Genomic DNA, 72089 nt, shown 5'->3' on the forward strand with positions numbered 1-72089 from the left:
CATAGCACTTATTTTTTCGGGGTCCGACCGGAGAGAATTGTCACCTACGACGTAACCGAGAAATTTAAGGGAAGTTTTGAAAAATTCGCATTTGTCTACGTTAATGGTAAGATTTGCGTCTTTTAGTTTTTCTTTAACTTTCGAAAGAAGGGAGATATGTTCTTCGAAGGTAGGGGAACATACAATTATGTCGTAAAGGTAACAGAAGATAAATGTTTCGAATTCAGGTCCGAAAATTGCGTCGACTAAACGTTGTTGTGTTTGTGCAGAGTTACACAAACCGAAAGGCATCACAGTAAATTGGAATAATCCTCGACCCACTACGGCGAAAGCAGTTTTTTCACGGGATGATTTTTCCAAGGGAATTTGCCAGAAAGCTTTCTTAAGGTCAATAGAAGAGATAAATTTTGCTCCTCTTAAAAGAGAAAGAATCCTATCGATATTTGGAAGGGGGTAGGTGTCATGTTTAGTGACATCGTTTAAGGTACGACCATCGAAACAAAAACGATATTCGTCATTTTTTTTCTAACCAAGAGAACAGGAGAACACCAGGAACTACAACTGGGTTCTATCACACCTAGCTGAAGCATTGAATCTAGTTCTTGATTTAAAATATTCGACATATATGGAGACATAGGGAATGGACGTCGCTTGAATGGTTTTGAGTCGCCGGTGTCTATCGTCATTTCAATTTTGTCTGTGCGACCTATACCGTCAGCGCTACTAACTTCGTTAAAGTTATTAATAATTTTGTCCGCTAAGGTACGGTCGGTTGGACTGAGAGATTCTAACGAACAAAGTTGCGGGATAATCGCTCCTGGATTGGCCATAGAGAAAGTATGGTTTGGTTTGTGAGACCTAGTATTCCATTTGTTTGTATTGAAATCGATAGAGACAAAATTGTTCAGCAAAGTTACTTCCAAGGATAAAGGAACACGGTAAAGAGGGAACTATGAGGCATTGAATTACTCTGAAGACGTTATCGGCAAGAATAGGTAAATCGATGAGACCGGTTACTTTTTTATGGGAACCGTCTGCTAAGGAGACTTTCGTGTTAATGGATTTATTGATTTGGATATTATTCCTTCGAAGAAAATCAAGACCTTGTTGTCCAGCACACGTAATTGTACAACCCGTATCTAATAGTACAGTAAAATTTTGATTATAGATATTGACAGATATGTAAGGTCTTTTATCGGTATTTCGCGAGGTCACGATGGGACAGACCATATTATGAGATGGGAGACGGTAGAAGTTTTTAACTTGGGTGAGGTAGTTTTTCCACTCACTTTCGGTCGGGCGGTAGGAGTTTCCATTTGAAGAATAACTAGGGGATTGAGAAATATCGGGCTTTTTGGGATGACTGGGAATAGAATAGCCGATCGTATTTATTCCGTAGATTTTTTTGAAGAATGGCAATTAAGACACTGGGGGAAGGTAACTTCAGGAGCGCCACATCGGTAGCAAAATATTTTCCTGGGACGATGACATTCACGATGACTGTGATTTTTCCCTTGACAATTCCAACACGCATTGGAAGAATTTGACTTAGAGGTTTCGGGAGTTTTACAGTTTCTGTTTGAAGAACGGTTCTTGGAGAAGTTATTGTTGGAAGAATTGTTCCTAGACTGAGAATGTCTCGGATGGTTTCTCTGAGCATCCTTTTGGTTTTCCACGCTAGAGATAGAAGGGGGGTCACGTTTGAAAACTGCGGCAGCATTTATTTCGACGGTAGCAATAAGGGACGATAATTGGTCTACGGTATCCACCGTACTAGTGGCTATCATGGAAGAAAATTCAGGTAGAAGATTCGAACGGATGTGTGATACTATGGTTTTTTCGGAAGGCTGTCTCGGTAGTCTCTTTATTATATTTAGTACGTCTGCTTGATAAAGAACGAAAGGTTCATTTTTCCTTTGTTTCCGGCTTTTTATCTTATCCCATAGCTCGTCTTCGTAGCCATGAGGGAGGAATGTGGACTTAAGTAACTCGACCAGTTCTGGCCAAGAGGTAAGTTTAGGTTTAACGCTGCTATACCATTTACCTGCATTACCTGAGAAAAATTCCACAGCAGATCGAAAAAGGGTCGTATCGGGAATTTCACGCGATTCGGCCAGATTTTGGATTTTTTCTAGGACACTAAATAGTTGCTTTGGATCGCCGGAAAATTTAATATTCCAGTCACCAACGTTTACTGGCGTATTAACATGGACGATAGGGTTAATGACTGGCATAGGGGCTTGTGAGGTTGACGGGAAATTTGCAGTATTCGGGTTACTAGCGGTAATTTTATCATCTAAATTGGATTCTAAAAGAAGGCAGGTAGATATAGCTTCATCTTTAAAATCTAGTTCGGCTGGTTTCTGTGGATCTGGGATTAGACGTTGGATTCTTAGGGAAAGATGTAATAGATAGGCCCGTGATCTTTTATAGGCTGAATCACTAGGATTTCCTTCGAATTCGGAAATAAGATTTTCGACTTTGGAAAAGTAAATTTTGAAATCTTTTGAAAAATAAGATTTTCGATTTGTTTCGATTCGTCTTCGAAGATAAGGGGGTTTGCCATTAAATCGATAATCGGAGTGGCTTTTTTTAAAGCTTTCTTAAGGATCGACTTTTTTTCGGAAAGTTGTCTATTTGATTTTATACCTCTGATTTTCAGTTCGTAATCGATCTGATTTAACTTCAGGAAAGAGATATCAGAAGACTCCATTTTTTTTAAGACTCACTGTTAAAAAAGAGAAAAATTAGTCGAGAAGAGAGAAGATAAAATTCTTATATTTGGTCCCACGTTGCGGCGCAATTTCTTACACCGTGGGGCGCCATTTCTTAATGTGTACCCTCTTTAACAACAGAGTGGATAACACATATGGAACGGCACTAGGCTCCGGGCTTCAGTCGGTTAGAGGTGTTTTAGTCGGGGTTGAAAGTCTCAAATATAAGAAATAGAGGTACGAAAGAGAAAGAGAAGAGAAGATAAGGTAAGGATTTTCGCGGTTGCAAAATAGACTTAAGAGAATAGCGGGTATTTATGTCGCGCGGTAATCACTAGATATCAAAAACACATATACACACGTCTTCTTCTTCTTCAAGTCCGTCTCCTATCGGAGGTTGGAAATAAATTTCTTCAAGTATGCAGTTTGGTTGGTTATCCATGTTCCTTATAGCCGTTGGTGAGCACGCTATCTGCGTCTTTGTCAACAGTAAACATCTTTCCCTATCTTCTGCGGTCAATTCGAAGTAGTGCAGTGTGTTATAATCTACGACCAGTAGATTCCTTGGGGCGACAAATGTGCGCAACACCGACCACTCAACGTTAAGTGGTATGGCCGTGACTTTCAGCATGCTGTACTTAATTTTCCCTGTCACTATGAAATAGCCGATGACTGTTATATATCTGTCGTCATGACTGACTTCTGTTTCTATAATGGGCTGTCGTCGTATTTCGACCCCTTGTGGCAGTATCTGCCCTGCTTTCTCTATCAATTTGGTTATCTCACCCGGTTTCACTATATCAATGAAGTGTCCGTGGTTATAGTGAAGGTTTAATATTCCCTCGTAAAATTGAGTATATTCGTTTATGAATTCCATAACTTGCAACGCTATCGTTTGTATTCGCAACGTGCTATATTCAGTTTCTAGTCTCTGTGCTTTGTCTTCTACTTCGTTAAGTCCTTTAGATATTTCTTGTAGGCCTGTGATTAGTGCTTTGTTAAACCTGTTCATTTGCTCGTTTATCCTGTTCTCTGTGTGATTGATTGATGTTATTGTTTCTAACATTATCTTCGCTTGATGCTGTGATCCCTTTATTAGCTCCTTTTGGTTATTGTCTAATGCTTCAATGTTACTGTAGGCTTCGTCATTGACTCCAAATACTGAGGTTAATATTGTTCCTAATATTCCTCTTCTTTCCCTTGCTTTTATTTCTACTGTCAACCCATCGCTTACTGATTCCGCCTTTCTTTGTCCTTCCTCTAACTTCCCTATTATATCCTTACAATTCACGATTTTTATATCCTGACACAGTTCTCGTACTCCTTGTATCATATTTCCTATTAGTTGGTGCTCTGTTCGAATTCTTCCCTTTTCTAGTGACACCTTTATTCGAAATGTTCCCCGGTCTATAACGACCTCTCCAAGATCTTCTGTGAAAAATCCTGGTTCCGGATTATATATTTTATACGGTTCTGACTTTATGGGTTTTAACATCGTTAAACACATTATAGCTACTAGTATTTTCTTCCCTCTTAGTGCTGCTGCCTTCTTCGGCTTTTCCTGTTTCTCTTCTTCCAGTCGTATTAGTTTATGTATGGGTCCTTTTGTCAGTTTCCCGTTCGCCTTTCTCACTGTTACGACTCTGGTTAGTCCCTCCGCTCCAGGGTGTGTTTCTGTTACCCTCGCTAATGGCCATCTGCCTGGAGGTGTATCTTCTTCTTTTATTATAACTATTTCTTCTTCTTTTATGTTAGAGTGCGCCTTATGCCATCTATTTCTCTGTTGTAATTGGTGCAGGTATTCCTGTTTCCAAATTTTCCAGAAGTCTCTTTTTATTTTCTCCAATAATCTCCACCTCGTCGGCATCTTCAAATAAGTCGTAAGCTCTTCTTCCCGATTTGGTGATATAATTTCTCTCCCTATAAGTAAGGGAGCTGGTGTCAGGGCTATTTTCCCTTCAGGGTCTTCTGATGACCCACATAATGGTCTCGAGTTCATACATGCTTCTATTTGTGTCAGCACCGTACTCAATTCTTCATATGTTAGAACTGTTTCCCCGATGATTCTTTTCAAGTGATATTTCATTATCCGCACTGCGCTCTCCCATAGTCCTCCGAAATGTGGTGCATATGCAGGTATGACATGCCATTGGGTACCTAGTGCCAGTAATCCTTGTTTTATCTCGTCATCTATTTTTTGATTTTCTTTTTTCAACAAATTTGCTGTTCCTACGAATGTGGTTCCGTTATCGCTGTATACGTTGTTGCACTGTCCTCTGCGTGCCGTAAATCTCTTGAACGCCGCGATGAATGCATCCGTAGACATATCGCTTACTACTTCGAGGTGTACTGCCTTCGTTGACAGACACACAAATACTGAGATGTAGCCCTTATAGCTCCTCTGTCCTCTGCCTCTCGTGGTACTTATTTTTATTGGCCCGGCATAATCTATCCCTGTGTTAGTAAAGGGATGACTCGGGTTCACTCTGTCTTTCGGTAGATCTCCCATTAATTGTTGTGCTGCTTGGCTTTTATACCTCCTGCACCTTAAGCATTTTGCTAGATGATCTTTCACGGTTCTTCTGCCGTTGATTATCCAGTATTTCCTTTTTATATACTGTAGTGTTTGTTGTAATCCGCTATGTAGATTTTTTGCGTGACTATCTGCTATAAGTAACTTTGTTAATGCACTATCCTTTGGCAAAATTATCGGATGTTTTTCTCCGTACTTTAGATTCGTGTGTCTCAGTCTTCCGGTGACTCTTAGAATTCCTTGTCTATCCAGGAATGGTACCAATGACGCTAATTTATTTTTCTTGTCTAACTGCTGTTTCTTCTCCAGATTCTTTATTTCTTGTTTGAAGTAGGCGTGCTGTGTGTGCTTTATCACCTTTAATAGCGTTTCCTCTAATTCTTGGACTGTCAGCTGACTTTGTCCACTGTCCTTGTTTTTTCTGCATTTGTCTGCAAAGCTCCTACAGTATGCAAGTACTCTTCTGATTCTTTCTAAATTTGAGAATCTCTCGCATATGTCCTCCTTTATCGTTGTCGTGTGCACCGTTATTTTCGTTTTGACTTCCTCCTCATTTGTCTCTGGTATTTCTTCTGATTCCTGCGTTAACGTTTTGTTACTAGTCAGCCAAGTTGGTCCCTTCCACCATAGCTCTGTTTCTAATAATTCTGATGCGGTACTTCCACGTGAGAGGATGTCCGCTGGGTTTTCCTTCGTATCTACCTTATGCCAATTTTTCGGTCCTATAACGCCTCTTATTTCCTCTACTCTGTTGGCGACGAACATTTTCCACCTTTTTGATGATCCCCTTATCCAAGCCAGGGTTATCATTGAGTCTGACCATGCATATACCTCCATGTTTTCCCTATTCAATGCTTGTAGGGTTTTCTTCATTAAATTTGCTAATAGCACCGCGGCACACAACTCGAGCCTCGGTAATGTCGTTTTTCCTTTCAATGGTGCGACTTTCGATTTTGCTATCATTAGATTCGTTTTGATTTCTGGGCCTAACACCCTTGAGTAGATTACCGCTCCATATCCTTTCATAGATGCATCTGCAAATCCATGTAGTTCTACTCTGTTTGTCTTGCTTAAGTTGTTCCACCTGGGCAATGTTATTTTCTCCAGATTTACTAATTGCGCCTGGTATGTATTCCACCTGCTTTGTTGGTTGCTAGTTAATTCTTTATCCCAACTGGTTTTTTGCTCCCATAATTCCAGTATGAACATTTTCGCCTGAATTACTACAGGTGCTATCCACCCTAGTGGGTCGTATAGTTTTGCTACTTCTGACAGTACGTGTCTTTTCGTTATTTTCTTTGCTGTCGTTATCCCTATTTTGAATGTGATTATATCTTCTTTAGGGGACCAGTGTATTCCTAACGTTTTCCGTACTTCTTCTTGTTTGAATGCCTTGGAGTCTACGTTCCTCATTTCCTCCGGTACGTTCTCCATTATTTTTTCTTCGTTGCTCACCCATTTTCTGAGAATGAAACCTCCTTTTCTGAACAGTTGTATTAATTCCTTTTGGGCTATTTCTGCTTCCTGCACTGTCTCCGCTCCTCCTAGTATATCGTCTACATACATGTTTTCTTTTACAATTTTCGATGCCAACGGGAACCTCGCTCCTTTGTCTTCTTGTAATTGCTGTATTGTTCTCAACGCTAAAAATGGTGCTGCGGCCGTGCCGTATGTCACCGTCGTTAAGTTATATTCTTGTATTGGGTCCTTTGTGTCCTTTCTCCACAAAATGTTTTGATATTTTTGGTCTTCTTCTGCCATTCTGATTTGTCTAAACATTTTTTCCAAATCCGCTGAGTATGCAATCTTATTGGATCTCCATCGTAATAGTATATTTGTCAAATCTTGTTGTAATTTCGGCCCTGTGTGCATAATATCATTCAGGCTTACTGCCGATGAGCTTTAACTTGATGCATCAAACACGGCTCTTATTTTCGTTGTAGTACTGTCCTCTTTTCTCACTGGATGATGAGGTAGGTAGTACCCATCTCCCTGGTTTTCTGCTATTACCATATGACCTTGGTTTTCATAATCTTCCATGAATTGTCTGTAATTCGCTTCTAACTGTTTGTCTTTTGCAAACTTCCTTTCTAGTTGCATCAATCTGGCGAATGCCTGCTGCTTAGATTCTCCTATCTTTGTTACGTCTTCCTTAAACGGAATTCTCACTTCGTATCTCCCGTCTTCATCTCTTTTTACTGTCTGTCGATACATTTCTTCACATTCTTGTTCTTCTACTGATAAACTTGTTTCCTGATTTACTTCTTCTAATTCCCAGAATTTCTTTATTTGTATGTCCATCTCTTGTCTGGATATCATACAGCATACTTCTGCTTTTGTAGTCTCCTTCTCTCGTGCTATCCCCGAAACTATCCATCCTAGTTTGGTGTTTTGACTCAGGAGTCCATTACTTATTCTGTGCATCCCTTCTGTCAATATGTAACTGTATTCTTTTACTCCTAGTAGTAAGTCTATTTTCCCTATCTTGTAATATCTTGGATCTGCCAGTATTGCATTTTTCTCGTTATAGTCCGGTAGAATTATATCCTGTTCCGGTAAATTCCTTGTTATCTTCGGTAATACTAGTGCTTCTATTTCCATCTCGAAGTCACTTTCGTAATGAGTTTCGATTAAAAGTTTCATACTCCAATTGGCTGTTTTTTCTCCTGACGAGCCTATCCCGGATATGGTCGCCTGTATGGGCTTCCTTGTTGTTCCTAGCGTCGTCGCAGCTTGTTCCGTTATAAATGCGCATTGTGACCCTTGGTCGATTAATGCTCTCATTATGTGTGAATCTCCTTTCGCATCTCTTATGCGTACAACAGCTGTCGCTAGTAATGCTTCACCTTCCTTATGGCTTGCACTGTTTACTGAATTCTGCCCTCTTTGGTGGTCGTTGATATTCCTATGCCCATTGGTATCTTGTGTATTTTCTCGCCTTCCGTTATTTTGTTCTCTGGCGTTGTATGGATTATTATTTCCTCCTCTGTACCTATTAGCTTGATACCCGTTTCTTCTATTATTCGAATCTCTTCCATTTCTTTCTTGTGTTTGTTCTCCTTTCGTTTCATTGGAGTTTCTTTTGTTGCCTGTGGTTCCTTTCTCATAATGCAACATATGGTGATGGTCTCCGCCACAGTGTCTGCACCTATATTGTACATAACATTGTTTTTCTTTTTTATGTGCTAGGCAGTTTGCACACAATCCTTTTCCTTTTATCATCCTGTTTCGGTCTCTTACATTGAGTTCCTGAAATTCTCTGCAGTTCGGTACTCCGTGATCTCCGTTGCATATCACGCAACGTGTTCTTGGTTTCCTCCCAGATCCTCCTTGTTTCTCTTGTCTTTTTTCTGACTCCAGCAGTTCCAGTGTCTGGAATCTTCGCTGTAAGAATGTTTGTGTCGATTTGTACGTCGGTATCTCTCTACTGTCTCCAACGTGGTTTTCGTACAGCCTCCTGGTTTCATTGTCCCATTTCGTTATGATAATTCGGGCTACCAATGGGCTCCACGCTTCCGTGTCTGTTCCTAACCCTCCTATGGCTTCCAGACTTTCGAGGAAGGTGTCATGTAGTGATTTCAATGCTCTAGCAGAAGATTCCTTTACTTCCTGTGCTAGTAGCATCCTGTCTATCAATTTAAACAATATCATCCTTGGATTCTCATATCTATCTTTTAGCATGTTCCAGGCCACTTCGTAGTTGGCCTCGGATATGTTTAAGTGTTGTATCATTCTGTTGGCTTCCCCTCTTAGTTGAGTTTTTAGGTACTGCATTTTTTCTGCGTTTGATAACTGGTCGTTTTCATGTATTACTTTTGTAAACAGGTCGTGGAAAGTTCTCCACGTTTCATACCTGCCTTCATACATAGGGATTTTTACCTGCGGTAATGTCACACCGTCCCTCCTCTGTGTGCTTTCTGGCCGTTGCATTCCTGGCCTTATTTTCTTCAAGGTTTCCCTGACTCTCCTCTTTAGTTGATTTATTCTCTCTACTTCTCCATTATCTATAGCGTCTAGTTCCTCATTTACTGCTGCTTCAATTATTAGTGTATTCACCTTTTCCATGTATTCTCTTAACTCTGACTGTAGCTCTTCATCCTCCTGCAAATCTTGTTCATTTTCTGGCCGTAATAATTCCTCGATTCTTTGCTTCCTTATCTGTATCTCCTTTACTTTCGGTGCTTTTCCTCTTTTCAGCACCCTTCCATATTCTTCCAACAGGGTTTTCCCCTCAATATATGTCTTAAATACCTGATCATGGTATTTTGTTTCAAAATATTTTTCTTTCGTTATACCTCCTTCTAGCAGCTTTTCGTGGTTATTCAGAAATTTTGCCCAATATTCTTCTAATTTTTCCTGCCTATCCCGGATGTATTGTTGAGTCCTCCGAGATTGAGAATCCTTTTTAGTATTTGAAACTAGTTTCGCTAATTCTGCTCCTATCTCCGCTTGCTTAACGTATACACTTTCCATGGTTATTTTTATAAAATTTTAAATTCAGCGGTAAATATATTAAACAATATGAACTGTATTTTATTTATTAAGCAATGTACTTAAATATGCCTATAATGTCTGGCTAATTGGCTAGTCCAAGGCCATCAAATTCACACAAAAAAAAAATATCTGCTTATTAACAATTATATTTATTTACTATACCTGTACTATCACGCTCTCTCGTAAGCCAGAATGTATATAAATAAAAATGTAATTGTATGCCCTTGTCAAGTTTGCAATTTTTCAACGATACCGTAGGTCGCTTGCCTGACTAAGTGATTTCTGTTTGTAAATAAACTGAATAGTATTACGATTTCACTAACGCTAAAATTGAAATTCTTTGGTTGGATAATTTAATGAACCTTTGTATTTATAAAAGATCTGTAAATGATATATGTAATATTAATACTGGAATCTTATTCAAATTTGGCAATTAGATATCTATGTGATTACTTTTTACAGAAATAGGTAAAATATTTTCATTTTCTAAAATAGTGAAAATTTAACTGAAATTATTATATAGAGTGGACTTTTATCGTTCTATAAGTTACGTAGTATTTTAATTTTTTCGAAATAAAGTATTTAATTGAAATTAAAGCAAGCTATATGTTTATGAACGTTTCTTTTTTTCAAATTATTTTTCAAATATATTTTTGTCTCTGTATTATTTATATGGTATACATTCTAAAGTACATTATTTTACTATTGATAGAGTGGAGAGTGTTTTTCTAGATTGTTGAATTATAATAAAAATACAAACTTGTTAAATTGTACGATTGTAACAGTTGGAAGATTTTGTAATTATTCAAAAACTTACGGTTTTTTTTTGTTTTCTTAGACGTCTAGGGTCCCTCGCTTCTGGTAGGCTCTGCAATCGGCTCTCGGCTATGGTACTGCTCTCAGCTCTGCAATCGGCTCTCGGCTTTGGTACTGCTCTTAGCTCTGCAATCGGCTCTCGGCTTTGGTACTGCTCTTAGCTCTGCAATCGGCTCTCGGCTATGGTACTGCTCTTAGCTCTGCAATCGGCTCTCGGCTTTGGTACTGCTCTTAGCTCTGCAATCGGCTCTCGGCTTTGGTACTGCTCTTAGCTCTGCAATCGGCTCTCGGCTATGGTACTGCTCTTAGCTCTGCAATCGGCTCTCGGCTTTGGTACTGCTCTTAGCTCTGCAATCGGCTCTCGGCTATGGTACTGCTCTTAGCTCTGCAATCGGCTCTCGTTCTCCCGGGTCTAGTGGTCTCTCTCTGAGTGTGTTGCTGGTGTGGACTGTATAGGCTTTCTCAACCTTCCTTGAAGTATTCTTTTTCTCGATAGGACCATGAACAATATCCCTTCGTTGGCTCAGTGTAGATGGTCTTTAAGTTGTGATGGAAACACCAAATAATAGTAGCAGAGTTTATTGATGAGACTTACACTATGGATGTTGACCCGGGGTACTTTGAGTAGAGTCCGTCTCCTACCGGAGGTTGGAAATCATCACAGCTATTCTTATTTTACTGGCGGCTGCCCTAAATAGGTCGATGGAACTGCAGCCGAACCATTCCCTCAGATTTCTTAACCAAGATATTCTGCGCCTACCGATACTTCTCTTACCCCTGATTTTACCCTGAATGATCAGTCTCAGTAGCGAGTATTTGTCACCTCTCATAACATGGCCAAAGTATTCAAGCTTTCTTCTTTTAACAGTAAGTACAACTTCACATCCTTTTCCGATCCGACGTAAAATTTCGGCATTCGTCACGTGGTCCACCCAAGATACACGTAGCATTCTATGGTAACACCACATGTCAAAAGCTTCAATGTTTTTAATGCTGCCCATCTTGATGGTCCATGACTCAACTCCGTATAATAAAGTGGAGAAGATATAACACCGCAGCATACGCACTCTCAGATCAAGATTTATGTCACGACTACAGAGAAATATTTTCATCTTGTTAAATGCTGATCTAGATATTTCTATTCTTGCTCTTATTTCTTTTGTTTGATCACCTGTATGATCCAGGCAAGCTCCAAGGTATTTATACGAGGATACCCTTTCTATAACCGTGTTATTGACAACCAAATCATTCCTGGCGTGTGGATCTTTTGTTATTACCATCCATTTAGTTTTTCTGAGGTTTAATGTAAGTCCGTAGCTGTTGCAGTAGTGGTTAGTGCGTTCCATCAGTCGTTGCAGATCTGTAAGATTGTCTGCTAATATCACTGTGTGAACAAAATCCCTTCGTTGGCTCAGTGTAGATGATCTTTAAGTTGTGATGGAAACACCAAATAATAGTAGCAGAGTTTATTGATGAGACTTACACTATGGATGTTGACCCGGGGTACTTTGAGTAAAGACTTAAATGATGAGCGTTGAAGACAATCACTCGCGTTAATGAATTAATAATAATTGAATTTCTAGACAAGAGATCTTAGTTTTATATAAGTTTAAATTGGGTCAATGTAAACACGGGCCCCGCGTGATTTTGTGTATCTAATTAAGGTAAATTGTTTATCTTATGTCAGCAACTTTTGGCTGATGTCCAAATTATATTATTGATAATTGACCAAATGTGTATGTAATTTAATTAATTACGTGTGTGTGTTTAATAACAAATAAATGCATTCGATCTACTGGGTGATAAAATGATACTGTCCAATTTCGGATATGAATACTGAATATTTGATATTGGACACTGTGTCGTCAGCGTATCTCAAATTATTGATTGTATTTCCGTTGATCACTACACCACAACTAACGTCCGACAGAGCTTCTTTAAATATGACTTCGCTATAAAAATTAAACAAAAGAGGAGACAGAATACACCCCTGTCTTACTCCTCTACATATTTTGATCTCCTCAGTCATTTCATCATCTACCTTGACTCGTGCTGTTTGATTCCAATACAAATTAGTTATTATTCTAATATCTTTTTCATCAATGTTCTTTTCGACTAGAAGTTGTCTCAGTCGGTCGTGTCGGACTCTATCGAAGGCCTTCTCAAAGTCTATAAAGCAGGCGTATACATCCTGATTGATATCCAAACACCGTTGAAATAGTACGCCCACACCAAAGAGCGCTTCCCTCGTACCAAGGCCGTTCCTGAAGCCCATTTGTGTTTCACTTATATCTTCTTCAAGTTTGCGGAAAATTCTATTATGAATGATTTTTAGAAAAACTTTAAGCATATGACTCATCAAGGCAATCGTTCTGTAATCCGAGCACTCTTTTACATTTGATTTTTTAGGTATTAAAATGAATCTGGACCTTAACCAGTCTTGTGGTATTATTCCAGTATCATATATGTTGTTAAATAACTCGAGTATCATGTTCATCACTTCTCCATCAATAAGTTTTAATACTTCAACCGGTATTTCATCAGGCCCTGGTGTCTTACCATCCTTGGTGTTTTTTAAAGCATATTCCAGTTCTTGTTTAAGTATCCTTAAACCCTTCATTTCTTCTCGTTTCACTGTTATTAATTCTCTTTCGTCGTCAAAAAGTTCTTTTACGTATTCTTTCCATCTTGTGAGTTTTTGTTTGAAATCTATTATAATCTTGCCTTCTGAATCATTCACCATTCCACTATGAGTCTTCTTCTTTGTACCAGTCATTTCTCTGATCTTCTTATGCATGCCGAAACTATCGTACTTTCTCTCACATTCCTCAATATCCTTGCATTGTTCTGACAGCCACTTTTCTTTTTCCTCTTTGATCATTCTCTTTATGGTTCGATTTATTGCATCATATTGTTGTTTGTTTTTGTTCTTATAGGCACGTCTCTCATCCATTAAATTAAGAATTTCTTCTGTCATCCATGCCTTTCTTTTAGTTCTCTCAGTTCGTTTAGGAGTCAACGTCTCTTTAACAGCTGTTGTTAGTGCTGCCTTTATCTGTTTCCAATTATTTTCAACTTCTTCGGAGTTCACGCTATTAATTTCTTTCAAGTTTTTATTAATTTTTTCTTTTATGTCTTCTCTTGTTCTTGTATCTTTTAGTCTATTGAAATCTATCCGAGTCGTTTTTTTCTTTTTTAGTTTCTTTAATTTTATGTTTAACACAGATACAACCGGATTGTGGTCAGAGTAAATGTCCGCACCTGGGTAGGTCTTTGTTGATAGTATAGAATTTCTAAATCTGTGGTTAACCAGAATGTAATCTATTTGATTTCTAATCATCCTCCCGTTACCATCAGCAGGGGATTTCCATGTGTAAAGTCTACGCTTCGGGAGTTTAAACATTGTGTTTGTAATTACAAATTTTTCATTTTGACAAAATTGAACCATTCTGTCACCACGTTCATTACGGTCTCCTAACCCATAGTCTCCAACACAATCTTCCACTCTACCCTGACCCACCTTGGCGTTGAAATCACCCATTATTATTATGGGTTCCTTTTTCTGTATACTTTTGAGGACCGCTTGTAATTGTGTATAAAAGTCCTCAATTACATTGTCATCCTTATCTGCTGTAGGGGCATATACCTGAATAATATTAATGTTCTTCGGTTGTGCTTTTAATTGTATCAGCATTACTCTATCTGAATAAGGAACAAAATTTATCATCGAATCATTTATGCGACTGTCCAGAACAATACCGACTCCATAAAGATGAGCTGGATTGTTGTTTCCTACATAGTACATCGTGCCATTTGTTGTTGTACATTTACCTTCTCCTGGCCACCTAACATCGCTTATGCCGAGAATATCTATTTTCAGTCGTTTCATTTCGGATACAACATTATCGATTTTACCTGGAGAATATAGACTTCTCGCATTCCATGTAGCAATTTTTATGCAGGGATTTCGCAGGCTGACGACCAAAGGGACCCTGCAGTATGTTGTCATGCCACTCCTGCCGGATCTTGGTTTCCGTGTTCCATGATCAGTAATCTTTAATCTTTCATTACTTGTAGTCATGATGATTTTACTAGGGATTTTAATGAGGTGGTTTCCCGTTGCCTTCCTCATCGCAGTGTAGAAGCCATTAAAACTGTTTCAGTCATGCCTCCTAGTATCCAATGATGAGCCGGTCCAGGATCTATTCCTGTACGCCACAACTTGGTACTGAAAACGCTGCTTCCGTCTCCAGGAATTTGATTTTATATTAACCCTAACATCAAGGGTTGCCACTTCCGCCGTCCGCCCCGTACCGAAGCTCTGCTTCTCCGCCGTGTCTGCCGTTGTGGGCTTCATCCGTAACCCTGGACAAGGGACCCTAAACAGGTGCTAGTTTCCCGGGTCAGGAAACCCCCGGAATCTGCGGTGGGCAGGGATTGATTCATTTTCCCTGATAGGACTGTCTTCAAGAATTTAAAGAGTTCCTACCCGCTACCCGTCTTAAAACCTACACACGTCTTAAAACCTTGTACCTACACACGTACATATATATAAAAAAATAAAAATCAACATAATACCTGAAAGAGAAACAGAAATATACATGCAACAAAATAAATAATCAGATATATATGGGGAAATAAAAATAAGTAAATATTTGAGTTAAAAATTATATTGTGATGTTCAGAGTATATATTTATAAAACAAGTAACAAAAAACAATGATTAAAGGTTCTGTCGTAATTTTCCGCAACGTAATAATATTCAGAATGATATTCTCAAGACAGGTCAGAAACAAAAAAAAATATATAGTTGTGTTTATGGAGATGATTAATTTAAATGAAAATAAGTGAAACGAGTGATTATTTAGTCTTGAGAATACGTAAAAAAAGTTGATAGTGATCACTATAAGTATATAAAACATTTATAGAGAAAAAAATAGTCTGTAACAAATGGATTGGTGTTATATCGTATGTTTATATATATAATTATTCCCGTATAAATGATAATTTTAATTGTCTGTTTGGTCAAAACCACAATAAACAAATTATAAATTCACCAAACTGCACTAAGCTTTAAAGTCAATAACCCACTTTTATTAGGGTTTTTAGGTAAATCCACAATGAATGAATAGTGACACAATGAATATAAATCATAAATCTGCCGGCGTATTGTAAGACAAGTACTTACACTTTCGGCTCGTGTCAAATCAGGTAGGTGTAGCGTTTATAGCTAAACAATCAGGCACGTGTCGTTACGACCGGTTTAGATAGATGAATAGGTACGGCAATTTTCGCAAGTGCCGGATGGCAGGTAAACAAACGTCAAAGAACGAAATCGGTGGACAGAAAGCCAGCAAACAAAATTGATAGGCTCTGCAAAGATAGAAGAGAATCTCTTTTAAGTATGCTCTAATAGTTAAGATCAGGACGGAAACAAGCAGTTTTATAAAGGGTAGGTACTTACCGGCTGAATTCCGCCTTTTCGTCTCGCACACGTCTTGACAGCACACAAGGACACAGGAAAATGAATTTGTAAGTGCCTCTGAGGGCTAGATTTAGCTCTTAGGGGTGAACACGGAAGAAGGGGTAATAGTCAAATATGGTCCGTAATGGCATCTGGAAGACGGGTCATTTAAGAATCTCTCAACTTTCTCTTGCTAAGCAAACATCCTTATACTGCAAGCGGCTTCGAAAGAGTTCGTAGAAATTTTAGTTTTGAGGAAACAAAAGGAAAGAAATTCATTGTTAGGACAATGGAAATATGCGAGTACAAAACTAGAAAGTTGCCCCCTATGGATTTTATGAAAGCATCTCTGCAGAAGAGATTTACCACCTAAAGATTCCGAGATTAGGGCATATGTACAAAGCTGATCCTTCACCATGGGCGTAGCTAGAAAAATTTTGAGATGGTTTATAAAGGGGGGATTTCACACATGCTACAATGTCTTAAACATTGTTTAAAGTAAACATTTCCAAATTCGCGAGTATATCGAAACGACTTGACTGAGTGCCAATTACTTGGCCAGATGAAGGGTTGCTGCTCTCTTCCAGTATATGGTCTGTTCTGTTCTGTCCAGTTATTTGGTCTCTTCTCCAATTTGCTTATTCTGTCTTCTGTCTTTCTTTCCTCTGGGGATGGTATGGCATTGTCTTGTATAACTTCTCTATTCTGCCTATTTTGTGAACGAAGACTCCTTCGCGCAGCAACATTAGCTGATGTTAGTACATTAGCTGTTTGATAAGCTGTTGGTATATTAGGAACATTAGGTAGTAGGCTACTACCTCGAACAACATTTAAATTTGGCAAAGGTGACGAACTTCTACGTCTGTGTACTTCTTGATTGTCAGAATTCATCTTTAATAGGTACCTATTTATTAAAAACTTAAAAACCTTTACCAAAAAAAGAACACAGAAGATAGACCTGGGAAAGTCCTGATGGAAAAACAAGGAACGAAATCGACTATTAACAAATAAAAAAGAATTATTTAAAGACGTAAATGTGTTAAAGCAGTGATCACAGGTTAGTAAGAGCTAAAATAACGATATCGATCGAAAAGGAAATACTCAAAATGATAAATAAGAAACACCCAAAGAAATGGGTAAAACCAACTAATATTCAGGAGTTCGAAAAATATATTAATGATACATTGAAAGAAACAACAACAACAGACATTAATATATTGAACAAGCAAATAATCACCACAATACAACAGGCTCAAACTAAATATTGTCCAACAAACCAAAAAGATGAAAAACTAAGTCAACCTACTAAAACCCTTAAAGAACTAAGACGACAGATGAAAGGAGATAACAGTTCCAACAAAGAAGCGCTAGATCAAATAAATAAGACTATCACAAAGGCAATAAGAAAAGACATAAGAAACTACAATGTAGAAAAAACAAAACAAGCAATAGAGCAAAATAAGAACATGAAAGTTTTGAAGAAAAGCGTACAAAAAGGAAAAATAGAAATCAACAAACTAAGAAACAGAACTGGAAAAGAAACTACAAACAGAGATGAAATATTAACAATAGTCGAAGAGTTCTACACAGTTATAAAAATCAAGAAAAAAAGATGACAATACGCAACCTCGAATTACAGTAAAAACTGGGGTATTAAATCTAGGATCGGATTTAATGCCCGATATAACAAAATCAGAAATCAAAGAGGTTCTGAAGAAAATGAAAAATAATCGAACCCCAGGTGAAGATGGAATAGTATTAGAAGCACTAACAATTGGAGGAAATATACTACTTGAAAAAATTAAACTACTTTTCAATATCTGCCTTCACAGCGCCAATATTCCAACAGACTGGAACAACGCTACTATGATTCTATTACACAAAGCAGGAGACAAAGCCAATTTAGAGAATTACAGACCTATTAGCCTCCTCAGCCATTTATATAAGTTATTTACGCGAATAATAGTTAAGAGAATAGAAAGAAAGTTAGAGACTTATCAACCAAGAGAACAGGCAGGATTCCAAAAAAATTTCCGAACAAATGACCATCTACAAAGTATAAAAACCCTGATAGAGAAAGTAGTGGAATACAATAAACCCCTAGTTCTAGTTTTTATCGATTTTCATAAAGCCTTTGACACAGTGAAACTCAGCAAAATTTTACAGGCGCTTAAAGAATGCAGGCTAGATTATAGGTATACAAAATTATTACACAAAATATACTTACAGGCAACAACCACTGTCAAATTACATACTAACAGTAATCGCATAAAAATAGAACGGGGGGTTAGACAAGGAGACCCAATGTCACCTAAACTTTTTAATACGGTCTTAGAACATGCTTTCAAGAGTTTGGATTGGATGACAAAGGGAATAAAAATAGATGGAGAATACCTAAAGAACTTACGTTTCGCCGATGATATAGTCATAGTAGCTGAGGATCTAGGTATGGCAAGAGAGATGGTACAAGAACTCGTTGTGGCTACAGAAAATGTAGGTTTAAATATAAACAAACATCTCAAAAACAAAAATAATGACAAATTTGGTACCCAACCAGAACATCAGTATTGGTGGGAAGGAAATGGAACTTGTAGATAGATATAAATACCTGGGACATTAAATTACGATTGGCAGGGATAACCCGACTCATGAGCTGAAGAGAAGAATCGGTCTTGGGTGGGCAGCATTTGGAAAACTGAGAGAAACTTTTAAAAGTGAGTTGCCCACATGCCTAAAGAGAAAGGTACTTGATCAGTGCGTCCTCCCAGTCTTGACGTACGGATCAGAAATACTTACCTTAACTAAAGCCTCGGCTACCAAACTAAGAGTCACGCAGAGAAGAATGGAGCGATCAATGTTAGGAATAACTCTGCGAGACAAAATCAGAAACGAAGAAATCAGGAGAAGAACAAAGGTGACTGACGTCATCGAGAGGATAGCCAGGTTAAAGTGGAGATGGGCAGGACACATAGCCAGAATGACAGATGGGCGATGGATGAAGAGGTTATTGGAATGGAGGCCAAGAGAAGACAAGAGAAGCGTCGGTCGACCGCCTACAAGATGGACTGACGACTTAAAAAAGGTAAATAAAATCTGGATGAGAGCGGTGCAGGATAGATGGGGTTGGAAACGAGGGGAGGAGGCCATGTTCAGCAGTGGAATTTTGAGGCTGGATGATGATGATGATGATTTATTAAAAACTAAAATTTTGTGTTGATGAGGTATTTACCTCATCTCTAACCTATGTGTAGTAGAGATATTATGTTTATAGACACTATTAATGTTGACCTAAATGAGTTACCAAAATTTGCTTAATTGCTTCATTTTTGAGGCATATGAACCTTTTGAATTGATTAATTGTTTCCTTGATTCTTTTAACGTTTGTAATTCTTTATCAGCAATACTAATTATTTTTGGATCGATTTCTGTTATTTCATTAACTGTTTTATGAAAATTCTTATTATGAGATGAAAGCTGTGTTATACTATCATCCAAACAATTTCTATGTGTTTGATGTTGTAATGAGTTCTTCATAACTTAGATTATCCAATTTTACCGTAATGGTCGAATTTTTCATTTGCTCTTTGACGATTATTAATATTGTCAACTGATTTACCAAAAGTTTCTTTAGTTACTTTATTTGTGAGGCATATGAACCTTTTGAATTGATTAATTTTGTGCGGTGCACCAAATTCAAGAAAAAATGTTAGTAATTCCGAAGCCACTTCAATACATTGCTTCGATTTTAATAGGCGTAGACAGCTGACCTTAGTTAGGGGATCTTGATAAATTAATAACCATTTGTGGTCTCCATCCTGACATGATTGGTAATCAATTAAATCTATTTGAGCCCGAGAGCTAAATTCTCTTCTTGGAAATCATCACTGGTGGAGGAATTGACACTACACATAGCAATATTCCCATTTTCCTGGACTTCGAAGTCAAGAGCATCCCAGTAGTCTTCGTTAAAGCTCCCAATACTGGGATTATTAATGAATGTTGTATAATTTAGAGTAATTTGTAACTCTTCATTTCTGTCATCCAGTTCTGCACCTAAATTTTTATCATCTAGGCATTTCCAATATACAAATAATTTCTCGAAAGTAGGGTCTCGTTGCCAAGAGATGCCAGACAATTTGAAAGAACAAAGTGTTTCAGGAGCCAAACGACTTTCGAATTGCTGTTGAATTATTTATATTCTTGAGTTTCTTGATTATTTTTATCTTTGTTAGGAATTTCGAAAGTCCCTGTTGAAGGTTCTATTATGTTGGTTGTGGTCTTTAAGAGTTTGTTCAAAAGAGTCCACCACATTTAAACCCATTTTTTTATTGTGTCATCTTTTAAACATTTGTCGGAACAGACCTTGACTACACTTGAAAAGTAGGTTCATTTAATTTTGACCATTTCATAATAATTAAGCCTGAAATCATGTACATTTCGCCAAGTGATTATGTAAAAGTAAATAAAAAAAAATATTTCAATAATTCAAGTTTAACAAAAATAAAAAAGTACATTTTACATTACATACTAATAATTGGCGGGTGTATGTGAAAAGGGATATAAGTCAAAAAAGTATAATTTTGGGAAAACGGGTTTTTGTGATTTTTGTGACGTAAATGCAATACTATATATTATTTTTCAATAAAATGTGTATTATCTTCTGTGTATGACTTAATTATGTCGCAAGAACACATTTTTTGTAGTAAATATGGAGTATATCGAAGATTTTTTGAAAAAAATAGAATATATTCACAAATTTTTTTTATGAAAACCTAGGCACCAACGAAACATATCTAATCTAAAAACGTTTAAACAATAATAAATTACTAGTAATAACTATTATTACGAGTAATGTATTATTGTTAATTTAATTACCCTGTTAGTTCTCCTCGTGGTCAAATGCATCTGGAAAAATACCCCTTACACTATCTGTAGTAGGCAAATTTTTGTAGAAGTCATGAAAGGTTTGATTTGTATATGGCAACAACTCAATTATTAGGTTCTTTTTTCTTTTTACTAATCGGATTGGCATTTTTGGAAGACATTGGTATGTTAACATGCCGCGGCCACTCTTTTCCTTTTCTTAAATAATTTAAAGATTGATCTTCTCTTAGGGATGTTTTGTATAATATTTGGCCAGGAACATTGGCATATCGTAACCATTTAATGTCCTTCCAAATAACTTTCTGCCCACGTTCATTTATTTTTCTTTGCTGAAAAACTGATTTAAGAAGAGCAGAATATTCAAGACAGTCGGAAATGTCCATTTCAGTTACGTCAAAGGGTTTTTCTAATAGAGAGATCCAATCTCTTGGATGTTCAATGGGACAAGGATATCGTTTTTTCTGTTTTCGATAATCGAGTGGTCGCTGTTGGTTATAGCAACATCATCCAGAGCTTTCTTGCACTCAAGAACCAGCTTGGAGCTGATCTTGGGTGCTTCCAGAGTCCTTAGCGCTGCCTGGCTGTCAGAGCAGATAGAGATGGTCCTGCCTGAGCAAGCCCTATCTATAATCTCTTGAGTACAAGCCAGGATCGCAAAGATCTCGGCCTGAAAGACTGATGCATGAGAGCCGAGAGCCTGGCTAGACTCAAATCCGACTCCACCTCCATACACTCCAGCACCTGCCCGCTCGTCTGTTCTGGACCCATCTGTGAACCAGGTGAGCCCACTCCGGCAGATTAGTGTAGGTTCTCGTTCTACCCATTCATCCCGGTCGGGAAATTGGACCAAGAAGGATGAGAACTTAAATTGAGGGGGCATGCTGTCCTGTACCATAGAAAGCACAGGACAACATTCGATAGCCTGTCTCCAAATGTCACAATGGCTCATCCGCCCATTCGTTCCCAACCAATATCCAGAGCAGTTGAGACGATAGGCTGCCATCATGGCTTCGTGCTCTACAATGAGATGTAAAGGAGGTAAATCCAGCAGAACCTCAAGAGCTGCTCTGGGAGTGGTCCTCATGGCCCCTATGATGCCCACGCATGCCAACCGCTGTAGATGAGCCAACTGGACCTTCACTGAAGACAGTCTAGCCCGGGGCCACCACACGATTGCCGCATACGTCAGTATAGGTTTTATCATGGATTAGTATATCCAATATAGAATTTTCGGCTGCAGACCCCATTTGGCTCCGAAAGCTCTTCTGCACGCCCAATAAGCTGCAGCGGCCTTCTTCAACTTAACGTCCAGATGTTCCTTTCATGTCAGTTTAGAATCCTGGATCACTCCTAGGTACTTCACTGACCTGGAAATCGATAACATTTTGCCATAGAAGCTAAGATTTCTAGTAAATCCGATGACCCTTCTCCGGTTAGCACTAGGTCTTTTATTTTTTTTAAAAAGCAACACATACGTATCACTTCAGCTAGATAATCTTCGCAGATTCTCGCTCCCATGTGGTATTTGGTGGCTTCTTCGGTACACTCTTCTACCGTATACCTTCTTGTTATTATTGCAGCTCGCTCGGCTTCGTACTCAAAATTATCCGCATTGTCATTAAAAACCCATTTCACGTTTCGGCCTGCTTCAGCTACATCAAGAATTTTTGTATCACCTACACACGCATCCATGATTCTAAAATTAATAATTTTAGCAAAAATACTGATTGAAAAATATTTATTACCTTTCTGACGATGAACACAATTTACTAAATGACTGAAAATTATTTACTTTCTGATTTCACGACGAACAAAATTTTACTAAAGATCCCTACAACTATCGGCAATTTATGTAGTCTACGTTTGAATTACTGCGCATGTCTCAGAGGTGACCTTGATTTACACCATAAAAGTAGATACATTTGATGTTTAAGGACATTAACCTTCAATAGTAATAGAGTGTTGTTACAAAGCTTTCATAATGGGTCAACACCCGCAAAAACCGTTGTACAAGTTTACAGCAGAAGAATTAGAAAACTTAACTCTACAATATTTTAGAAAATATGTACATCCGTGGGAATTACTTCAATCTTGGGATAAATTACCCACTAAAGCAGTTCAAGATTTTGAAGTTCAGACACGTCTACCATGTTTTGCAAACTTTAATCGTCCTGAGTGGAGAACAGAGCTTGAAGGTGCAGCACCGGCGCAATCCAGTTGTCATTTATGCAAGTCTGCGCTTGAAATTTTAAAATATGTCTAACAGTGTAATAAATAGGTAAAGCATTATTTTCTTGATAAGTTTTCATTACAATAATAACTTTGATTGTGACCTTCAAATGACCTCGAATGACATTGACGGTGACATTGACCTTGAATGACCTTATCTTGACCTTGACTTTTGCCTTGACCGTGACCTTAACCTTGACCTTGAACAACCTTACCGAAACCGGTCTAACCGGTTTCCCCACCCTACTTTGCTCCAGCTTTGGTATAGAATATCTACTATCATTGTTTCGAACTTTATGCGATCTCTTTTCAGATGACAGTCATCATTTTGATTTTCTTTAAATGGGAAAGTACATCATGTGACACCCCATTTTAAAAGCTTTTGAAATACTGATTACAAAAATGTATAATACTTGGGAAAAATTTCCGTCAAATGATTTTTAAATACATTCATTTATTTCGGATCCTGAGAAAACTATTGAGTATTTTTGAAAAATTTAAACGCAGAATGAAAGATTACATTATTACCGAGGGCTTAAAGTCCATTAGAATAAACAATAAAGTGTCTTTTGAATAATATATTTGCAATTAAAACTCATATTCAATTTTCTCTTCTTGTTCACCCCTGTAACGTATTAAAATAAACATTATAGAAGTTTTCAGGGACTTTCGGCCCTCGGTAATAATGCAATCTTTCATTATGCGTTTAAATTAAAAAAAAACCTATTAGTTTTCTCAGGATTCGAAAACACAGGAATGCACTTAATTAGCATTGAAGCCGAAAGTTTGTGCCTATCCTCTTAATAATAATAATAATAATAATAATAATAGCGTTTATTGTCCAACAGAATCCATTTACAGGAGAAAATATTACACAAATAAAAAATTAAATAAAATATTATTAATTCATAGGTATTGATAATATAACAAAAATTTTACAAAACTAAATTTGAACCTAAAGAAATAAATTATTAATCACCTAGGTAGATCTTGGCCATAGAAATCAGTTGCTTTAAACTGCAGTTAAATATATCGCAGTAAATACTTACGGCATTATAATAGCTGCACATGACGAATAGAGGAGAATTTAACATAAGGTTAGTTCTAGCTTGTGTATTTCTGAACGTAATCGAATTTCTTAGTGGATAAGACGGAACGTTAAAATTTATTTGTCGAAGGATATCAGGGCTGTCAATGAGATTATGTAGTAGCTTGTACAGGAATACCAGGGAGGCATTAATTCGTCTAGATTCTAATGAAATTACGTCCAAACCGCTACATAACTCATTATTGCTGATACCCCTCGTAGGATATATACCATTAATTTTATAAGACAAAAATTTTAAAAATTTACGCTGAACCCGTTCTATAATTTGGATGTGTACATCATAAAACGGTGACCAAATGATAGAGGCATATTCCAGTTTACAGCGTACAAAAGTGTAAAACAGTAATTTAATGGCCTTAGTATTAGTGAGATTTCGACTATTTCTAATTATAAATCCATAAGATTTAAGTGCTTCTCTAACCTTTATATTAACATGTTCAACAAAAGTGAGTTTGTGATCAAATATAACTCCAAGGTCTTTAATTTTAGTCAAACGTTCCAGTTCATTGCCATCAATAATGTAAGGATGGTATATAGTAGACTGTTTCCTGGAATAACTAACCACCTTGCACTTATTGGCATTAAGATTCAGATGATTTTCCTTACACCATTCATGTACAAGATTCAGTTGACTCTGCAGAAAATGACAATCGTTAAGGTCACTTATCAATGAATAAATCTTTAAGTCATCAGCATAACATAAACATGGTGCAGAAATATATTCACACAGATCGTTAATAAATAACAAGAACAATAATGGACCTAGATTAGAACCTTGTGGAACCCCTGAAGAAGCAAGGTACTTTGCCGATTTGTAACCATTGTAAGAAACAAACTGCGTTCTATTTGACAAGTAAGACCTCATAAAAGTAACAGCATCCTCAGAAAGACCAAAGTGGTATAATTTAGAAAGCAATACTCCGTGGTGAATTCTATCGAACGCCTTCGAAAAATCGGTATAGACGACGTCAACTTGACTTCTATTATCTAGGGCCTCTGAAATATATTGTGTGACCACTAATAAGTTTGTTACAGTGGACCGACTGGAGACAAAACCATGTTGGTATTGAGACAGCTGATTACGAGTTCTTGAATAAATACGATTATACAAAATTATTTCCAAAACCTTCGACAGATTGCAAATTATGGAAATTGGTCTATAGTTTTCTACCTGATCCCTTTCACCAGTTTTGAATACTGGGCACACTTTTGACTTCTTCCAGAGACTTGGATATTCTTTATTCAGAAGACATAAATTAAAAATTTTTAATAGTGGCACAGTTAAGGCACCTATGCAATCCTTAACCAGAAAAGATGGTATATTGTCAGGTCCACACGTCATTTTGTCTTTCAATTTCTTACTAGCAGAAATTATCTCAGATTCTACAATAGGATAAAAATTTAAGTAATCTGTGTTAACTGATGAAGAGTTAGCTTTAAAATTAATATCAGATGACAGAAAAACACTATTGAAAAATTCTGCAAAAACATTCACAATATTTTGTGGTTCGGAGGTAGTAATGCCATTATATTTCATTACACCAGGAATTCTTGAACTATTATTTTTCGCATTAACATACGACCAAAACTTCTTGGGATTGATGGATAGAGATATTTGGATGTTATCGACATACACATTGTATGCCAAACTGATTTTTGATTTGACAAGGTGTCTTAACCGTTGAAACTCAAGCAAATCACAATGATTTTTGAATCTTTTAAATTTTTTTCGAAACTTTGCTTTTAATTTGATGTTCTGAATGATGTCAGCATCAAACCAGGGTGGATATTTATGACTAAAATTTTTATAAACTGGAATATACGTATTAAACAAAGAAAACATTTTATCATAAAAATTACTTAAAATTACGTTAACGTCACTAGTAGTATCCAGAAAATTCCAATCCGTTTCGTACAGTTCTCGATATAAAGCAGGAAAATTTGCTTTTTTAAAGTTATAAGTTATTTGCTCAGAACCATACCTAAATATAGGCTCTTTCACAAATATATCCGTAAATGTAATTTGAAGAGCTGGGTGATGAGAGTCTTCATAGAGCAAAGGTGAGTCATCATGCTTCACTTCACAACTGAAATGCGATAAGACTAAATCTAGCAGTCTACCCAAATGATTAACAACATTGTTAAATTGTCTAAGTCCAGTAGAGCCCGTAAAACTTAAAACTACAGAAGTTTGGAAATCAGACATATCATTATCAATGAACTTTGGAACATTAAAATCGCCTAGTAATATGGAGTTATTATATAAATAATCAAGTTGCCCTAAGCAATCGAAAAAATATTCAAAGTCAACTAAACTTAACCTATCCGGTAAATAAACAACAACTGTATAAAAATGTTTGTAACCAATCTGGCACTTGACAATGATTAGATCAATTAATGGAAATTGAGCATCGAAAGCCGTAATATCCAATATTTCGGATTTTATGAAGTCTTTTACCGCAAGCACTACACCACCACCCTTCACCTTATCCACCACATGGAATTTTCGGTCCTTTCTATATACTACATAATTATTCGGAAAGAGTTCCATGCTCGAAACATATCACCGTGCAACCACGTTTCACTTAATGCTATGATGTCGAATTCACAATCACTAATGTTAGCATTAAATAATGCAACTTTGCTATTTAGACCACGTACATTTTGATAGTAACATGTAAGTTCAACGTGTTGGGATTTACTTGATTTGGAACTGCTGGACACGTTTAGTTTAAAGAGCCATCAGTTTTACTGACTAGAGTAGGTCTGCCCCTTACATACTTAATCGTCAAATTCTGTTCTCCATGATCTGTTCGCCGTTTCAGTTCTGGATAATTAGTAACTATATATTACATATTTCTTACTATTAGCATCGTTTCCTGAGTGCCAGGTTCATTTTTGTTCTTCAAAAATCAAAATTGGGATATCCAAACCTCTTTGAATTGTATACATCATCAGTTCCTATAATAAATTAAAAATAAATTAATATCAGTATTTATTCTGTTACGTGCTTTACGTGTGCATTGCAAACGCATGGTAGTTTTCATTCGTAAAATGTTTAAATATGTACTTATGACATTAGTGAAGTGATTCTCAACCTGTGGCGTAGTGGGGGGTGGGGGCGTGAGCATATCGAAAAAAAAACACCAACAATATTGACTAATTTACTAAAATTAAATCAAAACAAAATTCTGACAAAAAAAAATTAAATACAGATGAACACTGTTAAAGAGCTACAGTGATAAGGAGCAATGAATACTAAATTAATTATCAACAAGTTTAATATAAATTAGTCACTTCCTTGGACCTGTTTTGCAGAGCAAAGTGTATCGAAACAGGGTGTAATATTAGAAATAGAAGCTCTATATTTGGTCTTCAAAGCAGCCATCGCGGAAAATCCTGTTTCGCAAAGATATGATGTTGAAAACGGTAATAGTATACGGAACGCTTTGGCTTTCAGTGCAGAAAACTCATCATTTACCCCTGCCCAAAATTCAAAGATGGATTTATTATTAAACTGTTTCGTGTTTTCGAAATTTGCCGTGTTGTATATGAAGGGTTCTTCTTCAGCTGTAGAGAGCCCTTCTGATGTAATTTGAAACGAATTCTTGACCCACTCGTAACTACGTATTAATTGGTCGTCGGCAAAAAAATATCTTTTAAAATTATAAAATTATTTTTAAATTATTATAAAAACAACTTTCACGTGTTGTTCTTCAACCTTGCAAGTTTTAAAATATTCATCCACATTTGCAAACATTTCTAGGTTTTTTTGCTTTAAATTTCTGCTCCACAATTTCAATTTTCTACAGAAAGCTCGTAACTTTATCATTCGTATGCAATATATGTGTATTGGCTTGTTGAAGCTGTAGGTTCAAAATATTTAGTTTCTCGAATATGTCAACCAAGTAGCTCAATTTCATCAAAAATAAACCATCGCGAAACATCTCGGCTTGCAGTCTCTTTTCTTCTTTTAGAAAAATGGCGATTTCATGTCTTAATTCAAAAACACGTAAAAATTTCCCACGTGATAACCATCTGGCCTCACAATAAAATAATAATGCTGAATGTACTGCACCCATGTCTTTACAAAATGCAAAAAAGATTCTAGTTTTCAAAGGTGTAATATATTTTAGCCCTAATTTGAGGGTGAATATTACAAACTATAAATTACTAAAATAAAACACATCTTTCTACAAAGAAGGCTCATGTAATCCTCATTTGGCGAATGTACTTTTTACAATAATAAGAAATGTGTTACTCTGATAACAGTTGTTAGGTTTTACAGAGTGGTCTACTAAAACTATCTTTACAATATCCAACATCTCCCTCTTAAAAAAATTATTTTTTACTAGTAAAACAAATATAAGTATTTACAAAATAATAAAAAGAAATTACTCATACGTTAAACGATCTATGGGTTTGACCACTCTTTTAGGCCGTTCAGTACTTTCTTTACTTAAATTCTCTTTATTTACAATATTTACATCAGTATCTACCATAGGAGAAACTTCATTTGAACCACTCAGTAGTGAAGATTCCACTATATGAAATTTTTTAATTTGGTTCAAATGACGTTTCCAGTTAACATCATTTAGTTCAGGAATTTTAACAATATATGTTACTTTTCCGATTTTCCTTAAAACTACGGCTTTTATCCACTCAACCGTATTTTTTTTACGGTCATGGCAGAAGTTATTGAACTCATGGGAAATACTTCTATCCACGTACTATGAGCATCTAATATTATTAAAAAGTTTTTATTCAAAAATGGACCCATAAAATCCAAGTGAAGTCTTTCCCAAGGTCGTTCCGGCCAAGGCCACGATTGAATTTCGGTTTTTTCAGGTACATTCTTAAATTTTAAACAGTTTTCACAAGTTTTACATATTTCTTCAATTTGTTTTCCTAATCCAGGCCACCAAATATAAGATCGCGCTAAGATTTTCATCTTAACTACGCCCATGTGTGATGAATGTAAACTTTGTAAATTTTTTTGTTGTAATTTAGACGGAATTATAATTCGATTATTCCAAATTAAACAATCTGACTCGATAGATAATTCATTTCTAATTTTATAAAATGACTTAAATTTATTTAAATGACTTAAATTTGCAAATTTTTTGTTTATAGACCAACCCACATCAATAAATTTGCGAACCTCAGATAAAACCTTATCATTTTTGGTTGTCTCCCTAACTTCTTCCAATTTAATAGGAAAATTACAATTTTCTGAAAAATACTCAACATAATTAAATTCAACATTTTCAACTGAATTATTTTCAATACATTGCGGAAAACGTGACAACATATCCGCTGGATTATTTTCACTTTTTACTACTTGTACATCATATTGATAACTAGATAGAATTATGGCCCACCTTCGCAATCTATTAGCTGAATATTCCGGTATTTTTTTATTTGGATGAAAAATATATGACAATGGTTTATTATCCGTGACTAACGTGAATTTTCTTCCATATAAATAGTTATGAAATTTACATAACCCAAATACAACCGCTAATGCTTCTTTTTCTAATGTACAAAATTGTTTCTGCCTGTCTAATAGTGTACGTGAGGCGTATGCAATTACTTTTTCCGTACCATCCTGCATTACATGAGAGATTAACGCTCCAACCTCCTGCTCACTAGCATCAGTTATTAATTTTAGGGGTAGTTCGGGATTATAATGTACTAAAACCGGTGCTGACACTAAAATTTGTTTAACTTTTAGAAATGCATTTTGGCAGTCAAAAGGTTTCATTTTTATGTAATTAACTACTGTTACAACCGTAGTTAGCACAATATTCAGGCCAGGAGACATTTCTTTGGAAGCCAGAGCTTCTCTGTGGATCATACAGTGTGTGCATATACACATTGGAGATTTTTGTTTTACAAGCGCTTGTAGACTTTGAAACTTTCCTTACATTGCACGAGTACCATCAGTGCATATTCCGATGCAATTCTTACACTCTATTTTTGCTTCATTCATGTAATCATTTAAGATAGAAAATAATGCAAGCGACGTTGCTCTCAATTCTATTGGTTTACAGAAAAGTAGTTCTTCTACTACTGATGTGCCATCACAAAATAGAACGTAGGCAATAAAATAATGCAAGCGACGTTGCTCTCAATTCTATTGGTTTACAGAAAAGTAGTTCTTCTACTACTGATGTGCCATCACAAAATCGAACGTAGGCAATAAAATGAGCATCTTTATTGTTATATGTTGCCCCATCAAGCTGAATCGAAAACAGCTTGTCACGCAACTTTCCGAGTAGCTGATCTTGTACATATTCAGCTATATCATAAATTCGACGGGCAACAGTATCACTTGAAACAGTATCATACTCCAATTTTTTGGAGTTATCTCCAAACATAGTTTCTACAATTTGAATTGCAGCTGGCAAAATAAGCTCTTCGCCAATAGTGTGAGGCTTTTTAGATCTGGCTATTTGATAAGAGACTTTATAAGAGGCAAGTAAAGCTTTTTCATTCAGTGAGTTTTTGTTAAAAATGATTTTTGCTTTTCATGTGATTTTAATTTTAACTGGAAGAATTCTCGGGGTTTGTAAATGTACTTACTATGAAGCGTTTCCAAATGTCTTTTTAGTTTATTAGGTTTCATGCTGTCGGCTGCTAACATTTTTGAGTAAATGATACATAGAGGCCTTTCTTCTTCAGTAAACGTAAACCCAAAATTAAGTATTCTTAAGGATACTTTATTGATTTTATTTTTGGAACCACTCTCGCCTGTGCGCTTGTTGAGGCTTCACTGGTATCTAATGCTCGCTTACGTCCAGTTAAAAATTTATCAATGATTTTGTATAAATTTATATTTACCTACTACTTGGGATATTTTACTACCGTGAACTGCAACACGCAAACTAGAACATACACATTCACAATAAATTTAACAGTTACAGAAGGAATGACTGAACTGACTCGACTGACTGGTGACGTGGTGACTGGTCCGAACCGAGGAGATGCAGGTTGCAGGCAGACGATCGGTTCCGAAGCGGTGTTTCCACATATTAATAAAACTTAATTTTCTCAGGTAATTTGGTAATTAAAGTAAGATCTTACTGTTTTTTGTCAAAATACTCAAGGTACATTATTATTGCATAGATTGTTATTGTACGGGAGGGGGGGGGCGATGAAATTAATTATGGAAAATTGGGTCGCAAATGGTAAAATGTTGAGCTTCATTAATGGTTAGTTCTCGTAATATGTAACGTAAGGTACATGTAGGTATTTTTCATTTATATTAGGTAATTTTTACGTATAAAATTAAAAGTGTAAAATTAAAATACAATAAAAGTTACCTAAACCTGTAATGCGGCTTTTCTCTCGCCGATACCAACCTAGCAAGGATTCCATTTTCTTCTTTAAGTCACCAACAGGACACTTGATTTAATTAATGTAATTGAATATTCTTGATTATTCCTATTCAAAGATTATACCTCGCAATCAAGCAACTTTTACGTCCACACTGAACGAACAACGCATACTGAGGCGCCTTTGAGCACGTGCATTTCACCGACACCGAACGGCTCGGCTCCGAGGCCTGTTCGTTCGCGGCAGCGTGCGCCCGCACAACCCCGAGGCATGTCCACACAGACCGAGCATTCGGCTCGGGAGGCGGCCTCGTCATAAAGAGGCCGCGCACTGAATCGGCTCGGAACGGTACGATCGTCAAAGTGTACGCGCGCATTGACTCGGTCACTTCGACGTCCTCGGCATCGGCAGTTTCGTGTCAGCAACAGTGTGATTAGACTTTAGTCATTTTAAAAATGAGTTCCAGTTCATCAGATTTTGAAAAATATGTTATGATTGCATTAGCGTGCAATGAATTACAAAAACAAAAACCAAGATATTGGATTCATAATATTAATTTAAACCGAGAAACTCATGGAGAGTTTTATCATTTGTTTCCCAACCTACTCGGAAATGACGAAAATATTTTCGAATGTCTAGTGCCAAATTTTATGGCACATTTTCAATTAATCAGTCAAACTTTGAAGTATTTATAGATAAATATATGTATCTAGTACTAAGGGAACATCCATAAACTGGAAAAATGGGGAGGGGGACTTTGTTTATTATGTACGTCGTATATTTTTATTATTTGTTGTATTGTTTGGTATATTTAAATTGAATTTAATTTAAACAGAAGGTTCACGAATATAATTATACCCTATTTTAGAATAAAAAATAATTTATATTTATTACTTTTATCGCATACTTTTCATTGCGTTTCATATTTCCTTTTTATCAGTCACTAAACAAACGGTCCTATACAGAAAAACGTCTGGCAGCAATAAATATTAAACTTAAAATTTAATAAAAAATTTTGGTCTTGGTAAAAGGTATATTATTTTAAAAAGCCCTATAGGGCTACAAACATCGAACAGAACGTTTTCGCTCTAAAAAGAGCATCATCAGTGTTGCCTAAAATAAGTATAACCATATTAATTATCAAAATGTTGAATTTAAAGTGATGACCAAGGTAGAATCAAAGTTTGGTTATACTTACAAGAACATGGTGAGCCAACCAAAAAATACGAAGGTCAAAGCCTTTCAAAAATGGACTAAAAGTCACATCAAAATGCTAACATAGCAAATTCCAAAGGATGGATATAATCCCTAAGGATATGGCCCTAGGATAACATATGACTCCCACACGTTGTAAGTGGGTCAAAGGTAACAAATTAGGTCATTATGTTACAAGAGCTGACAGGCAACTAAGATATGAGATATCAAAAGCGAATCTGTCTGATGTCAAGACAACAATTGTCAATGGAACTTGAAGTATCATGAAAAATTGGTTACACAGCTACTAAATTTATAGTTGTTTATAGTACAAGCAATGATAACAGCTAACATCAGTGTGTTGGAATTATAAAAATAAAGAGTTAGTGAGAATAGATTATCTAGATGTAAAGGGGAATTTGAGTACCCACAATCATCAATGAAGTGTACGTAAATTGATGAAGAAAGGTAGGCAAAACAACATACAGATAATGTAATGTATGGTTTTTGTTTTGAAATTAGATAATTTATTTAGATCTTTACATTATCTGTATGTTGTTTTGCCTACCTTTCTTCATCAATTTACGTACACTTCATTGATGATTGTGGGTACTCAAATTCCCCCCTTCTATTTTACATCTAGATAATCTATTCTCACTAACTCTTTATTTTTATAATTCCAACACACTGATGTTAGCTGTTATCATTGCTTGTACTATAAACAACTATAAATTTAGTAGCTGTGTAACCAATTTTTCATGATACTTCAAGTTCCATTGACAATTGTTGTCTTGACATCAGACAGATTCGCTTTTGATATCTCATATCTTAGTTGCCTGTCAGCTCTTGTAACATAATGACCTAATTTGTTACCTTTGACCCACTTACAACGTGTGGGAGTCATATGTTATCCTAGGGCCATATCCTTAGGGATTATATCCATCCTTTGGAATTTGCTATGTTAGCATTTTGATGTGACTTTTAGTCCATTTTTGAAAGGCTTTGACCTTCGTATTTTTTGGTTGGCTCACCATGTTCTTGTAAGTATAACCAAACTTTGATTCTACCTTGGTCATTACTTTAAATTCAACATTTTGATAATTAATATGGTTATACTTATTTTAGGCAACACTGATGATGCTCTTTTTAGAGCGAAAACGTTCTGTTCGATGTTTGTAGCCCTATAGGGCTTTTTAAAATAATATACCTTTTACCAAGACCAAAATTTTTTATTAAATTTTACTTGTAATTAATGGTATACAGCCAGCTACAGGAAATTCTTCCTAGTGGATTTTTAAATATTAAACTATTGTTCATTTATTTACTGAATATTCTGTTTGAAACAATTCTTAAAAGAATGAATCGAAATAAAATATTTTATTCTATTTACTTAGTACATTGTATTTATACTTATGGAAGAAATGGCATTGAAATCAAAACAAGCGTTTTCTTTTCTATTGGTGTCATGATAATAAATATTTTGAGAATCATATAATATTACATATTCCCGCACACTTTCTATAAGAAGTTCGTCAGCCATAGTGCGTTTATTAAAAATTAGATGTGTATCTTGCAATGCATAAAATACTACTAAACCATACACAACGGCATCGGAACTTTCAGCGATTTTTGCCTCTGCTATCATTCTCCGCCGAAGCCGAGACGATCTGGCCGTTCCGAGTCGAACGTTCTTAAACTATGCGCGGTTGCTCATTTATTTCCACGTATAGCAAATTCTGCCGATTCCTCTTAGCCGAGCCGACCGGTCCGAGCGGATTCAGTGCGCGGCCTCCTTGAGCGTGCGGCCGGTGGAGACGCGGCTAATCAGTGTCATCATTGACACTAAAAACTCAGATAAGCATAAAGAATAAAACAAACTTAATGCAAGTGTAGAAGTCTTGGAATCCTTCCACGTTGAGACGGATGCTAGTACTTCAATTTGCCAGATCTGAGCAGAATTACGCTTTCATGCCGCTCAGCCCATCTTGTTTCGCATAAATTTGTTAAATTTTGTCCGAGTTTAAGTTTTAAAACTTCATTTCTCTTGGCTGACATGTTAAAAAATGGCATTATTGACTTCATTTTTCCCACTGTGTTTGTGAAGGACGATACCTTAATGGACTTTGAAAGGGAATTGTTTAAAATGTGATTCAGGCGGTAAGGACATCTAACTGCATTTGTTACGACCATTTTTTTTATTTCTGTTACTGCACCGAGGAAAGGTATCGTGCCTCAGCAGGTGTACTCAAAATTTCAACGGGTTATTTGAGGCACTCTTTATCACAATAAGAATCTCTTCTATCAGATACAGCCTTCCATTTTTTTTAGCTTCCTTTTGATCACGGCGAAATCTCTATCACACGGCATGCATGAGTGACCTGTAATTGGATGTCAAACGCTGTAAAATTTACCGACTTCAACAAGTGTCATGATAAACCTTGCAATAGGATGGTTTATATTTTGACCAGCGCAGCTGTCAGCAAAAATTCTCAATTTTTTATGAGGGCCACATAAAATGTATGTCTCAATATAAATACTCAAAAGACTTACTACCTCGTTCGGGCCTTTGCCACCCTCTCTTTCGTGGTAAACATAGCAGACCATCGTTCTATCGTTCAAATTATGAATTCCGAAAACTCTGTCAATTTTCTGTAATAGTAGAGATCTTGCACAGATATAATCGGCAAAGATATAAATATGGTCTTAGGTAATTATAAACCTTTTTGTTCCTTCGCTTATGAACTATCAACTCAGCAACAGCCACTCTTTTTGCGTTATCATTTAAAGATTTATTTTTGATTTTTAGTCCTAAGTCTTCACCAGTTACACATGTGCCCTGCTGAGTTTGGCCGAATTTGAGACCAAAATATTTTAAAGTATCTCCAAAAAGATTCGTAACTAATTTTATGATCAGCCTGTTTAGCTTTGTAAATGTCGTACATTTCGAAACAATCGATACAGAGTCCGACGTTATACTTTCCACATTGTGTTCGAACAGTTTTTTGCAGCCCAATCCACAGCACCGTTGTTACAAGGCTCCATTAAATGATTTCTTCCATCAAGACTTATATCTCTGCAAACTTTGCTATCTAGTTTAGTTTTGAACCCACGTGGACGACCAGTACCTTTGGAAGCAACACCATAAAACTACTGCTTATCTTCTGCTACCCGCTGGTTAACGCTTTGCAAATGGCCTATTTTTGTTTTCAAAATTGGCACCTTGTCTTCAGAATATGCTGCTGTGTTTAGATAAAGCAAAATGGAAGTGATTAACACCTAAACTTCTATTAATACATTCCGATCACCTTACGTAACCTGGAGTTTCGGAGCTATATACACAATGATTAACGATCGAAATTGCAAAAGAAGTTTTTTGAGATCGAGGAACATTTTTTTTGAGATTCAGCAGACAGGCCTGTCTTTTTCTAATACTTAGACCACCATAACTTAAAATCAAGAATTTCACTAGTTTTAACTTCTTTTACAGTAAACTAGCTTTTGGCACCTGAATTAACAATAATTTCTGTGTACTTATGAATTTCAAATATTCTGCTATTTTTTTTATATCTTTTTATTACACCAAAATTCCTCTTACATGGCAAGGAGTGCCCTCTGATGGGAAAATAATGTTCAATTTTATCGACGCGCCTCATATCTGTAAGGGCCAAACATAATCTTATAACAGCTTGGTTCTTATTTTGCCCAGGGCGGTTGTACAAAAAAGTTAACTCTTTTATGTTGGGTGGTGTGTTATTTTTTGTAGAATTAATCAAAAAGGTGCATACTTCATTAGGGCCCTTATAGGCCTGTCCTTCGTGATTAAAATAGAAAAAAGAATTTTCTTTTTTAAGATTATATGTACAGTCGAACCCGCTTATTGGAATAGCCGCCGTGCCAAGAAAAAGTATTCCTATAACAGGGATATTCTAATAACCGATCATATAAGCCTAGTAAAAACGTTTCGGGTCCTCAAATTTCTAGTCCTGAAACCAGGATATTCCTTTAACCGGTATTCTAATAAGCGGGTTCGACTGTATATAAAAAATACATTAACCGTTAGTTGAGTCCTATAGATGACTTCTTTTACAGGTATATGTGGTAGATGAACATTTTGCATATAATCATATGCCAGCCCTGCCATGTCATCCCTATCGTGACACTCTTTAACATTATTTTTTAAATTCGTATAAAATTTGTTGTCGATAAAACAGAGCGCAAGATCAAATGCAGTACGACACACATTTTAATATTTATTTCTTAAAGAGGCTAAGTAAGTGTACTTAGGTCCTTTCTGCACTAAACTTTTAGTGAGTGAAAAAAATTAGAAGACAAAAACCTAGGAGTAAAGATCACTCAAGACGGAAAATTAGATGCAGCTATTAAGGAACTAAATATACAGGGAAGGAAAGGTATATCCTTACTGAACAGCGTACTGTGGGATAAAAATATTTTTAAGGAAAATAAAAGAAGAATATATAACACTATAATAAAAAACATCACAACATATGGATGCGAAGTTTGGCCCCTAAAAGACAGAACAGAGAAAATGCTTAGAGCAACAGAAATGGATTTCTGGCGCCGTTCGGCGGGAATATCTAGACGCGACAGAATAACAAACGAGAGAGTCCGAGAAATCGTGGGAGTTACACATACTATTGTTGACATCAGTACGAAATACCTCAGCTGGTACGGACACTTAAGGAGAATGCCGGAGAATAGAATACCAAGACAAATCCTCGAATGGCAACCAACAGGAAGACGCAGACCAGGAAGGCCTAGAAGAAGTTGATAGACAAATCAGGGACAGAGAACCCGAGGACGATCTATTGAATGACAGAACGGGATGGACATCGGAAATCGGAAGACGTCGAAGAAAGTTGTAAACCGATATTATATATATAAAAAAAATTAGTTCTTTTCTGCACCAAATGCTACGATTTGAGCCAATAATTAATTTAGCATAGTAAAAAGAAAATGGCCGAAACTGCACTTAGGCCCTTTCAGAAATAATCGATTCAATTGTGTGAACACCATAAGCTGTAGATGCAGCGGTCACAACTGTGTCCATCCATTGTATGACAATTATTCCATTTTTACGATCTAATTGAAAAGCATATTCTCGGTTTTCCTTTTTTATTAGTTTACTGCTTTTCATGTTACAGGTTTTTGGAATCCTATTTTCACGGATAGTTCCCGTTCCGTGATATCCTCTGTTCCTAAGTTATATCCACCGTCGACGGAAAATTATTATCTGCAAGGTGTAAGTATCGTGGAATTGCAATAAAACGATACGTTCTCATAGAATTGTAGACACATTCATTGCGCAGATCCCCTTGCGAGTCCAAATAGTTTATCTTTGAAGGTACATTATTATTTAAAACTTAAATCTCTTCAGGGGTAACATTCAAAGCTGAACAATTTTTTGAAGCAGCATATTTATTACTTTCTTCACAAAAAAGTTGCAAAACGTTTTTATCTATAATCAAGCGAAATATATCATAGAAATATTTGTATTTTGTATAAGGAGAAGGAAAATCTAATAAGGGTGGTACTATACCTGTTATCCATTCGGTCTTTAGATAAGCTTTCTTAGTAGAGTTTTTGAAAGAATTCTTTATGGTTTTGCGCTACTGAGTGTTGAAATGATTTAATGCTAAGGCGTGGATTAGGAAGAAACGTCAAATTTTGACCTATATACGAGTGCAATAATATGCAAGTTAGATGCCCTCCCAAGTGATTGGACCTCTATAAGTGCATTATATTTTTTTATATTCTGACGTTGTTAAAGATTGTTTCACTGCGTCTGTTGGTTTCTCTATCTCTATTTCTAAACAATCGATTATATAATAGACATTACTATATCGAGCTCGAAAAGCTACTGATAAATTTGAGTTCACAGATGAAACCTAAGATTGTGCTATACATTTTCTTAAATATTTACGTATGATTGGTACATATTTTGAAAATATTTTTGAAGCATGACTCAAGTATGACAAAATCATCTGCTAGAGCTATAAAAGAAAGTCCAGTGCTCCATTTTTAGTGTTAACTACTATAGAATTACCCACTAATACTGTAGAATTAATTACTATTACTACATCGAATTTAGCCTTGCAATATTCTTCTAGTATTTTGAAATGTATAGTACGCATATTTTGGTAATCCCATATGCAAACTATATAAGTCTGTTTTATAACTTTTTAATTATTGCACTAATTTATTGACAGATTTTAACCTTCTACTACTGACGTGTACTTTCTGGAGCATAGCTACTGACGTGGTGCCATGTAGACCCCATGTAATTTCTATTTGGTATTGCCAACATTTTTTAAAAATAAGACAAATTATGTTAAATATAATTTATTTGACATATTTTACATTAGTGTATGTATTTTTTTTTATATTTTTCCAAATTGTTAGTTATTTAACATATTACAAATTACATGTCAAAATATCCTAAATAATGAAACGGTTTACTAAAAATATCGTAATTTTTTTTATTGTTTAAAATGTTTATAAAATATTTATGGAAAATGAAAGATCAAATATACAAGATATGAAAAAATAAAATAATCCAAAAAAATAAACCCCCTATATGAACAACTACAACACACAAACTTTAGCAATTTTGGAATTCAGATAAAAAGTTACTTTGCACATTCTTTACAAATATTAGCTCTACAGTTATCACACATTGATATCTTACAAACATTACATGAATTCTTAGTCTTTTTATCATTTTTTCGTGGACAGAGCCCACATCTTTTTCGTTTTTGGTTCATGTCGAGATCGGGATGCACGTTTTCATCAATCATCGGTTTGTTCAGTACTCTACTTATGTTCATTCTCAATTCTCTTGGAAGTCTTTGGTTGATAAGTCGTCTATTCAAATGTCGTTCAACAAGCTGTTTGGCGAGCAACTTCAAAAAGTCTGCCCGTAGTATGTTGTTTGGTTCTGGATAGCTGTGGTGTAATATATAGGAATTAACTCCTGCGATATCGATGATGGAATAAAAAACCGCCATAGGCCAACGCCTAGTACGTCTATTTGAACTATAAATTGCACATTTCTTATCCAGGGCATCTACTCCCCCTTTGGTTTCATTATAAAATACAATCATTTCAGGTTTACCAGTTTTAACATCAGTGTATTTTTGTCGATGCATCGTAGAAACCAAAACTACAGCCCTGCTTTTCTTTGGAACATAAGACACCATTGTAATATGTTTAGTAAAACCGTAGATACAACTCCCTACTTCTCTCTTCCGGTTGGGCAAAAATTCAGTAGGAATTTCTTTCTTGTTCTTCTTCAGCGTACCTACATACGTTAATCCTCGTTGTCGCAACTCATTGGCAAGTTCAATAGAGGAGAACCAATTGTCTGCAGTTATATTTCTTTTGGTATTTATAATAGGTTGAATAAGTTTCACCACGGATTGGGTTGGTATAGCCAAACGTATTTCTTCATCTGTTAATAATTTGCCATCGCTGCTTTGCCGGTATAAATATATCCATTGAAAAAATAATGAGTACGGGCATCATTAAGAACCAATACCTTCAGACCATACTTGTTGGGTTTATTTGGCATGTACATGCGAAACTTTACACGCCCTCTAAAAGCTATGAGCATCTCGTCAATACAGATGTTATCGCCCAAACAGTACTGCTTCTGACAATTAATTATAAATTTATTAAAAATACCTGATATTGCTGCAGCAGGATCATTTTCTTTTCTTTCCGCTCGGTCTTCGGGGTTGTCAAAACGTAGACAGCTTAAAATCATTAGCATTCTTTCTCGAGACATCACACAATGGAATATATTACGACCAGTGCCGTCTGTAGCAAATAAACACTGAATGTCCTCGTCGTTTGATTTGAAAACAGAGCTGTTGTATAATATGCCTAAGAAGGCTTCAAGTTCTATAACATCAAGGTCTTCCAGTTCCAGTTTATTAAGCCGCTTATAGTTTCTTCTTAACTCAGTACTTAGCTAGTCAGTCTTAACTAGTATGTATAAGAATTTCAGCTAGAATGTCATTATCAATTAGACACCTCCATATTTGTAAAGGCGATGCACTTTTGCCCAACTGTTTGGCATCACCACGAAGTCCTGGTAAATACGAAACTAAGTTATGTTTCTCTGTTCTCGTTCTCTGTACAAAAGATTGTGACGACCACTTAAATATATTTCTACCATAATAACTCTTTCTATTTTCAACTTCTTGATTACTTTCAGAATCGGATTTTTCAGATAAGTCACCACTAGCTCCCTCACTATCATGTTCTAATTCCGAATCTGTGTCATGCTCACTTTCAATGTCATTTAAAGCGTCACCTGACTCTTCCGTATCGCTAACCTCACTTTCTATCTCGTCATACCATGCTAACAGAGTTTCTTCATAGTTTTTATCACCGTAATTTACTGTTTTGGATGAACTTGCCATTTTCGCAAATTTTCACAAACACTGACGTGGTGCCAAAATGACCCCGTTCAAACTTTAGTTAATTATACACTCAATACTATACTACTGAATAGCTTATCAATAAGTGAAATGATAGACGTTACTGTAACTTGAAGGTAGCTGTGAGTCACAAACCTATGACAGCGAAAATAAAAGATTGCGCGTAATTTGAATTTAGTCTGGGGTCATGTGGGCACCACGTCAGTAGTAGAAGGTTAAATTCAGTTTTCTTTTCTTCATTAAGTTCTTTCACTTAAATGGGCGTTATTAAAGTATAATCTCTACTTGCACTGTCACTTTCACTAAAATTTTCATGATTACTACTTTGTATGTTTAGCGCAGTTTCAGAAATACTTCTCACATAACTAGTTGATGGCTTCATTTCTACTTTCACTGGAATAATTTTTATTGGCGATCACCCAACTGTAACTCCACACTGTAGTTTACATTTAACACACTTAGTCCTAACCCTAGGACGTGCTTGTGAAACTAACCAGAGTTTGAATAATATCAATTTCGGTTTCAGTTTTTTGAATGAGTTTTGATGGCTGCAAATTATTTCTAATAACTGCATGTATGTTTTTGCAGAAATTGCAGGTAAATTTGCAAGTACACATGTAAATTCATGGGTGCAAGTCTTAAATTTGCTGCAATAATATGACTTATTTATTGTTATACACTCATTTAACTTTTGAATATGATACTCTGTATTATTTTGAACAGCTTTTATTTTCAAGTTATTTTTATCTATTTTGCATGTCTTTTAATTCAGTATCTTTACTTCTTACATGTGCTTTTTTGTTAAGTTCATTCTATATGAATTATTACCTTTAACTTTTTTCTTCAATTTTTTTGTTACTAAATCACGTACCAAATTTAAAAGAGCATACAAACAAGTGTCTACCCCTTTATTCTTTTTTTTTTTTTTTCGTTGAAAATATACATGTTTCAGTTCGATGCAATGCTTCTAAGTACATATTTGTGTTAATGCCTAGTCCTTTTCTGTAACGATATGCCCATAAATGATCAATGACCTGCATAGGAAGTTTGGAAATATTGTCCATATACCACAATGTCCTCACAAGCAAGTAATTTTGAAAATACAAAATTTAGCAATTCTTTAAAATCGGCAGGATTAGTTGACTGTAATAACAAACGCAAGTACTTATACACTTTTGCTTTCATCGCTCGATCAACTTTAATTTTATTTAAGTTCTTACGACAATTTTTATCAATGTGCCAAGCATAAAGGAGGTGATTATCTGGTTTGGTCATAATATTAGTCCATGCGTTAAAAATTCTGGAGCATCATTAGACATAAACACTTTACATTTTATGTCACCAGTTTGCCCTTTAATAGAATTCAAAAATGTGTTAATGATATTGGGGTCCGCCCTGTTTGAAAGAGAGAAAGCAGTAGGCACCCCTTCTCCAAATTCATCCACAACCATAAATAAGTGTGCTTAATAGGAAATCATAACCTGTAGTTCCATGCGTTGAGTCCACACATATTTTGTCTGTGTCAAACAGTTTCCATTGTTTTTCTTGAAATTTGGTAATGAACATTACAGCAAAATCATTCATGTTGAATATATTAGGGAGATCGTCTGAGCCTTGCTCTTTGTAAAATATAATTGAGATTTTATCTTTTCGGTCTCTTAATCGTTCAACCCATAAACGAATGGTTGTGACATCATTCTAATGTAGCTGAACATCATGGCCCCCACATTCCATTGCGGGCCCTGTAACCAGGATCAGGCTCGGGCCCCCCTATGTTCGCGTGCTATGCTATGTTTCAACAATTTACATGGTAATTTTTTAGTTTACAAATTTTATTTAAACTGATGATTATTGATATTAAGGAATAATTAAGGCTATTATTTTAATCTAAAAACCAAACTTTATTGACAAAATTGTTGCAAACATAAAGTAAATCATTTATATTTTACTGAAAGTACAGTACATTTCCATTTTGAGATTGATTTCCCTTACTGACCAAGAATAAAATTCAAGTTGACAAAATACTAAGAATGAGATTATAAGAAAGTTAGGAGCTAAACAATTAAAATGTTTTTTAAGTGTTTAATACACTGACAAGAAAACGCTTACTTTGATGTTTGATAGTCTATTTAATCATAGATTTCCTAGCTTTCTTTTCAGTAAAATCATTTATAACATCAGAAAAGTCAACAGTTTTGGCCAATTCATTCTCAATTGCCAACATTGCCAGATGGTTCAGACGAGTTTGGCCAGTTGTGCTTCGTTGCCAAGTTTTAAGTGAATTAGACAACCTACTAAAAGACCTTTCAGCCGTTAAAACTGTCACTGGGATTGTACAGAAAAGTCGTATAGCTGTGCACAGGTTCAAGAAAATGGGCTGGAGGTTTTTCTCATATATTGAGTTTAGAAGCTTCAATAGGGTCCTTTTCTGACTGGAACACTGTTACAAATACATTCTTCATATGAAGAGTTTCTTCAAATAGGGCTTCTGGATCAGCAAAGTCTGAAGGGTAATATGCAACGAGATTGGCAGTTTTAAGTTTCAGTTCCTCGTTGTCTAGATCCATGAAACCTAACACTGGAGCAAACAGGTTACAAATTTCTTCACAGCTTGCAAATCTGGTTTTCAAATCAGTCATGATGAAATCCAAAACAGGAAAGACCACAGAAGCTTTGAAGTCCTGTGAAGCTTGTTGCTGAAGTTGCTCGGGCGTATTTTCAACACTAGATTTTCTTTTGAGAGAGAATTCTGGTATAATGCCAACTGCACCGGCGACGTGTTTTGCTTCGTTAAGAATGGTTTCCCATGAATCTCTTAGGGTCTGCAATTCAGTTAACAAATCTTTAATCAGTTGAGTTTCTGTGTTTAAGGAAATTCCTTTCCTTTGTATGATCTCATTTCTTTGATCAATGGAGGCCAAGATTTTGTGCCAAAACAATGATGTCAAGAGGCCTTTAAAAGATCCAAAGTACCTCTTCAGCGCGAAAACTGTGTTTCTGGCAGCTGGAGTCAAAGTAGGCAAATGATTTTCTTCCAGGAGCAGGTCCAAAACCTTGAGGATCGAAGGATAATATTTGACAATTGGTCGTACAGCTTGAATTCTTTCACTCCAACGAGTCTCGGAAAGGCTTTGTAAAGACAAAGGGACGTGTTGCTTTAATAATTCCCAACGACCAGGGCTGCTGGAGAACAAAGAATAGAAACTATCAATGTTACCAAAAAATGTCACTACGTCGTGGTTCAGTTTTGCAGCATTGACACCAACTCTGTTGAGCGAGTGTGCTCCACAGGGAGAGAATATAGCAGACTGGTTTTTTTCAAGTATTCTTGATTGTACACCTTTAGTGTGTCCCCGCATGTTAGAGCCGTTGTCATATCCCTGAGCTCGACAGTCAGAAAGTGGTACTCCAATATTGTCTAAAGCGGACAGAATTTCATCAGTTATAACCTCACCTGTTTTCCCGCTAAAGTTCAGGAATTCAATAAATCTTTCACATACTTCGAATGTATTTTTTTCTTCATTTTGAAAAACATACCGTAGAATTAGTACATTCTGCTCCTGATGGGAAATGTCAGGGGTGGCATCAGCAATAATCCCATAGAATACAGACTCTTCTCGTTGGTGCAAAATAGTATTCAGTAGTTTTTTACCACAGAGAGAAATAAATTCATTCTGCGAGTACCATGAGAGATAGTGAGCTTGACCTATCATACTTTTTTTATTCAACTGGTTTTCTTTTACTTTGGCTAAATGTTCACGAGTTACTTCGTCATATTTTCCTATTAATTCCAATACTCCTAAAAAGTTTCCATTGTGAACATCACCGATCTGGGTATTTTCCCCTTGGAAAGCTAAACCTCTACTACTCAAGAATATTGTTGTGTCCAAAATTCGTTGAAGAATAGCTTTCCATCTTGTTGCTTCACAGTTAATAATCTGTTGCAGATTGCTGTCGACACCATGTCCTTTCAATGATATCTGAAGACTTTTCCATTCTAGGTAGTGTTTTCTGTGCTCAGAGCTTCTTTCATGCATCGAAAATAACCTGTATAATCGTTTGTATTGTTGTTTTTCAGGGAAAAAACCTTCTTTTGCAAGTTTACTTTTGTTTTGGTTTGAATGGAAAATGCTACAGGGTAAACAATGAATGCTGTTTTTTGTTTCACTCCACATTAACCATTCACGTGGAATTGCTTTACATGTTCTGTTGTCTGTTTTCATGTACAACAATGTTTCATGGAAATGTTTTCCTGAGGGGTCAGCTGGAAATGATTTTGATCTGGCCTGAAAAGCTTGAAAACCACCGTAGCACAATACTATTTCCTGCCGTATTTTATCACTCATCACCGCAGGCCACGTATTAGGATCGTCAAAATTAAAAGTTTTATTGTCATCGACAGTATCCTTACTAAGATTTGGATCAGCACTAGCACATTCGTCATTACTTCCCTCACATACAGTAGACGTAGAAGCATTTTGGATTGAAGCTGAAGAAGGTTGGGTCTGTGAGGCTGATGTAGGTTCTGGATTGAAATCCGGTTGAAATTCTTGCAACTCTTCTTTTTCATTACTCTTAAAAAACTTCTTAATATCCTGGCGACCTTTAGCAGATTGTTCTAATTTTTCTTTCTGGAGCTTTCTTTTCAAAGCTCCAGACTTATGTTTATAGCTTGACATCTTAACCTGAAACAAAACACGACGGATAAAATCATAATAAGATCAATGGTTTTCGATCCTAAGCATAAGCATATAAATATTTGGATCTTTTACCGTTACCTAAAGTAAAGTTATGTGCTTTCCCATTGTATACAAACAAAACAATTGAGTAGGTTACATTTTTAAGTTGAAAAAGATACAACTATTGTTTTCCTTTAAATTTGCTTTTTTACACTATTGTGACGATCGGCTTTCTCAAAATGTATTAAAATTAATTATTATTTTTGTTTCGGGACGGCAAGAAAGCCAGATTACAGTACATATAGAGTATGTCTAAACACTAATCTCTTGAATACCGTAACAAAAAACCAAGACGGCTTTAATTGTAAACAAACACAATTTTACTGTTTAAGAACATTTTAAACAAAGATACATTCAACTATATAATTACCTGTCAATAGTAATAGTAGAGCAGAGCACAACAATTAAACAATTCCGCCCATATCAAACGGAGTCAACAGACGAACTGACGAACTGATGAGAAGTGTTTATTTTTAGAACAAAGCGGAGAGACAAAGATGGACTGGCCGCGGAAGTGGGGGCGGGGCAGCTAGGCGCCTGGGGGAAGGGGAAGGTAGAGAGAGTGTGTGGGGCCCGAGCAGGCTGTTGTACACTAATATACAAACAACAGTAACTAGCATGTACGGTACGCACCTAATTCCTAATTATATCGTAAATAACCAATAACCTAGAATTAATAATTATTTCACAACACTCTGACTTTGTAATAATTATATAGGCCTATTTGAGTTTTTAATCTATGATCCCCTGTAAATATTCTGCAATTAAAAAAAACAGGGCTAGGCCTGGGCCCCCCAGGAGCCCGGGCCCTGTGACCAGAGTTGCACCAGCCCCACCCTTGTGGGGGCCATGCTGAACATATATTTTTTTTTAAATGTCTCTGGTTATGGTGGTTAACGGACCTTTACTACCCTAACGATGGGGTGATTAACTGGAAGACACTATATTTTCCATTAAATACTTTATTATTATATAAGGTACATTTATTAGTGGTTTATAGTACCCAGTTGACGATGGAATGAACGTCCTCTCTTCGACGTGGCACTCTCTAAAGTAACCGCAACATTAGACTGCCCTAAATATTTCTGTGTATCAATACTTATTGATTACCTATGTTAAAAAAAATTACTATGCAATTTACTGTGCCTTTTCTCTCTCCCTTTCGAAAAGAGAGGATTTTTTTCCGTGTCATCATCATCAACTGAATATACAGAAAAATATACAAATTTACACAAAGTATCCAAATTTACAATCTATTACACTATAAAAAAATAGTCATCAAACATCGTCTATTCTTACTTATTCCTTTTCTTATGACTCCCGAAAATCTATACTCAGAAATTATATTTTTACACTTTACGTTATTTCAAAGATTTAAAAAGAAATGACAACTTAAACTCTTAAAATTTAATTTTTACTATGTTAATTCTTACTGTTACTAGACTTTTATAAGACAATTCTTTTGATGTTCTCAAATTTTTACATATTCTTCTATTAGAAATTCTCTTTTTTCTTCTTCTTGTCTGGTACTTCACAATAATTACATATTTCTTCATTTTCTTTATACTTAGTACTTTCTTCATAGTGTACAATTAAACATAAATTTTCTTCTTATTCATATTTCTTCATTATATCATTTACTTCATATTTCATTTTCTAACCCTTACCTACTCGGTGGGTAGTTTTTCGCAACCTTATACCCTCGAATTTGCTTCCGGTCCTTTTGCACGCCCTTAGTCGTGAGAAGGTTTGTTCCAAAAAGACAAAATGGATAGTTATGCGCTTAAAAAAATCTTATACATCTTGCATCCCTAAATTCCTATTTGAACCTACTGCTCCCCCTTAGTTGAGAATAGGATTACTTGAAAACAAAAATTGGGTATGCTAAAATCTTCTGATCTTCATTTTGTACCTTTTTTCTTGACAAGAGTGTGTTTTTTTTGTTATGTCTAGATTGTCTCATATTAATTATGCTTTATTATGCTGTATCAGTTTAGGTTCCAGGACATATTTCCTTAGCCTGTATCCTCTTTTCGTATAAAAAAATTCTTCATCGTTAGTCCCTATATATGAGATAGTCCTTGTATATAAAAAAATCAAACTTCTCTTCCGTAGTCATTTTTACTTTTTCCTTTTTAGGATCCATTTCTTGTCATTATCATATTTATCATAAAAAATTCTTTAAAAATGTTGAGTGCATTATTTTCAACAAAAATTGCCATATTAATTATTGAGACATTTCCGTCTCGTATGTCCTGTATTTTGTTCCAACGTCTCAAAATATTTCTTTTCTTATCTTATATATTATATAATTCAAATAATAATAATATTTTTTCCATTATATTCTCAAAAATATTCTAATTCATCGTAATTCCATAAAATCTTCCTATTACATATTTTCTTAGTGTACATATAGTAATATAAATAGTCCATTTAAATCGTATTATGACGTCTCAGCACATTCTTTTGTTTCTGGTTCGTATTACTTATTTCACGGTCAATATCAACATTTGAGAATCCGTAAATATGCCTTACGCAAAATAAAAGTGTTTAAATAGCAAAACCATTGATAATCATATTTAAAAATATATCTATTAAGAATTGCAAAAATTCGTATCTTTCCTTAAAAGTAATACTTAATACTGATACTACAGTCAAAAATATTAACTAAATCATTGAATATATACTTCTTTCTTTATCAAAAGTATTCAACTAGTGAATGTAGAGGTTTACTCGGTCATTTAGGTTGGCAAATAAAAAAAGAAGTCTGCTACTTCATTGGTTTAATAGAAGACGTTTCGCTTTATATTTCTAAAGCTTCATCAGTTCTCTAAAATACAAAAGACGACAAAGAGTTTATAAGAAAGTCTATAAATATGTTTATAGTCTATAACTTACAACTCAATATGTAGATTTTTAAGATGTTGCATGAACTGTACAATTTATTCAACATTTGGAACTAACTCAATAAACAAAAAAAAACGTGCAATTATTAATGTTCACATTCGAAGATACGAAGATTTAAATCGAACATTTGCCTTCATTTAATGATCTTTCTCAAAAGAAGACAAACAAAGCACTGATGCACTGATTGATTGCAGGCTACGCTAACGAAAAATTTTCAAGGGCCATATGTCACCAAATTCCAATCAACAGCGGCGCGGTGGTTGAGACACACATTTTGAACTTCTACGGGGGTCATGAAAAAATTATTTGGATGGGTGGATTTGTATAGCGGAAATATTTGTGTTTTTTTGACTTGCAAATACGGGCTGATTGTGTTATTAATTTAATGGAAAATAGCCACATTTTGAATATAAAAAAAGAAAGAATTATTGATTATTTATTATGTAAGATGAGAGAGTGATAAACCTGGCTCAAATTATCGATGTCGGTTCTTTTATTTAGTGTAGATGGGTTCTTGAGGATCTCACACATTTCAATGAAGGAGCGTTTCTGATAGTTATTTTGTTTAGCCATGATTTTGATATTTGTAAAGTCAATGTGTTGTTTGGTGGAAATGGCGTGTTGTGCAAGGGCACAAGAGGGTTTGGAAAGTCTATCACTTTTATGTGAAGTTATACGACCTAGAAGCGAGCGGCTGGTCTGGCCTATGTAGCAGGAGTTGCATTCCGAACAAGGTATGTGATAGACCACATTCGTGTACTCTAACGAGCTTAGTGGAGCTTTGGACTTAGAGAATAACTTTCCGACGGTTTTGGTATTTTTCAGAGCTATTTTGCCGGGTAAGTTTTTGAATAGTTTAGTAAGCTTGTTCGTAATGTGTGGGAAATGGGGAAGAGAAGCATATTTTGTGGCTCTTTCGTTTGTATGTTATTGTATATGGAGGCTTGTATTGCACCGTTAGGTGCTTCCGACATAGAGTGGCCGTAGCTATTAGAGAAAAGATATCTGTTGATGATGGATGTGGGGTAAGAGTTATCAATGAGAATGGATTTGAGTAAATCCAAAGATTCCCTTTTGTACCGCGTATGGGTCAACGTATTCTTCTTTCTTTATATATACTTCTTAAAAATTAATAAAAATTATAAAAACTTCACCTAATTTAATAATGATTGTATTCAATTAAAATTAATATTTCTCAAAAAGATTACCTATATATTTTTACTTAATCAAAAAAAGAAAATTATTCTTATCTGTGAGTTTAATCTGTGAGACTGTATGCAATATAAAAAATAGATAAAAGTTACTTACGATTTCACACACAATTGTACACTATTGTCCATCTCCTCTTGATGTTGGGTGTGGTCCGATGTCTCCAAACCTGTCCATGTCGACGTCTATCATTTCCCGTATGGTTGGCCTCTCCAACCATATTCCATATCGGCTAATAATTACTTATTTTACAGGAGGATTTGTACTCTACCCCAATTTTCCTTCTTTTGTTCCAGTTTTTTGTTGCCATCTTTCTTGTTCCTGTGGTCCTCCCTGGTTCAGAAGTTCAGTTCGTCTCTCAGGTTGCCATATGGTGGTTAACGGGCCTTTACTACCCTAACGATGGGGTGATTAACTGGAAGACACTATATTTCCCATTAAATACTTTAATAATTATATAAGGTACATTTATTAGTAGTTTATAGTACCCAGTTGACGATGGAATGAACGTCCTCTCTTCGAGGTGGCACTCTCTAAAGTAACCCCAACATTAGACTGCCCTAAATATGTCTGTGTATCAATACTTATTGATTACCTATGTTTGTGATACTTTCGTATATGTATGTCAAGATTATTATGTCAATACTATGATACAGAAATGCAACCTTGCACTAATACCTAAATGTGTATGTTTGTTTACAAGACTACTTGCAACATTCGGCCTGCTTAATTGTTTACTAATATATTTAAATGTATTACAGTGGATTAATTTTAAGATATTTGAAATTATCTGAAATATGGTTAAAATACAGCGCATGGTTATATCTCTTAAGTCTTGGCGATCTAAAAGACCTAGTCGTCCAAGGGATTCTTCAGAGTAAATCCCATTAAGAATATTATCTATGATTATTTGGAATGACACTCCTTTGGAGATTTTTCCTTGAAATAAAAAAATGGAAAGTTAATACAACACTAGGTAGGTGCATTAGAAAAAAATGAGACATACCTGCTATAGGTTTTCTTTCAGTTGTGATGATCTCGTTCAATGTGATGCTCTCGGGTAACAGAATACAGTCGAAGACAAGGTTCGCTTTTTAAGACATTTTTATTTAAAATCAAAACGTACAAATAATAAGATAATTAGCGTTAATTACTCGTTAATATTTACAATCTACGTATCGGACTTTTGGTTCGTGTCGATGTGACGATATTTGATACATGAATGAAAATACCGACGATCCGCGTGGATTAGGAATTACATTTATTTATTACTATAAAATAGACGTATAAGGAGAGGACATCTCGCTCACCACGCCAGACATGTAAGGAAAAGGATAGGGTAAGTGCAACGGCTGAAATCGTTCAACGCACCAAGACGAAGGGAATTGAGAGGTTTCGGAAAATGGTATTGATATACTTAACTCACCTCTTATACCTTGTTGTTTGTTATTCCCCGTTCAACGCACCGAGAATAATCCAACTAGGCTTTTCGTTCCGTCTTTTATACTGTCAGCGACGGTATAAAAACACGTTTTGCTTAATGCTTTGCTTACTCTAGACGATAAAATTATACTACCGTCACACCAACCTCTCTTAAAAAAATTTTGGAACAAAATTTTACCTATATATACCTAACTACAACTTATAACTGTGACAATAGAGAGAAAAAACGTATTTCTGAAAATAAAAACTTATCATGTGTCACTTCCAGGTATTGTTTTATCTACTATCACTCATATTAACGTTTATGCCGGATGCGTATTCTCCTGGTGGGGGTCACTCTTAGGCCGCTATTATATTAGGCAACTGGTGACGCCACCAAGTACAGTTCCTCATTTTTGTATCAATACCACGAAGGTATTCTTTAATGTAGTCCAAGAGTTCCAAAAATGACAATTTTTACATGCGAAAATACTGAAAAATTTTACTTCGTCGGCACAAAGTTCAGGAAATCACGTATAATGCATCCCTTTTTCTTCTCTGGAAGCCAACATTGTATGTATATAAATTTTTCGATTCCTTCTCACTCTCCTATTCTTTTTTAATAAAAGGGCAAGAAAAACAACGACTCGTTTGATGTTATATTCTCAACTAAACTACGAAATAACATTCACTATGCATTTTATTATTTTTACTGGTGGCTATTATCGGCCACCAGTTGCCCGTATTATTTTGTGCTTAAATTTGGTGGGCCCACTAGTTGCGCCACCAGTTGCGTCACCAGTTACCTAGTCTAATGGAGGCCTTAGGCGGTATGATCCTTTCCCTCTTAGGTTAGGTGGCAGTAGCGACTGGAGTAGTATGGAAACTTTGAGTGACTCCTTTGGTTTGGATGAAGTCCACATGACGATAAACGATGTTTGTAAAAATACTCATATGACACTTTACCTTGGGGACACTATGCCACTACAATGATTGAATACACAATAAACTGATAATAAATGGAAACTCGCTTATCATCTACATAATTTTTGTATATTGTTCAATTATTATCCCTTTTATAATGTAATTCTTAGTAATAAATTTTTGTACTCGTATGTTTTGGTTTTATTTATTAAAAATTATTATGAACAAGAAGCTGTCATACGAAAAAATAATTTAAAAACTAATAAAATAAAAATCAAAAGAGGTGTTAGAGAGGCAATTTTGTTTGTAACTGACTCGTCTATACAGATCTCCGCTACTGAGGTCGATTTCCACCCTCCGTGTCTCTTTAATGCTGTGATATCATCCCCACCATCTACAAGAAGAGTAGCAGTCGATCTCCGGAATGTATGCCCGGTGTAAAGTTCTGAATTGAGCAGGTCTAAAAGTTTGCAATTATAGTCCAGGAACCGAAGCTTTTCACCTCGCAATTTTTACAGAATGGATCGATTTGCTTGAAAATTTGAGAATAAGTAGTGGATAGTCCAAGGATCAAAATCTATATGATGCCGAAAGGCGCTTTTACAAGGGAGATGGTTACCAATCCATCTCAGGGGTGGAAATTTTTTATATTTTGACCGCAAAAATTGATAAAAACATTAATTTTAAGCAAAACATGGTCTGTATATTTTTTTGATAAAATTAAGTTTTCGATTTATTCGCTATCGAAAGTGTTAATTTTATATCGAAAAAATCAATGGTTTTCGATATTATATTCATTTACGATTCACTCAATTTTTGCCGTAGAAAAAATGTTTTCAAACCAAGTTCTTGGGAATTAAATAACCTACAATTTCATATTGAAACATTTTTTTGTATCTCTGATGCTAATCTTTCTACTCTGAAGAAAATAACATTTTTACCAAACTACAAAAAATCGTTATTCTTTTTTAACTCCAGTTTTTTAAAAACTAATCATTCTAAGCCGGTCAAGCTTCTGAAATCTATTAATGATGCATAATAAATAAAGAAGAATAAATAAGGCCAATGACTAAAAACACCGCTAACTTACATTATTATGCTTCCAATTGGATTTCTCCTTTTTTTTTCAAAAAAATATATTGATTTCTTAACCGTAACTTTTTATTTTTTATCACAAAAAGTTTGTTAAAAAACAGTTTTGTAGGTTTTTATAAGATCTATTAGGCTATTAATATTAAATATTTTTAAAATCCTCAGTCGCAAAAAGAGGTGACTTTGAAAGAGTTGTTAAAAGTGGTTTTTGCAAGTTATTATAAGTTTTAATTGTCAATAGCTCACTCAATTTTTACCTTATAATTTTTATTTTTCAACCGTGTTATCAATCGACTATTTAAATCAATGATCAATGGTTATTTTTTAAATGGGTTGCACCATTCAAAAAAACTGTTGGTTTACAAACCGACAATATATAAGTGGCAACATCGTACTTCATTCGATTATTTCATTCGAATCCGAGTGTCGTCTGTCAAACAAGATTGTCAAAGAAAGTTTTGTAAGGTCAATTGAAATTTGAATTTGAAGTACATTGTTTTCTTGCAATTCTGTTTGTATTATACTTAAGTATCATACTTGCGATGGAAAATAAAGGAAGCCACTTCTCTAGTTTAGAGAAAGATATCATTTTAGATTTAGCTATTAAATATAAATGTATAATAGAAAATAAACAAACAGATGGAGTTACAAATAAACAAAAAGCCATTGCATGGGAAAATATTAGCAAAGAATTTAATGCCATGAACGTGAATACACACCGAACCTCGATACAAATTAAGACCTTTTATGAAAACATCAAAAGAAAAATTAAAAAGAAACAAGCAATAGAAAAGATAACAATACAACAATCATTTTAAATAGTTTTTAATAGATGCAATAAAATTTGTGTAGGTAGAAAAATACAAGACAGGAGGTGGTCCAGAAGAAACTACAAATGTTTTATTACCTGGTGAGGAAAGATTAGTAGGAGCACTGAAGGAACAATTTAAACCTGGCCAAAATGTGTATGATTCCAGTACTTCATTTTATGAAGGCAGGTGGTAAAATTTTGTTTACATTACAATATACTCATAATAATTTTTTTTAGGATCTACAAATAACATTAATTCTTTTGGAGTTTCTATTGAAGATATAGAAATAGTAGAACATTTAGGTAATTAAGTACTACATGTAGCTATGGGTCATTCAACGAATATAGACTTATGGGCTATCCCGACCATGAATATTTTACTGTGCAAAATATGAAGAACGAAAGTAAATTGAAAATTACATTGTTGTTTATGGAACAATTATTAGAGCCATCTACTTTCACACTTCTTGTTGCACAGTAAAATATTCGTTGTCGAGATAATTTAATAGTCATATATTCGTTTAACGACCCATATCTGAGAATATATTTCTGCATATTCAGATTGAAGCAAAAATTCAAAAATTAATACAAATTTATTTTAGACGACTCTGAAATAAATATGAGTAACTCAGCAGAATCTCAAAACTGTTCGCAAATGGTTCACAGTGCAAGCCAGTTACACACTTCAACTGCTGGTGATGCACATAGTATTGCTCCAGTGCCAGTACTAGATACCCCAGGTCCCAGTACTAATAAAACAAAAATGCAAAAAGAAAAAGAATTAGGTAATTTCATTTGACCTGAGGATTATTTATATTTATAATAGATTTTATTTCAATTTTAATTAATTTAGATCCGGTTTCACCAACAACAAATAAATCATTGGATAGTTATTCGTCGAATTAAATTTATTAGACAATATTCGTCGAATTAAATTTATTAGACATTTATATTTTTATTTCGTTTCAATATAATTTTGATAATTTAAAGTTAAACTGAACAATTTACTTTCTCATAGATATTTACACCGAGATTAATATACCAATTTATTGAAAGAGTCAAAAGACGTGGATCACACGTACCAAAAAAAGTTGATTAATAGCAAGCTGAAAATTGGTTAATAGCTTAACAGTGTCTAATCGGACAAACTTTGAGATGTACGGGAACACTGGACAGGTGAAGTTTTAATTGTGGAACAGTTTAAAAATTTGGAAGGTCAGATTATGAAAACGTCCCATGTATTTTGTCACGACAGAACATCCAATTGATTTGTTACCCTTTCATTAAACTCTCATGCAGAGAGTTGCTTCATAAATTCCAGTCAGTATGAAGATGACCATGAATGTGTTCTGGATATTTTAATTGATTGAAGTTTATGTGTATCAGGTTTCCTAGAACTGGAAATTTATTTTCCCAGTATTTCTTGCTTGCTAGTAAGTGATATTCAAACATTTATTAACATTTGAAGAGTCCTTTCTGTATATAAGTGAGCTGGGGTATGGTCTATGTTGGTTAATGATAATGCACGAAAATATCAATGTTATCTATGATTAAAAACCATTTGAACATATCAAAAAGAAAAATTTTATTATTTCAATACTAAAATTTTAGAATACTATTTATCACCAATATAATGTTATGGTCTTACCAAGGCCATATGACATGTATTTTTTAATGTTTTGATAGCAGATAACGTAACTCTAGAACTTTTTTACTAGAGCTAGTTACTAGAACTAGTAACTTTTTTAAAATGTAGAGTATAATATTATATTTACATAATTGTGGTCATTAGATTACAACAGAAATCCCAATCAACTTTGATTTTTGAATGATATAATTTATTGCCAATTTTATTCTGTTTCCAATTTCATCTTCTGGTGTACCTTTGTTGTTTAACATTATTCCCAAATACTTAAAGAGGTCTACTTGCTCGATTTTTTCCCTTCGATTTCAACATTTACAGTTGCTTCTGTGTTGGCTATTTGAATGTCAGTTTATTGATTGAATAACTTTATTCATAGAATAAACTACTATTTGTCGTTGGTGAAACTTCCTGTTAATTAATTAATTTTAATTAATATGTAATTAGAATACAATTTATAATTTTAGCAAGCAAACGAAAACTTTGTGATCTGTATGAAGACATTTCGTCTCTTACAACAACAAAAAAAAATAAAATGAAGCTAAAGGAGGACTATATAAAGGAGTAACAAACAAATAAAGAAGACATATATAAAACTGAAAAAGAAATAAAAGAACTGAAATTAAAAAACGACAAAACTTTATTTGAGCTAGATGAAGCAATAAAGAAAGAAGCTTTAGAAGTAGTGAAATTAGAAAAAAAGATTAAACAAGTTGAACTGGCAACCAAATTGGAAGACTACAAACTTCGTTTTGGAAAATTCAATTCAATTTTATTTCCAAAGAAGAATTTTGTACATTGTAATTAACAATAATATTATATTTAATATAATGCACCCACTTCAGGGAAAAAGCACACTAGGCAACTTAATACCTGTATTGTAACCTTAATCCCTGAAGGTGTACAATCCAATTGTACAATTTTAAACAGTAAGTACTTGTGGCTGGTATAATTTACATACTCTATGATTGACAAAAAAACAATTGAAAGTGAGAGGAGAGAAGACCTAATCGGCATGGCGCAACTATATTTACTAGAAGACAGTTTGGCTAGAAAATTATATTTTTAGAAAATGTTGAATTCAATTGTTTTAGTTAATATCATATTTTTTATGGTTCTTTTAAACTGTTTATAATTTATTATTGTTTTTATATTTTTTGGCAATAAATTAAATAGAGTTGGACCATAATAAAATAGTGATCGTTTTGTAATTGTCTTGCTGAAAAATGGTACTTTAACCAAAAGTTGTTGAGTTGTCCTTGTATACTTTTGATGTTGATTTATTTTTAACTTACTTGAATTGGAAAATACCCAAATTAATGATTGCTGTATATAAATAGATCGGACACTCATTTGTTTTAGCTCTTTATATAAAAGTGATGTGGAAAAAAGTTTACTTTTTTAAATATTATTTTAAGAGGTGTATTTTGAGCTGTCTGTAAAATATGTAAGGTATTACTAAATGTACCACCCCAAACAACAATACAATATCGTATTATAGATTCAATCCAAGAGTTATATAGGATACTCAAGGTTTTTTTGAGAGAATGTCTCTTAATAAGTAAAATTTAGGCATTAAGGATCTAATTCTTTTTGCAACGTGTGCCACATGCTCACGCCATCTCAGATGCTGATCAATTATAACTCCTAAATATTTAATAGATTTAGTTTTTTCTAAAGAGGGACATGGACATGCCTGCACACTGTTGCAATCTGAACTATGAATTTTTAAACTAATATTAGTTGGCTGATCAGACAGAGTGGGAGAAAAAGTAATAAATTTAGTTTTTTTATATTCAGACTGAGCAGATTGTGGTTAAGCCATAACTGTATCTTACTTATGCCAGATTCAGCTGTTTTACATACGCGGTCCCATGTTGAATCTTTAAATACTAAGACTGTGTCATCAGCATAGCATAAAATTCGCCCTGAAAACCCATGAATTTCGGTTATACTATTAATGTACAGTATAAATAGAATCGGACCTAGTACTGTTCCTTGGGGTACCCCAACAGTAATCTCTTTAGTTGAGCTAATACAATTACCTATTTTAACTTTTTGTGTTCTTTGAGATAAATAATTACTAATAAGATTTAAAGCTATACCTCTTACCCCATTTTTATATAATTTGTTTAGAAGAATCTCATGTGATATAGTATCAAAAGCTTTAGCGAGATCCAGAAAAATTGCTAGACATTTATTTGATTCTTCTAGACGTTGTACTGTTTGATCAACAAGATCGATTATAGCTTTCTCTGTGTTAGCTTTTTTCACAAATCCAAATTGCCTTTCGGTTATAATTTTATATTTATCAAAGAATGTAATTAGTCTCTTTTTGAGAGATTGTTCAAAAATTTTCGAAAAACTATTAATGACTGATATAGGACGGTAATTGTCGACTTGTTTTTGATTACCGGCTTTGAAAACAGGTGTTACAAGTGATTCTTTCCATTGTGTTGGGATTTTTCCTGTTGTATAACAGAGATTAATGATATGAACTAATGGAGAAGCAATGTGCACATTAATATTTTTAACTAATTTCGAAGTAATTCCGTCTGGTCCTGGCGCACTATTATTTTTTAAATTAGATATTAGTAAAATAATTTCGTTTATATTTACAGGTTCCAAAAAAATTGATGATTGTAATTCTAAGTCTCTTTCAAAACCCGGTGGTAATGTAGTTTTTGTAATACTATCAGCCATTTTTTGCCCAATACTTGTAAAATAATTGTTAAACATATTTGATTTCTCAATATTATTAGTTATTTGAGTTCCTTGTGTATTAATCAACGGAATATTTTCAAGTTGATTGTTTTGTTTACTTTTGCAACCTGAAATTTCATTTATAATAGACCACATTTTTTTATAGTCACCGTTTGTTTCATTAATTTTAGCTTTATAAAAATCATTTTTTGTCTGTTTGATTAGATTACTTAAGTGATTTCGATAAGTTTTATATTCTTTGTCTAGTTCAATAGAGTAGTTTTTTAGTAGTTTTCGCTTTAGATTGTCTCTAGTTTTAATAGACACTATTAAACCAGAACTAATCCAGGGTTTAATTTTTTTTACATTGTTCTTTATTTTTTCTTTTTATAGTTTTTGTTGAGTTTATGATGAAATTATTTAACTTATTTATAAACTCATCATAAACAATTTGCGTTGTATTACTTGAATATAAGTCATTCCATGATTCACCGGACAATTTTACGTTTAATTGTTTATAATCTATTATCTGGGCGGTATCGTTTAAATTGGACAGCGGTTTATCATTTTCAGTATTAAAATATACAAACGGTGTATAATGATCTGTCATATCAGTAGTAAAAATTACAGGATCAATTCTAAACGAATTTTGTATTGCGCTATTCTGTCTAATAAATATATGGTCTAACGTAGTACTTGATTTTTTAGTTACTCTTGTAGGTTTATTAATATAAGAAGTATAGCCAAACATATTCAGCATATTTAAATATATAACTGTTTCGGGAGAGTTTTGATTTTGTAAGTCAATATTATATCACCTAGATGTATTTCAATATCCATCAAAATAATTTGATGTTTAATTTTATATTTTTCCTATAGTCGATGTGCTAATCTGAGGCACAACTGTTTACACTACAATCACAATAAAGGTGCACTAGAAATAAACAAGCACAAGGAACACTCCCAAATCATGATTTGGGAGTGCTCCTCGAACATTCAACGTGTCTTGGTTTGTTTATTTCTGTATAGTGCATTTTTATTGTGTTTGTAGTGTAGACAGTTGTGTCTCAGATTAGCAAATCAACTATATTATTTTTGTTTAATAAATAAATTTAACCATTTAATACCTCATTTTATTTCTTATTTAGTGGGGTTTAAGCACAATGTCATGCATATTTTCATTATAAAATTCACATAATTCTTTAAGAAATTTATTTTACAAACTTTTTATTCAAATCACTGTTAACAAATAATAAGATTGTTTTTAATTAAAAATATGTTGGATTAAATGTCTTCTAACAACATTTTCTGCATTGCCTCCTACAGGAATTTCATTTTCAATGATTTCTTCAAGAGCTTCTTCCTCCCATTCATCTCCTTCTGCAATAGCAATATTATGTAACACAGATGTTGCAACAATGACTCTGCCTACATTATTAAGATCGATTTGCATTCCTTTAGCTAAAACTGGAAATCTTCTTTTTAGAACACCATTCAACCTTTCTATAACATTTCTGGTTTTTATGTGGGCATTTTGGTAGCGTTCTTCAGCTTCAGAATTAGTTTGACTAAGTGGAGTCAATAAAAAATTTGTGCAGGTGTAACCACTATCACCAAGTAAATAGCAATTTGGATATTCACCAGCTTCAAATTGGGCTCTCAATAAACTTGAGTTATATATGGTACTATCATGTACACTACCTGGCCATCTAGCAACTACGTCCATGATACGTAACTTGGAATCACAAACAATTTGTACATTCATGGAGAACCACCCCTTTCTGTTACGATAGAGTTCCGAGTTTTCTCCACCAGGAGAATTAATTCGTATGTGTGTACAATCTATAGCTCCTATTACTCCTGGAAAGTTTGCCACTGCATAAAATCCTTGCTTTGCCATAGTTACATCTCTGGGATTTTTTGGCATAGTTATATACTCTTCACGAAGAAGTGCTATATGATGGCCCACTCGATGCACAATTCTACAGACTGTACTTTTATGTATCTCTACAAGATCACCAATAACTTGTTGAAAGCAACCAGTTGCATAATACCGTAAGGTTATTAAAATTTGTGTTAATGGAGACACCGGATTATTCCTTTCTGTCCTATAACCTAAATGTTCATGAAACCGTTCTAAGAGGATCAACACTGTTTTCTTGCTTAGTCGATATCTAAAAATAATTAAAAATGCATTTCTAGTCATTCAAATAAATAATGGTATACATTACCTTCCTTTAAATTCATCTTCATTATACTTGTTATACAAATCATTGCGATCTCTTACAGATCTTATATTTGGTAGCATATGCATTATATCTTCCAAATCGTCAGAAGATGAACTCAACGACGACGATGATGATAAATCCATTTTTATAAATTATAATCTATGATGATACTATGATAAATACTTTATTAGATAATTATAAAATAAGAACACTTTAACAACATAACCACAATAAACGTCAAACGTCAGGTAAAAAACAGTCGATTTTTTAAATAACCGCAGAAAATCGGATGGTTAATTTTGACACATCAAAAACTGTCGGTTTTAATCGAGTAATGGTCGGTGCAACGCATTTTGAAATAAACGGGCAATACAAATCAAAAAATCAATCGTTTATTTGTTGGTGCAACTGGCTATAAGTCTTGAAAAAGCTCAGCATTTAAAAAAAAAACTAGCCAAACTAGACAGTCTCGAATCTTCGTCAGAAGTCGAGTTCCTCAAGTAGTTTTTGATTCTTTTCAACACGCTGAATGATCTTTCTCCAGATGCATTAGATGCCATCATGCATAGTCGAATGCGCAAAGCCGTGTCCATATTCGTAAATAATGTTATTAACTGTTTTTCATGCATGAGTTTCAGATACTCCAAAAGTGTATTCCTCAGAGGCTTATAAATTTTATTGTCATGAGGTTCTCTTTATTCACCAAATATACCTTCAACAAAGCCTTTGATCTGTACAAACTCTTCTCCAAAGTCACCATCTATGTCGATTCGATACTTTTTAGTCAAAATAGAAACTTTTACCCTGATTTCTTCATTGGAAATTGACGATAAGTTGTTTAAAAATCTAAATTCTTCATTAAGACTGATATAAACTTCGGACCTCTCATTCAGTTCTGAATAGAGCGTGTCAATTACGGACTTAATAACACCCCAATTGTAGCTCTTTAGGCTTTTCTATTCGTCGTCGTCTTCTAGATCTACACGTCTTCGTCTTAATAATACTTTTGTAGTGAATTAATTTGTATATCTTTATTGATTACATTTACAAAACTATGATTACTTTTGTTACGAGGAGCAAACACGTCTTACGGCTGCGGATGATGTTATTGGCTCCCGTCTCGCGCCTTGATTTTCCACTTAGCGGCGAACGTTATGAGAGCATATGTAGGGCATGGATATACAGGGTGTCCCGAAAAATTGGTCATAAATTATACCACACATTCTGAGGTCAAAAATAGTTCGATTGAACTTAACTTACCTTTGTACAAATTTTAATGTGCTTCTAAAAAAAGTTACAGTCCGTTGAAGTTACAAAATGAAAATCGATTTTTTTCAATCTATCGAAAACTATTAGAGATTTTTTATTAAAAATGGACATGGGGCATTCTTATGGCAGGAACATTTTAAAACAAAATTATAGTGAAATTTGTCCACCCCATAACAATTTTATGGCGGTTGTTCCCTTTAACCCCCCCCCCCCAAACTTTTGTGTACGTTCCAATTAATTCATTATTGTGGTACCATTAGTTAAACACAACGTTTCTAAAACTTTTTTGCCTCTTAGTAGTTTTTAGATAAGCCAGTTTTTATCGGGATGCGGCTTCTTTTTTAATATGTTTACATAAAAATTTTATGGGGGTTTTGTTCCTTTAAACCCCCAAATGTTTGTGTACGTTCCAATTAAACTATTATTGTGGTACCATTAGGAAAACACAGTGTTTTTAAAGCTTTTTTGTCTTTTTTTGATGTCACTTTTTATCGAGATGTTGCTACTTTTTCAAAATATACCTAATAATGTAAATTATAAATAAATTTTCAGATTATTAACAGCTCTCTATAATCGTACTTAACCATATACAAATATGTGGTGGATTCGACCAATATTCAAAATATCTCGATAAACACTGGCTTATCAAAAAAGTACTAGGAGGCAAAAAAGTTTTAAAAATATGGTGTTTACCTAATAGTGCAACAATAATAACTTAATTGGAACGTACACAAAAGTTTGGGGCGGTTTAAGGGAACAAAACCGCCATAAAATTTTTATGGGGTGCACAAATTTCACTTTAATTTTTTTTAAGATGTTGCTACTATAAGAATACCACATGTCCAATTTCAAAAAAAAATATCAAGAGTTTTCGATATATGAAAAAAAATCGATTTTCAGTTTATAACTTCAAAGGGCTGTAACCTTTTTTGTGTGCACTATTGTACCTAGATAAGTGAGGTTCAATCAACCTATTTTTGACCCCAGAATCTGTGGTATAATTTATGACCAATCTTTTCAGGACACCCTGTATACACGTATAAAACTTAAATTAATATTTTAATGTATTGTAATAAGTTATTGTACTTGTTATCAAATTAACTTATAGAATATGTAATTCTGATTGTTAATAAATGCTTACAAAAAAAATGTATTGTAAAATATCTACAAGAGCTTAAAATATTTATGTTCAATATGTTAAAAATTCTTTTCTCGTAGAGATTTGGATAATCATTATTTGCGCATACATCCGGATAAAACAGTTGAAATACTTCCAAATAACATTGTTGCCAAATATGTTCATATAAAACTGCATCCCCATCTCATTTAAATCAACGTAACTGTAAAGGTGACGATCGACCAAAATATGGTAGTAGTCTTTATAAATTTGTTTCTAAATATAAGGAGAGTTTAGTGAATCATTTAAGACTTCATGTTGGTCAAAAACCTTTTGCTTGTTTGGAATGCAATAAACAGTTTAGTGAAAAACGGAAATTAGATAATCAAATATTAACGAAACAATGATAATATTATTAAAGTCGGTAACTTCAAATATTTGGTTGTGTTCTTTTTGTGATTACAAACCCACAAATAAACCAAGTTACGACATTCATCTGTTAAAACATTCTCTCAAGAAACTCCTCGTTTTTTCCGAATGTAAAAAAGGATTTAAACAAAAATCAAAATTACAATCTCATATTTTTATTCATGCACTGTTTTGTATAAATGTTTTATTCCCAAAGTGGCAATAGGTCCAGAAATATCCAACAAACTTTCACCTGTTCTATCAAAATTATATTCTATTACATTTTCATGTTCATGTATCTGAGGTATGTTAAATGCCACCTGGGCTTAAGATCCAGATGGTACAGTGGGGGCAGTACCACTTGCTATGTGCTGTAAATTTGGGAGTGCGATAGAGACAGCTTCCATAAGTCCTCTATTAAAATTCGCCGTATTTAGCTAATAATGCTGGCCGAACATCGGTCCAAATATGTTTATTTGAAAAATTTAAAAAATCTCTGGGTTCTTCTTTAATTATAGAAAGGATATTTGCATTTAATATAAGAGCTTGAACTTCGCTAGGATTTTGTCCTGCTAAAAATTCGATAAGTGCATCTACAGATCTAATAAAGGTTGACAAATTATGAAATTATGACCTGTGGTATACTCAGGGAGGGTGGCACATACGCTGGAAATATCACTATTTGAAATTGGCATTTTACCTTCTGGAATCACAGAAACTTTTAAAATAGGAAGTCTACGTAAAGTGCGTCTATCGGGAAGATGATTTCGTGGGGATTCAGAGAGGATAATATTCAATTCAGTTTCAGTTAACTCAGAAAATTTGCTCATGTAAACAAGTAAAAAATAAAGATAAATGTAAAGGAATAAAGACTTACAGGAATACAAGCAGCTCCTGCATCGTCTCGGTCCGTCGAATCTCGCTACTAAACAACTGAAGTTGACCAGGAATTATCTGCAATTCTGTGTAGGGATCCTGTTCGCAGCGCTAATTATATTTTCTCACTTGCACGTATTAAATAATTGACAACCAGAACACCCATATCAAAATACAGAGAACATAGAGAGTAGTCTGTCAGGGTTGCTGACATTCGTGACATTCGCCGGAGATATGGCTGGTGAATTTATTCATTTCTTGTTTTAATCAGGTTACGACAATTTTTGGTTATATGGAAACCTCCAAGAACACTGAAAGGAAGGTATCTTCGGTATGTTCTGCCCGTCATCGATGTAAACCTCGACCGCGATCGCGACCTACACCGCGCTCATCCATGTATCTTCGGCATGTTCGTACCCCCAATGTCGAGATGACTGGCGAGCAGAAAGTATTCAGTATAGATGTGCACCTTGTTGAGACACGTAAATTTAAATAAAAAATTGCTTTGTGGATTGTGCAGCTTTTTGTTAATACTTAAGTAAATTAATGGTGGGGGCGACTAAACTAGACCAACAATTTAGCGGGCATGGTCTTTCCGGATATCATCATACGAGGAAAAGAAAAGTATTACAAGAAAAATAAAATATGTTATGATAAAATCCAAGGGAGCGCTGGTTAAAGGATCATGGTGGATCCGGAGCGAGGGGTCACGGGGTCATGACCCCCCAAACGAAAATAAGTATCAATTCAATAATCCTAAGAAAACGGAGAGCTGTCAAACAAAAAAAAATTAGGCCCATCCAAAAAATAATTGAAAACCCACTTATCCTAGGGGTGGTAAGACTAAGCGACCTTGCATCAGAGAAAAGTAATTAAATCACCCTCAAGATCCATGACCCCCAAAAAAATTTCTGGATCCGCCACTGTAAAGGATGTAAAATAAATTGTTTTGACTTACCTCTCTTATCTCTACTATTGTGCCGAAATCAGCCAGTTTAAAGTTTTTTCCGTGTATTAGGATGTTATCATCCTTGATATCGTAATGGACCAAACGTCTTTCTGCCAGGTAGATGGAAGCGAGACATACATCACGGATGCAGTCCCAAAATACGAATTCTGGAACATCATTGGTGATTTTAACGTAGTTTACCAGACTCGTCTGGGATAACTGCATCATTAGGTATATGTCAGCTTCCTGTTCCCATCCCATGATGTAATTTACAATGTGGGGGTGGTACCCCACTTGTTCGAAATTTCTTATTTCTTTGAATTTTTCGGATTCAGAAATTTTATCTGCTTTCAATTTTTTTTATGGCGTAGTTCTTGTTGTCAGATATGTGTTGAGCCTTGAACACAGTACCAAAGTACCCTTCCCCTAAAATTTCAACTGCCGAAAATATTTGAGAAAGGTACGTCTCTTCCAGCGTGTTGAGTGTCACTAAAATCCATAAAATATTCAATTAATTTTAACTCAGCAAGCATTTTCATCTTGTAAACATGCCTTTTATAAACTTTAACTTATTCAACTTTAAAAAACATAGAGATAAATCAAGATATATTATAAAAAAATTAAAAATATGAAACAAAAGTTTTAAGAAACGCTTTTCTTTAGTTACGAGTGACCAAAAATTAAAAATAATATAAAAAAAATCAACTAAAAAGCAAAAAAAAAATTGAAAAAATCTAACACATTCGTGAAAGAAAAACGTGGCGCGTCTTCATCGAATAAACGGTTGTCATCCCACCCTTTTCTTTAACGAATGTGTTAAATTTTTTAAATTTTTTTGCTTTTTGTTTGATTTTTTTATAGTATTTTTAATTTTAGTCATTCGTAACTACAAGAAGTCACTACAAAATTTTAGTCACTCGGAACAAGGGAGCGCTGGTTAAAGGATCATGGTGGATCCAGAGCGAGGGGTCACGGGGTCATGACCCCCCCCCCAAACGAAAATAAGTATCAATTCAATATTCCTAAAAAAACGGAGAGCTGTCAAACAAAAAAAAATTAGGCCCATCCAAAAAATCCAAAAAATAATCGAAAACCCACTTATCCTAGGGGTGGTAAGACTAAGCGACCTTGCATCAGAGAAAAGTAATTAAATCACCCTCAAGATCCATGACCCCCAAAAAAATTTCTGGATCCGCCACTGTAAAGGATGTAAAAATAAATTGTTTTGACTTACCTCTCTTATCTCAACTATTGTGCCGAAATCAGCCACTTCTTTGTACCAGGTTTTTTCCGTGTATTAGGATGTTATCATCCTTGATATCGTAAAGGACCAAACGTCTTTCTGCCAGGTAGATAGAAGCGAGACATACATCACGGATGCAGTCCCAAAAGACGAATTCTGGAACATCATTGGTGATTTTAACGTAGTTTATCAGACTCGTCCGGGATAACTGCATCATGAGGTATATGTCAGCTTCCTGTTCCCATCCCATGATGTCAATTACAATGTGGGGGTGGTACCCCACTTGTTCGAAATTTCTTATTTCTTTGAATTTTTCGGATTCAGAAATTTTATCTGCTTTCAATTTTTTTATGGCGTAGTTCTTGTTGTCAGATATGTGTTGAGCCTTGAACACAGTACCAAAGTACCCTTCCCCTAAAATTTCAACTGCCGAAAATATTTGAGAAAAGTACGGATCTTCCAGCATCTTTGGGCGTCACTAAAATCCATAAAATATTTAATTATATTTAACTCAGCAAGCATTTTCATCTTGTAAACATGCCTTTTATAAACTTTAACTTATTCAACTTTAAAAAATTTATAGCTAAATCAAGATATCTTATAAAAAAATTAAAAATATGAAACAAAATAATTAAGAAACGCTTTTCTTTAGTTACGAGTGACTAGAATTAAAAATAATATAAAAAAAATCAACTAAAAATAAAACAAAAATTGAAAAAATCTAACACATTCGTGAAATAAAAGCGTGGCGCGTCTTCATCGAATAAACGGTTTTCGTCCCACACTTTTCTTTAGCGAATGTGTTAAATTTTTTAAATTTTTTTGCTTTTTGGTTGATTTTTTTACAGTATTTTTAATTTTAGTCACTCGTAACTACAAGAAGTCACTACAAAAATTTTAGTCACTCGTAACAAGGGAGTGCTGGTTAAAGGATCATGGTGGATCCAGAGCGAGGGGTCACAGGGTCATGACCCCCCCCCCCCAAACGAAAATAAGTATCAATTCAATAATCCTAAAAAAACGGAGAGCTGTCAAACAAAAAGAAAATTAGGCCCATCCAAAAAATCCAAAAAATAATTGAAAAGCACTTATCCTAGGGGTGGTAAGACTAAGCGACCTTGCATCAGAGAAAAGTAATTAAATCACCCTCAAGATCCATGACCCCCAAAAAAATTTCTGGATCCGCCACTGTAAAGGATGTAAAATAAATTGTTTTGACTTACCTCTCTTATCTCAACTATTGTGCCGAAATCAGCCAGTTTAAAGTTTTTTCCGTGTATTAGGATGTTATCATTCTTGATATCGTAATGGACCAAACGTCTTTCTGCCAGGTAGATGGAAGCGAGGCTTACATCACGGATGCAGTCCCAAAAGACGAATTCTGGCACATCATTGGTGATTTTAACGTAGTTTACCAGACTCGTCTGGTATAACTGCATCATGAGGTATATGTCAGCTTCCTGTTCCCATCCCATGATGTAATTTACAATGTGGGGGTGGTACCCCACTTGTTCGAAATTTCTTATTCTTTGAATTTTTCGGATTCAGAACTTTTATCTGCTTTCAATTTTTTTATGGCGTAGTTCTTGTTGTCAGATATGTGTTGAGCCTTGAACACAGTACCAAAGTACCCTTCCCCTAAAATTTGAACTGCCGAAAATATTTGAGAAAGGTACGGCTCTTCCAGCGTCTTTGAGCGTCACTAAAATCCATAAAATATTCAATTAATTTTAACTCAGCAAGCATTTTCATCTTGTAAACATGCCTTTTATAAATTTTAACTTATTCAACTTTAAAAAACTTATAGCTAAATCAAGATATCTTATAAAAAAATTAAAAATATGAAACAAAACTTTTAAGAAACGCTTTTCTTTAGTTACGAGTGACTAAAATTAAAAATAATATAAAAAGAATCAACTAAAAAGCAAAAAAAATTGAAAAAATGTAACACATTCGTGAAAGAAAAGCGTGGCGCATCTTCATCTAATAAACGGTTTTCGTCCCACCCTTTTCTTTAACGAATGTGTTAAATTTTTAAAATTTTTTTTGCTTTTTGGTTCATTTTTTTATAGTATTTTTAATTTAAGTCACTCGTAACTTGTATTCCAGTACAAAATTTTAGTCACTCGTAACAAGGGAGCGCTGGTTAAAGGATCATGGTGGCTCCAGAGCGAGGGGTCACGGGGTCATGACCCCCCCCCAAACGAAAATAAGTATCAATTCAATAATCCTAAAAAAACGGAGAGCTGTCAAACAAAAAAAATTAGGCGCATCCAAAACATCCAAAAAATAATTGAAAACCCACTTATCCTAGGGGTGGTAAGACTAAGCGACCTTGCATCAGAGAAAAGTAATTAAATCACCCTCAAGATCCATGACCCCCAAAAAAATTTCTGGATCCGCCACTGTAAAGGATGCAAAAATAAATTGTTTTGACTTGCCTCTCTTATCTCAACTATTGTGCCGAAATCGGCCAGTTCTTTGTGCCAAGTTTTTTCCGTGTATTGGGATGTTATCATCCTTGATATCGTAATGGACCAAACGTCTTTCTGCCAGGTAGATGGAAGCGAGACATACATCACGGATGCAGTCCCAAAAGACGAATTCTGGAACATCATTGGTGATTTTAACGTAGTTTACCAGACTCGTCTGGGATAACTGCATCATGAGGTATATGTCAGCTTCCTGTTCCCATCCCATGATGTAATTTACAATGTGGGGGTGGTACCCCACTTGTTCGAAATTTCTTATTTCTTTGAATTTTTCGGATTCAGAAATTTTATCTGCTTTCAATTTTTTTATGGCGTAGTTCTTGTTGTCAGAGATGTCTTGAGCCTTGAACACAGTACCAAAGTACCCTTCCCCTAAAATTTCAACTGCCGAAAATATTTGAGGATGGTATGTAAACATGCCTTTAATAAACTTTAACTTATTCAACTTTAAAAAACTTATAGCTAAATCAAGATATCTTATAAAAAAATTAAAAATATGAAACAAAACTTTTAAGAAACGCTTTTCTTTAGTTATGAGTGACTAGAATTAAAAATAATATAAAAAAAAATCAACTAAAAAGCAAAAAAGATTGAAAAAATCCAACACATTCGTGAAAGAAAAGCGTGGCGCGTCTTCAGCGAATAAACGGTTTTCGTCCCACCCTTTTCTTTAACGAATGTGTTAAATTTTTTAAATTTTTTTGCTTTTTGGTTGATTTTTTTTATAGTATTTTTAATTTTAGTCACTCGTAACTAAAAGAAGTCACTACAAAATTTTAGTCACTCGTAACAAGGGAGCGCTGGTTAAAGGATCATGGTGGATCCAGAGCGAGGGGTCACGGGGTCATGACCCCCCCCCCCCAAACGAAAATAAGTATCAATTCAATAATCCTAAAAAAACGGAGAGCTGTCAAACAAAAAAAATTAAGCCCATCCAAAAAATCCAAAAATAATTGAAAACCCACTTATCCTAGGGGTGGTAAGACTAAGCGACCAGAGAAAAGTAATTAAATCACCCTCAAGATCCATGACCCCCAAAAAAATTTCTGGATCCGCCACTGTAAAGGATGCAAAAATAAATTATTATGACGTACCTCTCTTATCTCAACTATTGTGCCGAAATCAGCCACTTCTTTGTACCAGGTTTTTTCCGTGTATTAGGATGTTATTATCCTTGATCTCGTAATGGACCAAACGTCTTTCTGCCAGGTAGATAGAGCGAGACATACATCACGGATGTAGTCCCAAAAGACGAATTCTGGAACATCATTGGTGATTTTAACGTAGTTTACCAGACTCGTCTGGGATAACTGCATCATGAGGTATATGTCAGCTTCCTGTTCCCATCCCATGATGTAATTTACAATGTGGGGGTGGTACCCCACTTGTTCGAAATTTCTTATTTCTTTGAGTATTTCGGATTCAGAAATTTTATCTGTTTTCAATTTTTTTATGGCGTAGTTCTTGTTGTCAGATATGTGTTGAGCCTTGAACACAGTACCAAAGTACCCTTCCCCTAAAATTTCAATTGCCGAAAATATTTGAGAAAAGTACGGCTCTTCCAGCATCTTTGGGCGTCACTAAAATCCATAAAATATTCAATTAATTTTAACTCAGCAAGCATTTTCATCTTGTAAACATGCCTTTTATAAATTTTAACTTATTCAACTTTAAAAAACTTATAGCTAAATCAAGATATCTTATAAAAAAATTAAAAATATGAAACAAAACTTTTAAGAAACGCTTTTCTTTATTTACGAGTGACCAAAATTAAAAATAATATAAAAAAAATCAACTAAAAAGCAAAAAAAATTGAAAAAATCTAACACATTCGTGAAAGAAAAGCGTGGCGCGTCTTCATCGAATAAACGGTTTTCGTCCCACCCTTTTCTTTAACGAATGTGTTAAATTTTTTAAATTTTTTTGCTTTTTGGTTGATTTTTTTATAGTATTTTTAATTTTAGTCACTCGTAACTACAAGAAGTCACTACAAAATTTTAGTCACTCGTAACAAGGGAGCGCTGGTTGAAGGTTCATGGTGGATCCAGAGCGAGGGGTCACGGGGTCATGACCCCCCAAACGAAAATAAGTATCAATTCAATATTCCTAAAAAAACGGAGAGCTGTCAAACAGAAAAAATTAGGCCCATCCAAAAAATCCAAAAAATAATCGAAAACCCACTTATCCTACGGGTGGTGAGACTAAGCGACCTTGCATCAGAGAAAAGTAATTAAATCACCCTAAAGATCCATGACCCCCAAAAAAATTTCTGGATCCGCCACTGTAAAGGATGTAAAAATAAATTGTTTTGACTTACCTCTCTTATCTCAACTATTGTGCCGAAATCAGCCACTTCTTTGTACCAGGTTTTTTCCGTGTATTAGGATGTTATCATCCTTGATATCGTAATGGACAAAACGTCTTTCTGCCAGGTAGATAGAAGCGAGACATACATCACGGATGCAGTCCCAAAAGACGAACTCTGCAACATCATTGGTGATTTTAACGTAGTTTACCAGAGTCGTCTGGGATATCTGCATCATGAGGTATATGTCAGCTTCCTGTTCCCATCCCATGATGTAAATTACAAGGTGGGGGTGGTACCCCACTTGTTCGAAATTTCTTATTTCTTTGAATATTTCGAATTCAGAAATTTTATCTGCTTTCAATTTTTTTATGGCGTAGTTCTTGTTGTCAGATATGTGTTGAGCCTTGAACACAGTACCAAAGTACCCTTCCACTAAAATTTTAACTGCGAAAATATTTGAGAAAGGTATGGCTCTTCCAGCGTCTTTGAGCGTCACTAAAATCCATAAAATATAC

General features: G+C 34.9%; 1 protein-coding gene across 1 annotated transcript; it reads right to left on the bottom strand.

The window, feature by feature from the left end:
- Nucleotides 1–27146: 27146 nt before the first annotated feature.
- On the bottom strand, nucleotides 27147–45914 carry LOC126890979 (zinc finger MYM-type protein 5-like). The gene is made up of 2 exons (XM_050660159.1): nucleotides 44951–45914; nucleotides 27147–27202 (listed from the first exon to the last, which is right to left on the bottom strand). Exons 1-2 carry the CDS (start codon nucleotides 45912–45914, stop codon nucleotides 27147–27149), a joined length of 1020 nt encoding a protein of 339 aa, XP_050516116.1.
- Between the last annotated feature and the right edge of the window lie 26175 nt (nucleotides 45915–72089).

Source organism: Diabrotica virgifera, chromosome 9 (assembly GCF_917563875.1).
Source record: "Diabrotica virgifera virgifera chromosome 9, PGI_DIABVI_V3a".
Classification (NCBI taxonomy): Eukaryota; Metazoa; Arthropoda; class Insecta; order Coleoptera; family Chrysomelidae; genus Diabrotica; species Diabrotica virgifera.

Coding starts and splice junctions, on each gene's coding strand:
- LOC126890979 (XM_050660159.1), bottom strand. CDS start 45,914: ATGTCAAGCTATAAACATAAGTCTGGAGCTTTGAAAAGAAAGCTCCAG. Junction 27,203..44,950: donor AAACCAGTTGAATAAAAAAA/GTATGATAGGTC, acceptor AATTTATTATAG/GAACTGATGATGTATACAAT.